General features: G+C 38.4%; 5 protein-coding genes across 10 annotated transcripts in view; 1 reads left to right on the top strand and 4 right to left on the bottom strand.

Moving 5' to 3' along the window:
* Nucleotides 1-3,601: 3,601 nt before the first annotated feature.
* LOC113532606 (vitelline membrane outer layer protein 1 homolog) lies at nucleotides 3,602-9,306 on the bottom strand. The gene is made up of 3 exons (XM_026924044.3): nucleotides 9,051-9,306; nucleotides 8,839-8,951; nucleotides 3,602-4,480 (listed from the first exon to the last, which is right to left on the bottom strand). Exons 1-3 carry the CDS (start codon nucleotides 9,294-9,296, stop codon nucleotides 4,171-4,173), a joined length of 669 nt encoding a protein of 222 aa, XP_026779845.2. The 5' UTR covers nucleotides 9,297-9,306; the 3' UTR covers nucleotides 3,602-4,170.
* A 1,013-nt stretch (nucleotides 9,307-10,319) lies between these two features.
* On the bottom strand, nucleotides 10,320-12,856 carry LOC113532608 (vitelline membrane outer layer protein 1 homolog). Its single transcript, XM_026924045.3, has 3 exons — nucleotides 12,631-12,856; nucleotides 12,428-12,540; nucleotides 10,320-10,869 (listed from the first exon to the last, which is right to left on the bottom strand). The coding sequence occupies exons 1-3, from the start codon at nucleotides 12,853-12,855 to the stop codon at nucleotides 10,560-10,562; spliced, it is 648 nt and encodes a 215-aa protein (XP_026779846.2). The 5' UTR covers nucleotide 12,856; the 3' UTR covers nucleotides 10,320-10,559.
* A 6,268-nt stretch (nucleotides 12,857-19,124) lies between these two features.
* Nucleotides 19,125-34,521, bottom strand: brd2b (bromodomain containing 2b). 2 transcript variants are annotated; one of them, XM_026924341.3, is made up of 12 exons: nucleotides 34,378-34,521; nucleotides 30,588-30,879; nucleotides 28,870-29,007; nucleotides 28,467-28,614; nucleotides 26,377-26,567; nucleotides 25,221-25,658; nucleotides 24,565-24,693; nucleotides 24,059-24,355; nucleotides 23,698-23,942; nucleotides 23,016-23,335; nucleotides 22,490-22,615; nucleotides 19,125-20,839 (listed from the first exon to the last, which is right to left on the bottom strand). In XM_026924341.3, exons 1-12 carry the CDS (start codon nucleotides 34,407-34,409, stop codon nucleotides 20,706-20,708), a joined length of 2,490 nt encoding a protein of 829 aa, XP_026780142.3. In that variant the 5' UTR covers nucleotides 34,410-34,521; the 3' UTR covers nucleotides 19,125-20,705. The 2 variants fall into 2 exon arrangements, with proteins under 2 accessions (XP_026780142.3, XP_053084034.1); XM_053228059.1 differs by having other exon boundaries at nucleotides 30,588-30,876.
* Nucleotides 34,522-35,939: 1,418 nt separating this feature from the next.
* Nucleotides 35,940-49,011, bottom strand: tap1 (transporter 1, ATP-binding cassette, sub-family B (MDR/TAP)). Of its 5 annotated transcripts, none has more exons than XM_053228157.1 (14): nucleotides 48,875-49,011; nucleotides 46,490-46,827; nucleotides 45,249-45,441; nucleotides 44,206-44,320; nucleotides 43,855-43,985; nucleotides 42,768-42,973; nucleotides 42,074-42,271; nucleotides 41,356-41,484; nucleotides 41,072-41,260; nucleotides 40,053-40,226; nucleotides 39,575-39,734; nucleotides 38,969-39,105; nucleotides 38,017-38,255; nucleotides 35,940-37,175 (listed from the first exon to the last, which is right to left on the bottom strand). In XM_053228157.1, exons 2-13 carry the CDS (start codon nucleotides 46,814-46,816, stop codon nucleotides 38,034-38,036), a joined length of 2,181 nt encoding a protein of 726 aa, XP_053084132.1. In that variant the 5' UTR covers nucleotides 46,817-46,827; nucleotides 48,875-49,011; the 3' UTR covers nucleotides 35,940-37,175; nucleotides 38,017-38,033. The 5 variants fall into 5 exon arrangements, with proteins under 5 accessions (XP_053084132.1, XP_053084133.1, XP_026780510.2 ...); XM_053228158.1 differs by having other exon boundaries at nucleotides 35,940-37,121; XM_026924709.3 differs by having other exon boundaries at nucleotides 35,940-38,255.
* Nucleotides 49,012-51,370: 2,359 nt separating this feature from the next.
* Nucleotides 51,371-60,948, top strand: part of notchl (notch receptor, like) — a 10,233-nt gene continuing 655 nt past the window's right edge. The window contains exons 1-11 of the mRNA XM_026924864.3: nucleotides 51,371-51,622; nucleotides 54,529-54,673; nucleotides 55,027-55,368; nucleotides 56,187-56,401; nucleotides 56,612-56,933; nucleotides 57,259-57,398; nucleotides 57,489-57,547; nucleotides 58,271-58,400; nucleotides 59,883-59,980; nucleotides 60,068-60,402; nucleotides 60,920-60,948. The exon at nucleotides 60,920-60,948 is cut by the window's right edge and continues 655 nt beyond it. Of these exons, the coding sequence (XP_026780665.3) occupies nucleotides 51,565-51,622; nucleotides 54,529-54,673; nucleotides 55,027-55,368; nucleotides 56,187-56,401; nucleotides 56,612-56,933; nucleotides 57,259-57,398; nucleotides 57,489-57,547; nucleotides 58,271-58,400; nucleotides 59,883-59,980; nucleotides 60,068-60,402; nucleotides 60,920-60,948 (1,873 nt within the window). The 5' untranslated portion in view covers nucleotides 51,371-51,564. The remainder of the gene's footprint in view (nucleotides 51,623-54,528; nucleotides 54,674-55,026; nucleotides 55,369-56,186; nucleotides 56,402-56,611; nucleotides 56,934-57,258; nucleotides 57,399-57,488; nucleotides 57,548-58,270; nucleotides 58,401-59,882; nucleotides 59,981-60,067; nucleotides 60,403-60,919) is intronic.

Here is a 60,948-nt window from a genome sequence, read left to right as displayed (position 1 = left end):
CAATCTGAAGTTCTAAAGCAAGATTCCCTTTGCCTTCTGGACTCTTTTAACTCGACCTGAGTCAAAGTGCATATATCGGGACCCGTACCCACAATCAGGTAGGGACGTAGCCGCTTTAGTAGGCTGCTGAGACTAAACACTTGGCTACCCTCCCCATGTGCTGCTTGAGATGTGCATTTCACAGACAACTTCAACTTGTTCTTGGAGCAAAGACATTTATTTAAACTGGACAGGTTTCATCTGAACATCTCTGGGACTCATACGGTCATTTCCAACCTAATCTATAGCATCCCTTTGATGGCTTCAAACAGCAGCAGCAACAACAACAACAACAGCAATAGGATGATTGGTGTGCCCAACATCAAGCAGCTGACCCCTACACCCTCTCCCACCACACTTTTAGCGGTCTTTTATAGTGAGTGTGTCTGACATGTAGGTAACCATGCTACTTTTCAGAATATTCCTGTCATTTGCAATACTTGGTGGCATGGTCACAGGAAACAAAAGAGGTCCTTAAACACATGTAACCTGAAAGAGTGAATCCTATAGAGAATCATGTCATTGCATGATCTGCTGTACTAAATGTAAGGTCATTAACAAATAAATCTTTTGTAATTAGAGAAATTGTTGAAAACCATAAGCTGGACATCATCTTTCTGACAGAAACAGGTCTTGACAGTAATTATAATTTTATCCTGAATGAAACGTCTCCACCAGGTTTTGGACTTTTTGTGTGTGTGTGTGTGTCCCTAGACTTAATAAGAAGGGTGGTGGAGTTGTCTGTCTGTTCCGCAATACTTTGTGTTGTCAACGTATTTCTCTGGGGGATTTTGAAACTTTTGTATACTTTGCAGTGCATCTGAAGAATGAACAATCTGCTCTTTTATTAGTTTTCTATCATCCCCCTAGATTCAACAAAGACTTTCTTGATTATCTTGGAGAACTGCTTTCTAGGATTTTAACCAACTTTGAATACGTTTTGATCACTGGTGATTTTAATATCCATATGGAGGTAATCTCTGATCCATTGGCCCAGCCACCCACAAATAATAGATGCTGCTATATCTGACCCTTATTGTGTCTTTTTTGAAATTTCAGTATGTACTAAAACTTTGAGTGATAAGAGAACTGTCCCTAGGCGCTATGTCACTGCTGATACCACAGTGACCTTCATGGAGCTCATGTCATCTTTCCCTCCTCTCACATCCCCTTCCATAGACACTCTTGTTAAGAACTTTAGTCTAAGGCTGTCTGAATGTATTAACTATGTAGCCCCTTTAAAAACAAAGACTGTCTATGGGACCACTAAAGCCTCATGGAGAACCCTAGATTCTTATTCTCCACTATGGATAGGCTACTTAACCCTTCACCTGAAATATCATCAGAACTTCTCACAAGTGTAAAGTGCAATGAGTTTGCAGAATTCTTTAGTGACAACATTGTCAGCACTTGTCCTGCTTGTAAGGTCTTTAACACCTTAGCTAGTGCTTTGGAATGTAATCTGTCCATCTTTTCAGTTGTCAGCCCCAGTACACATACACAGGTCATAGCACTTATGAATACTTCTATCTGCTCTCTCCCCACTACCCACTACATTTTTTAAAAAAGTTGTGAAATGTTTATTACCAGATATTCTGAATATCATTAATCAGTCCTTACAGCAAGCAACATTTTAAAACTGCAATTGTTATGCCCCTTCAACCTTGATTCTTCTGTACTCAGTAACTACAGACCAATCTCTAATCTTCCATTTCTTGGTAAAATAATTGAAAGAAATAGTGTCCATACAGCTCTATTAATTATGTCAATATCAATAAACTTAATGAGATATTTCAGTCTGGCTTCCGTACCAATCACAGCAGAGAAACAGCCCTCGAAAGGTTTTAAGCTATCTGCAAATTATTAGGGATTCAGCTAATTTGGCAATCCTAGTTCTGCTAGATCTGAGTGCTGCTTGTAACACTGTTGATCATGAGATTCTACTTGACTGACTAAGGAACAGGGTCGGTCTATCAGGCCCTGTCTTAGACTGGTTTAGATCCTACTTATGCAGCAGGAAATACTATGTTGCACAGGGTACTTACACCTCCAGGTGTTATGTGATATCTTGTGTGTCCCTCAAGGCTCAGTTTTGGGTCCTCTATTATTTAACCTATACATGTTTCCTTCAGCTGATGCAATTAATCAGTATAACATTTCCTTTCAGCAGTATACAGATGACACGCAACTCCATCTTTCACTTGCACCAGATGCCCATAATTCAATTTCCACTCTACTGGACTGTATGAAGAGCATAAATCTGCGGAACTCACAGAACTTTCTACAGCTAAATTCAATTCAATTTTATTTGTATAGCGCTTTTAACAATGAACACTGTCTCAAAGCAGCTTTACAGAACATAAGAAACAAAAAGCATGCAAACAGAAACAAAAACATGCAAACAGTCCTAGATGTCAGACAAAATTATGCCTAGTGAGCAAGGCTGAGGCGACTGAGGCGACTGTGGCAAGGAAAAACTCCCTTCGATGATATGAGGAAGAAACCTTGAGAGGAACCAGACTCAAAAGGAAACCCATCCTCATTTGGGTGACACTGGAGAGTGTGATATGTATAAATAAAGATAAGACTGAAGTACTTGTTATTGGTAATGATGGACAGAGAACATCTATGCTTCATATCTTGACTCATTATCACTAAAGGCCGGTAATCAAGTCAAGAATTCAAGAATCACGTTTGACAGTGACCTCAGTGTTAAAAAACATACTAGCAATGTCAGTAAAACAGCATATTATCAACTTAGAAACATCTCCCAAGTATGTGACATTCACTCCCCTACTGACAATGAGAAACCCGTTCATGCATTTGTTACTTCTAGACTTGATTATTGTAATAGCATTTTGGCTGGGCTACCAAAGAGCTCTATTAAACACTTACAAAGAGTTCCAAATGCAGCTGCGCAAATGCTGACTCACCCTAAAATAAGAAATCACATTACTCTGCCACTCAGATCCCTTCACGGGCTGCCTGTATCATTCAGAATTGATTTCAAGATCCTCTTATTAGTTTTTATATGTCTTCAGGGTACTGCTCCAACATACCTTTGTAATATATTAACTAAGTATACTCCAGCAAGATCACTCAGCTCATCCTACGGTAACTTGTTGGTTGTACCAAAAAAACATGGCTAAAAAGTGCTGAGTCAGCTTTTTGTTATTACAGTCCCAAGCTATGGGAATTTTTTACTGGTGGTACAGATGAGTGTCAATTGATTAATGTTAATGCACACTTTAAAATCAGTGGCACCAGGAAGATGAAGGTGACATTCTTCGTGTTTATTTTTGCTCTTTTCGCATTACTTTTGCCATTGTTTGCGCTTGACGCCTCAGACCCCATTGGGCCTGTGTGATGTTGACTGCCTGATCCATAAATCAACAGAACCAGTGTGAAAGATAAGGACAGCAATATTGGAGTGTGTTTGCAATCACAACAACAGCACGTTTTTATCTCAGCTTGATCTCTTTGTATTAACTCTCAAGAGCTAGAATGTAAATGTGAATACTCATTAAACAACTTTCAATTCTGGGGAAAATAAAGGAAAACATTTTTTAATTAAAACTCATTTAATTTAGGAATCTGTATCACCCTCTTGTTCTGTTTAGTACTTAAAAATCGATGTGCCATTGTGTCATATTACAGCAATACAATTGTAAAGGTGAATTGTAAATGTCCAATATATAATTTCTAGTAATGTAGCAATGTAAATAACATTTAAAAAATTAATATGTGACTTTTAATAATATTTTTTAGCACTTACACATTCAGGGGGTGGGCAATATGATGACATCATATCCTGATATATTTCATGTTTTCATATTTCACAATTAATTCATAATACAACGGCAGTTCCACATGAATGACATTTATTTATGTTTACATCCAATCAGCTAATTCCTGCTAATTAATACTTAGTATTGGAGATAGTCGAATTGTTGTAGATGTATCCGTGGCAACTCTTAGAAAAGCGTATCCTGACATTTATCAGAACAGTGATATCATATCATTCAATCACCCTTCAGTACTCTCAGATTGAATTGACCTGCACATGTAATTTTTAAAAATGAAAAACAGGATTTTTCAATTTTACTCAACAGAAATCCGCCAGATCTGATCTTACTGCTGGCTCTGGGTGCAGCAGTGGAAGCGCACATCATTGAGTGACGAGTCGTCTAGAGCGCCCTGGTACAGCTCCATCTTAGTCTGGATGCCACAGATTCCCCCACTGCGGCAATCATTACTCCAGTCTCCGTACTCTCCCCAAGTCAAGCCCTGGCCCTCCAGCGTTGGGTTGCTGCTGCAGCGGAAGCGGATGTTGTTGACGGACGTGTCATCTCCGAAGATACCCTGGTGAGGCTCCACTCGCAGCTGGAATGAGCTCAATGTACCAGAAGGGCACCACCGAGGCTCTGTCCACTCACCAAAACTGAGGAGGAAGGAGAAGTTAAACTCAACAGAAAAATCAAAATGTAGTCGATTTGGCGTTTCATGCTTGCTATAATCATAGACTTGCATCAACGACATATAGATTTCAAACTAGTGAGGTGTTTGTGAATGAGTCGGTTCTTTGAGCCTTGAAGAGCTGACTAGCATATATGAGTCAGGAATGGTTTTTTTAGATGTAGCCAGTAGCATTACTCTTGCAATGTAATTTAATCAACATGCTAGTAATTTAATATAGATACTAGAGATGTGTCATTCGTAAACGTTTCGACTCATTGAGCCGACTCTGTTAGGTGAAAGTGGAGCACTAACTCACGTACAGGTATATAAGCTTTTTTTTTAAAAAGATGTAGCCATGTTGTAAATATTGTAGTCTAACTGAATGAAAATGCTTCTTTTCAACAGCTCTTCGACTGCTGCTTGTTGAGGATGTGCTGTATCAAGTGTATCAAGTGTATTAAGGATGATGAATTATCAGGATAAATGCAAATGAATCTTCTTAATGAATCGCAGACACAGCAGGCGCAACAACATTAATTCTGGATGTTTACTGTATTTTTCAAAGCTTGTTGAAATATTGGAAACTTTGTTCATTTAGAAAAAATGGAAATGAGCCATTTGGGAGCTGAATGAGTCCCTTCTTACTAGTGAATTAGAGTTCCCATCACTACTCTATATTCCTTACCACACCCTACGGTGAAGGCTGCACCGAAGCAGACTTAAGCTTAATTCATGTTTTATAGATGACAGTAAGTCACACTGTGTCCTAAACCACATCAGTGAGCCTGGAGGCTGTCACTGAAGAACTGGATGTGGTTTGAGGTGGATGTTTATGAAAAAGATTTCAGGTGAGACTTTCATGTTAGCAACCTCCTAGACACAAAGTCCAAGACACAAACACCGGACACCAAACATGTCTTGGCTACTACAAATACATTCAGTAAGTGGAAAATGGTGTGAATTTGATTTCTCACCAAAGTATTCTTTAAGAAATCTGAAAGTATTTTTCAGCTGCCGGCTAAAATTAGGATATAGTGCACCTTCCCACTCTGAAATCAGAATGCTTGAGGTCCATTTAACATCATAAACAAACCAAAACCTTGTGTACTTCACTTTCAGTTACTACAAATAACAAAATAAAAATGTGCATTTAGTCTTTGTGAGAAGGAATGCTCACCTAGAACCAGTTTTGTGACATGTTTAAAAATGCAGATCTGAAATGCAGAGCTGGTTTTATGACAAGATTTATATGAAAAGCTTAATCTAGATTAGCAGTCATAATCCGTGATGGATTGTGAACGCTAAACCCTGATCTTAACCCATACAGCGTAGAAAGCAAAAACAACACTTTACTTTCAGTCCAAAAGAGTGCAACAGAGTTCACTTGTGCAGATTGTTCATGGCTAGTTACTGCTGTTGTGTCTGTGGCAGAAGGACTAGTCTCCAGTCTAAGTGGGTTTTACAGGAAGCCCAGAGAGACACAAGGCTATAATTCCAACACCAGTGGCACTTTAATCACGCAGACTACATCTAATCAATGCTGCGTCCATTACTGGACATCTCTAATGATCCTTCAATTACCCAGAGAGACCGGGCCTTTACCCCTTGAACATCATGAACACAGTTTATGTCTGTAATTATTGCACTGGGGTAAAGGGGGCATTATACCACAGTATTAGACATTATACCAAAGCTCTGTTGAATTCTTGATTCTGATTGGTCAGAGGTTGTTGATTCATTTTCTATAACAGCAGCTCTGACAGTAGTTTCAGCTGCAAATCACAGGTTTATATTAATGCACTCGTTCTAATACGCTTCTATATTACCAACTTACGCAAGGACATATTGTGAAGTTTTCTGTAAGGAGATGTTTATTTAGCATTTATGAAAGGAGCCTCCAGCGCTTTGTAAGTATCCGATGTAAATCCGACACATGACTGATTTGTGGTTTCTCTGTAAGATAACAAGCTGTGTATTTTTTTCACTTACTTCGAGTGAGTGAAAAAAAGAGCACCTGGGAAGGAAACAACAGTTTATTGCTGCTATAATGTAAATGATAAAAAGGAATTTGTTTCATGGACGTTCAACAACATTAAATGTACAGTAACTATAAATGGATAAAACACATATCATTTTTTAATAAATGAAAAATTGCAAGCGCTGCCAAACTGCTGTGGTATCTTTTCTTTAACCGCACGTCTTGCCATATTTTATTCCTCACAAGAAGAATAAGGAAGAGTGTGTTAGCTTTTCCCGTCACTGGATGGTATCAGATGGGAATTGGCAAACATTGCAAGACCAAAAATAGGAACTACTTAAGCTTGCCAATCATGAAAAATACCCTGTCGTCTATAGACTGTAGAACTGGGACAGATTCTGTGAGTATTTTGTCACCGGTATGTGAACAGCTAACTAAATCATCCTCCGTTTCTCCATTCGGCTTCATCTGATTTAAAAACAACACATTATAAATAAAATTATTTCAAAAATTATATTTGCCTTGTTGGCTATTTAAGAGCTCCTGATAGCATTTACAGATCAAATTATGACATATGATTAGCCTAGAAAAACAATATATCGCACATATACAGTGTATAGCTGCTTTTCATAATTAGAATGTGAGAAGTCGAATAATAAAGGAAGTGAGAAAGCTCAAAAGTAGGCCAGGATCCTGAGGGTTCAATAATTTATAGAAAAAGTCACTTTATCATGAAAGAGCTGGGAATATGACAGCACTCCTGGATATGTGGAGCACCATGGCATCATTAGTTTGCCTCCTAAAATCACCTGGAACTTGCCTCGAAGACCATAATTTTTTTTCTGTAGTAAATAATAACCCTGTGAAGTCTCAGGTTATAATTCAGTTATTAATCTTAGAGCCAATTATTCAGTAACTGCAGTGAAAGTAATGGGAAAGGTGTGTGGTTACAAGAGTGAGGAATGGAAGTCCGGACTTGGGTTCGGCTCCTGGGAGTTTAACGGGTTAAATAATAAATAGCATGTTGGTTTGGTTCCACAAAAAAAACACAGATTCAATTCGGAAACCACCGCAAGCCTACACTGATTTCCTCTGGTGTTGTATGGCCTGAATTTACATATTGGATGATTGGATGATTGGTTCTTATATTTACATTCAGCTGAAGCTTGTAACTCAGAACCTCCAACCTCTGATGAGGAAAAACCTAAGAAAACATCGCTCAACTTGGAATTTCTACTCAGAAAGTCTGGTCTCCTCAACCCTAGCTCAACACAAAATCATATCAACATAGCCGCCCATCAACCCACACCATCAACAGTACATAAAAGATCACTTCTCTGCTTTAAAGGAGTTTATTGTAGTATTTACTTTCAATCACTCAACCCAGACACATTATTTGGATAAATCTATAACACTGACCATACAGCTTGCAGTTTTGAGAAAGTAAATACATCATAATCTCATGATCACTAATAGCTTCATGATAACAAAGCACACGCTTTGATGGAGGTGTCCATGTTTTTTTCCCCACTTTGTACCGCAAACTCAGAAAACGTCAAAATTACGTAACTCCGAGTTTAGACTTATTAATTGGAGTTAATTCAATTGCATCATAAAGCAAATTGGGGATAGATATAGAAAAATAATCAAGCCTGTTTTCCAATAACAGCACGTACCGAAGTGTTTTATTCTACTTGCCACTGATTAATCTTGTTTATTAACTAATAATTTAAGAACATGTAGTAATTTTTATTCATTTATATATTCGTTACATTTAATGTACTGAAACGACTTACTTCCTGTTACATTATAATCTCTAAATAAGATTTTAAAAATGTCTAAAAAAATCCAGAAACCGCAAAAACCTTCCATGCTGAAGACTTTCCCATGACGGAAAAACTTCATCTCTGACTGTTACAAAGCGCTGACACTGGAGACTCCTTCAAATGCTAAATAAACATCACACTCTTTTGTTTTTACATTTTGAATATTCTTATTTCAAACAAAACCTCAATTGTAATTGAGGAAATAGAGAAAACAATGGAAAACTGATTGAGTGCTATTTTGGTAATGCTTCCTGTGATTCCTGTATTCATAATGCATTTATCAAATGTTATGCAGCATACATAATACTTTATAATGCCTGGTGTACAGCTGCATAAATGCTCATAAGTAGTTGTAGTGACATGCATAACACTTTCTGAAGCATGACAGTGACTTCGTAGGAATACTGAACTCAAACCAGTTTTTGTAATTTTCCTAAACAAGATATTGTTATTCAGTATTGTGATATCCTTGATTTGAATATATTTTTGGTTTTCCAAAAAAATTTTAATGTACACTGAGGTTATGGAGGAACTCACTGTCCAGTATGGGACTCCACACTGTAGAGGAAGCGACGGTCACCACTTTGGACGCAGAAGAGACGGATTCCGTTCAGAGCTGTGTCATCACCGCCGTACTGTTTAGGCTCAACCTGTAGAGAGGATCTTATTAGCATACACAGATATGCTACAGATGGGCTAGAAGACATATGTTCTGGTGATAACACTGATGGGGTTGACAAAATTGTTACCCTCAGACTGAATCCCGTGGCGTAGAAGTTCTCAGGACACAGCTCTGACCACATCCAGTTCCCGAATTTCTCTCCATTGGGCACCGAAAGGATTGAGGTGTAATTTCGCGATGTGAAAGTCGTCCCAGCATGAATGATGCGAGACTGATCCTGAACATTAACCTCAACAGATGACACCAGAGTCAGCAAGCAGAGAATGGAAACATAAATGAGAGCCATGGTTATGGTTTCAAGAGCACGTCCCATCTCAGTACATGAAGCGTTTTTATTAGTGACACTCACGTCACTACATCGGTTTATCATGGGTTAATCATTCATTTCACATGCTCTTGGGAAGACACAGCTGCCACTGTGACTTTTATATACAGTAACTTACAGGGCCTTTGCATTTTTGTCGCTGTTCCATAATTTTCTTCTTCTGTACAGTACCAGAAAATATGACATAATGACACATACATGGAGATGTATACACTTTTTTAACATCACATACAGTATCTTTGCATTTTTGGTTCAACTTCAAGAAATGGGGATTAAATACTCTAAAATTGCAGGTTTATGTGAATAATATTTGTGGCTTTATTTATTTATTTATTTTTAGAACGTATTTATGTAGAAAAATCTTTTATCTTTTGTTTTAACTGGGCTGCCCTTCAAGTGCACTTTGATGAAGCATAATTCAGAGATCTATTAGAGTCTGAGAGAGCTTAAATACAAACATTTAGATTTTTGATGGAACAATTTAATATTTTTGTTCCTTATTTAACTCCATTTTTTTTATTTATTTTTTATCTGCAAGTTTAATAGTGATTAGACTAAAACATAAAAAACACCAGGTGTTCAAACACTCAGTGTACACATCTGAGTGTAAAACATTGCCTTATTATCTTGGTGGGAAAAAAAAAAAGAATGTACACTGGCAGTGAAGATTTTGAACACCCTATATTTTAGTATTTTTATTTAAATGACCTCATCAACCAAGGAATAGTTATGAAGTAAATCGAAGAATGTGTATTATTATGATTCAGCAAATTGAAAAAAGTTAGGAATTACTTTGTTTTAGTGGAACCATGTAGATCTAATGGGAAAATGGCAACATCTGGGCACTTCAGGCACACCATGTACACTATATTGTATGTGTACACCTAACTGTTGAACTTTCTGTCTCTCCAAGGTTATTTTAAGGTTAAGGTTAGGCAGGTGCTCTGTGTGTGTGTGTGTGTGTGTGTGTGTGTGTCATTTGTGGATGTTTTAGAACGAAACACACATAATTTTCTATAAAATGCCTTTATTATTATGCCTTATTATTATTAAGTTTTCACACTGCAGTCACAAATGTCTGTATGTGTTTTTGTACTTAATCTTTAATTAAATGTTTCCGTATTACAAAAAAAGATGAATATTTATGATTTATGAATATGGACTTCAGAGAAAGTGTTAAACATTGTTTTATCGACCTGAACAGAATGCAAGACTCCCTCAATAGAAATCTGATTAGCGCCTGATTTGATCTCACTGCTGGCTCTGGGTGCAGCAGTAGAAGCGCACGTCGTTGAGTGATGTGTCGTCCAGGACACCCTGGTATACCTCCATCTTTGTCTGGATGCCACAGATGCCCCCGGTGCGACACTCGTCACTCCACTCGCCGTACTCGCCCCAGGTCATGCCCCGGCCCTCCAGTGTAGGGTTGGTGCTGCAGCGGAAGCGGATGTTGTTGACGCTCGTGTCATCACCGAAGAAGCCCAGGTGAGGCTCCACACGCAGCTGGAATGAGCTCAATGTTCCACGCGGGCACCACTGAGGCTCCATCCACTCACCAAAACTGAGGGGGGAAGAAGAGGTTAAACTCAGGAATGCGCATTAATCTCAGATTCACGAGGCTGTAGAATGTCCCATTTCTCATTTTTGGGTTCAAACAAATGCTTACTGCACCACTTAGTGGAGTCTACATTGCTGCTCACTCAGCAGGGATCTCTTTCCCAAAACCCTTTGCAATTATTTGTTTGGATCAATCACATGGGATGAGTTTGTTCAGAACAGCATGAATGCAGAAAGGTTAAAGTCAATAACAGCAAATAAGATATTCAAATAGAGTCCTTTCTTTTTCTTATTTTTTTAGAGTCCTAAAAATAGTTTTTTTTTTTTATTTGAAATTTTTTCAATGATGCACTAAAACCAAGATATGCTGTACCATTCCACCCCAATTTAAGACCAGTGAGTGCTTGAGTTCAAATTAAAAGCTCGAAAAAGCCAAAGCTTCCACACATACTGTACTTCGACTTACTAGAAATAACTCAAAAAGATTTGCATTGTGTCTTTGAAAGACGTCTGTGGGAATAAATATTGACCTAGAACCAGTTTTATGACAAGATTTATATGAAACGCTTAATCAAGATTAGCAGGCGTAATCCTAGATGCTTAACGTCTAAACCCTGATCTTAACTCATAAGCCCTATAGTGTAGAGAATTAAAAAAAAATTTACTTTCAGTCCAACAGAGTTTAACAGAGTCCACTGTTAAACTGAACAGATTGTTCATGGCTAGTTACTGCTGTCGTGTCTGTGGCAGAAGAACTAGTCTCCAATCAAATTCGATTTTATGGGAAGCCCAGAGACACACAAGCCTATAATCCCAACACCAGTCTCACTTTAATCATGTAGACTACATCTAATCAATTCTGTATCCATTACTGAACCTCTCTAATGATCCTTCAGTTACCTAGAAAGGCCCACCCTTTACCCCTTCGAACACGATGAACACAGTTTATAGCCATTTATGTAATCATGAGGGGTGAGGAGTGGGCGGGGCATGGATTGAGCAGAACAACAATAGGCAATCAAAGGCATCTGTAGCTCATGTATATTAGATAAGGAAGCATGTGTTCGCCTTCCCCACTCCACATTGGTATCAGATGGAAACTGGCTACTTTTGGAGACAAATAAGGAGCTACGTAATCTTGCCATTTGTTGTGTGACAAAATGCTGATCTAGAACCAGTTTTTCATAACTTAATGTTTCCTAAACAAGCCAAGTTTGCATGGGGTAGATATTTTTTTATTTAGTATTACAATATACTGGTATGTCACTGGAAGACTAATGATTAGGCCACAGCGCTCTCACTGCTGCGGCCCGGGTTTGATTCCCGGCCAGCGAATCAACCCCAGCCATTGGGGTTGCGTGCAATAATGCTCTATCAGTGCCAGTCCCAAGCCTGGATAAAATGGGGGAGGGTTGCATCAATAGGGGCATCGGGCATAAAAACTGTGCCAAATACGTGGATCAATGATCTGCTCTGGCGACCCCTAACAGCCGAAAGAGGAACAGCAACAACAGTATTACAATATCCTTGTCTCTTTTCATTTTACAAAAACAGGAACTCACTGTCCAGTATGGGACTCCACGCTGTAGAGAAAGCGGCGGTCATCGTTTTCGATGCAGAAGAGACGGATTCCATTCAGAGCTGTGTCATCACCTCCGTACTGCTTAGCCTCAACCTGCAGAGAGGATCATATTAGCATGTGTTGATATGAGCTAGAATACATCAATTGTGGTGAAAATAGTGATGTTATTACAGATATTGTTACCCTCAGACTGAATCCCACAGCGTAGAAGTTCTTGGGACACATCTCGGACCACATCCAGATCCCGAATTTCCCTCCATTGGGCACCGTAAGGATTGAGGTGTAATTTCGTGATGCGAAAGTCGTCCCAGCGGGAATGATGCGAGGCCGATCTTCAAACTCAACCTCAACAGACGACACCAGAGTCAGAAAGCAGAGAACTGAAATGTAAATGAGAGCCATGGTCATGGTATCAAGAGCATGTCCCCTGTCAGGACATGACAGGCTTATATTAGTGACATGCACGTCACCTGGCTTATCACAGGTTAATCATTCATTACACATAGACTTGTACAATATTTGACTTTTACATAAGTTACAGTTCCTTTGCATTTTTGAGGCTGTTACATAATGTTCTTTCTCACAGCATAAGGGAATATGACGTAATGAAATACATAGGTTTGTTCAGAGCAAAGATTATGGCTCCTTAATTAATGTTTAAGTACTTACTAACTTAGCTGTAAGCAATCAAGTGTTACTATAGTGGTTCTTCAATAAATACTGATCACTATAAAAAAACTACTATGTTGACTAAAGTGTAATGATCTAGTAACTAATATTAACTTACTTTGCCTACAAAACCATAATGACTTGTTATCCAATTTTGAACAACGGTTATCTACATGCATCAGTATAGTACTTACTTTCTTTGCTTTGTCATTCCAGTAGCATTAATTACTAATATATTAAATTACTAGAATAATGGCTTCTTAATTAAGGATTAGGTACTCATTAACTTAGTAAATTAATTTCCTTATTGGTTCTCCATTAATTACTCCTAAATAAATAATAAACAACAATTCTAATGAATTTAATACTTCAGTAACTAATCTTAAACAATTGTGGTTTCTAATTAAATTGGGCTACTCATCTCTACTATGCTGACAAAACTGTAATGACTTGTTATCCAATTTTTATATACTAATTACTAGTGATTTAATAGTAAGGGTAAGGGCAATGAAGGGCAATTACTACTACAGTAACACTTGGTTTCTTCCTGCCAAGTTAGTACATAAGTACTTAAAGCGTATATATGTGGCCATGTATTTCATTATGTTGCATTTCTTTATGCTGTTATGAAGAACCAGTGTAGCGGCATATGTGTCTCAGGGGACGTGTTCTTGAAACTACGGCCATGGCTCTCATTTATGTTCAGTTCTCTGCTTGAGGTTGACTTTGAGGATCAGTCTCGCATCATTCACGCTGGGACAACTTTTGCATTGCAAAATTACACCTCAATCCTTACGGTGCCCAGTGGAAAGAAATTCGGAATCTGGATGTGGTCCGAGATGTGTCCCAAGAACTTCTTCACTGTGGGGTTCAGTGTAAGGGTAACAATTTCTGTAATATCATCACTGTTCTCACCGGAATCCGCATATGCTAATATGATCCTCTCTGCAGGTTGAGGTTAATCAGGACGGAGGTGATGACACAGGAAGGCTGCCACTTCCTCTACAGCGTGGAGTCCCATTCTGGACAGTGAGCTCCTCTATAACCTCAGTTTACCTGCCAACGATTTTGTACAATGAAATGACACAAGGATAACACAATACTAAATAAAAATATCTACCATGTAAACTCAGCTTGTTCAGGAAACTTTATGAAAATATTTAAAAGTTATATTATATAGTGTACTTATGTTAAAGGTTGCTCTACATCAGCATTCCTAGCACCATCAGTGTCAGTGAATCTAACAGGCTTTTATAAAATTAGTGTTTTTCACAATCCTGATTACTTGGTGATAGTTTTTTGCACAATGATTGGCAAGCTTAAGTAGCTCCTTATTTGTCTCCCAAAGTAGCCATTGCCAATTTCCACCTGATACCAATGTGGAATGGAGAAGGCTAACACATGCTTCCTTATCTAATATACATGAGCTAACAGATGCCTGTGATTGCTTATTGTTGCTCTGATCGGTACAGGACCATTCTTCCCACCTGGAAAGAAGTTGCTCCACTTAGGAAATTTCCGAACCCTTCTGAAATTCTGAAAACAGATAGACCACGGAAGTGCCAGTTCCAAAACTGCCATAGGAGTCTAATAAAAACATTCTGTTAATTAACAAACACATAATCATTGATGTATATGACATTCATATGTATAAAGAGTAAGCCAGTTCAAATTAAGCCAATGAAATATAATATGGTACACGCGCATAATAAGTGGAATCTTCTAAAATATTCTGTTTAATATTCCACTGCTGTGCACTCATATCAGAAAGGGCGTTTAAAAAAAGGGAGCAAGATGTGATTTTCCCACGGTGCTGTGACCACAAATGGCTTATTCAGCACAGAATTGAGAACAGAGATTGTGAAAAACATATCCATATAGAGGCAGCACATTTTGTTCAGACCCCTGGTCATGCTCTAGCTCAGCATTTCCTAATCATGGTTGTTTCCTTGATGAGTGATGGTCCAGTACCATGGAGTGATAGTGATGAACTGATGAACTCCTGTGACTTTGGGTCATTTCTGGCTAATACAATTCACCTGAGCATCTCTGACAGTGGTGTAACTGCAACTTCCAGGTTTATATGAATGCTCTTGATTTAATACGTTATGTTAGCTGTTTCTATAGTAACAGCATACAGAGGGACTTATTGTGGACACTCCACAAAAAAATTGATAGAAAGTGTGTGTAATTGTTGATATGGTCAAGTTTTCTGTGTGGAAATGTTTGTTTAACATTTATGGAAGGAGTCTCCAGTGTCAGCACTTTGTATATGACAAGCTGTGTTTTTGTTGTTTTATTAACTTCAACAAAGAGGTTGGAGAGGAAATGGCTGTTTTTAGCTGCTGTAACATAAGCGATAACAGGAACTAACTTGTTTCCACAACATTAAATAGATAAAAAGATAAAATTAGAGATTAAATAGATAAAAAGTATGATGTGTGATTCTTTAATTAATTAAAAATGGAATTGTTGGCAAAACAATTGATGTGTTATAAGAGGAATAAAACACTCCAGGATGTGCTGTTATAGACAAATAGACAAAGTATTTTACTCCTTACCTGAGAAGTGTAAATAGTTTGTTTATAAGAAGACTGGCACTGGGAATTATACGTAATAGTACAAGTAGGATTTTCATAAAAGTGCTTTACATGTTCATCTTCAGCAACTTGAACTGTTTAGAGATATAAAGGAGAGAATATTGAATAAGATTCTCGTGTTCGCAGCACTTGCCGTGTGATTTATGCGTCACATTTATACATTATAGTGTGCCAAATTAGACGTCTCTAAACCACGGCAGTAAATGGACATGCATAGATTAAAATAGACAGTAACACAGAAAGGGCCTAGTGCATAATCACGCTCTATACACTTGGCTGCAGCAAACGTAGTTATTCAATATACAACTGCCGATACGGATGGCTGGAAAGAATAATTGTGTTTTACTGTGAAAAATGTCGCTAATTAATATAAATGGCATTGTGATCACTCTTGCTGTAGGCTCCGCTGCTTATGGTAGGACAGTAATGAGAGCAGTGTATTTAATAAATCATGGACAAATGCAGCCGAAAGCCATAATAAAGTCTACTTTAAAAGGAAATGTAGCAGTTAAATGTAAAGTTTTTTTTTTTAAATAAAAGTAAAGTAACTTTTGCCCCATGAAATGAGGATGTTACAATGACTGCGTCTCAAATGATGCACTATATTATATACTATTTTTACCACAGTGCTGTTAAATTCTCGATTCTGATTGGTCAGAAGGTGTTTCATTTTCCATAATGTCAATTCTGAGAGTAGTTCTGGCTACAAGACAAATCACAGGTTTATATTAACGCACTCATTCTAATATGCTGTAGTTTCTGTAGTAACAACTTACACAGGGATGCTCCACATAAACAGATGTGTAAATGTTGATACGGTGCAGTTTTCTTAGCATTTTTGGAAGGAGTCTCCAGTGTCAGCACTGGAAAGTCTTCAGGACAGATTACTTTATCTTTGTACGGTTTCTTGATAACTGTTACAACATCAGCGATAACAGGAACTAACTTGTTTTGTGGCTGCTCCACAACAGTAAATGTAACAATAAATGGATAAAGAGTACAATGTGTCATTTATTGCTGAGGCATAAGAGAAATAAAACACTTCAGGACATGATGTTATTGAAAAATGATCAACTTCCAAGTGGTAACAGCAACTCCTCTTCATCACACCACCCTGTCCTTGATTATTTTCATATAACAGCATGCCCCCAAGTGTTTTATACTTTACTTATTATTCACAACATTATTATTATTGCAACAAGGCCAGAGCAGTTAAAGGGACCTTACACAGCATGTACCTGCCAAATAGCCCTGTGATGGACTGGGGTCTTGGTAATGGTGCATCCTACCTTCAATCCATCCTACCTTTAATTCCTTTGATAGGCTCCAGATCCAACGGAACTCTGACCACGATAAAACCGAATGAAAATTAATATGTATTATTTTGAATTGGTGGCAGATCATTCTCAGCACTGCAGTGTGTGTGTCCATTTGCCTAATTTAAATGGTATGAATATACTTACGCATAAAACACACAAGATGGAAAGAACCTCTAGGCTACACTGCATTGTGCTTTAGTTGTAAATGTTAATTATGGTTAGACTAGCAGTTTATTTTATTTATTAATTTGTTTATTTTTTGATGCAAAGACTTACTAACAGTTTGAGTAAACCTCCCATAACAAAAACTACATCAATATACAAGTGTGTATTAATGTTAAGGATGTAACTGGGAGTGTTTTCTGCCTCAGCCTAAAGGTTTCAGTTCTGAAAGATAGTAAATGTACAAGTTCTATTAACATGCATCTGTGGTCCAATTGCACCACACTGTGTCCATACAGGCACATTGCACTCTGGGTATGGATGTGTGTTTAACACTCCTCCTCCTGTAATCTCAGGCTTTTTTAGTCTAACAGTGGTGAAATCCTATCTGATCCTATCTATTTTTTAAATCCCTGACTACATACATATCAAACGTAAATCTAAATCTAAGATTTTCTACATTTGGGGTAAGAGGGATATTGTGTAAATGTAATTTCTGGCAGAACTTCATCTAGCAGTCAGCTTTTGGAGTAGCGCTGGGCAATATGAAGATATAATATTGATATTGATACTGTTGTTAACTGTCACTATACACTTTAATGAGATGTTGCGGACATCGCAATATCTTTTTATAATGTTAAATTTTTTTTAAACCATTACAAATGCTGGAAACCTTTGATTTTATATATATATAGGAGCAAAACTGTCCATGTTCTCTCTTTCCCCTGTCAATCACAGTGACATTGGCCAATCGCAGTCATCTGTGAGCTTATGTATGTGGAAGAGGGCAGATAGCACTTTCCTCAGAATGTTATGCTGCCCTGTGATATAGCATGAAAAGAAGCATGTGTTAGCCTTCACCTTCCCGGGGTGGTAGCTGTTGTATAATTTTATTCATTTATTTATTAAACTCACCTCACTTCTGTTTTGCTATGTTAGGGATGTAACCAAATACATTATTCAGAATGAACAGATAATGTTTTCTAAATTGATACAAATATGAATAGGTGCTCTCTTAATTATTAAATTTTTTTTTTAATTCTTTTTTTTAAGAAAGTTTCCCATAAATATTCACAGGCCCTCAGGTTGACTCTAGAGGTGTGCATCAAGACTGGGATCCCGCGGGACGTGACAAAAGTGGCATGAGTGGGAAGTTTTTACTTATATACGTGTGAACAAGCAGTCAAATATGAAGCTCACTGGACAAGCATTAACATGAGCGTGTCGCTTTGCTGCCCATGTTTTTATACCATTTATTCATTCATTAGTATCATTCACCCTTAATATCCTGACTATGTTACTAAGCATCCTTAGCATTTGCCTGGTCAGGGTCACAGTGGCTAATAGTTTGTTAATATTTGAGAAATAGAACCAACTAAATTCATTAGAAAATATCACAGGCAGGTACAGAAAGACTGTGTGAGCAGGATTAACAGCAAAAATCAGTTTCACGCATATCTTTAGTTGAGAACAGATACGAACTGGAGTGCTGTAGCTGAGGGTGAGGAACTGTCAGAGCCAACACACACACGCCATGCTGGAAATGCTGGCATTTATACATCTGGGTGTTTTCCCCTCCAGTGTTTGAGACCATAGTGCTAGTGTTTGTTTATTAATTTAAAAAAAAAAAAATAAAAAAAAAATAAAAGTTCTGAATTAGGCCACACCTACTTGCCTACCTGATCAGATTAAATACAGTGTTTTTGCATTACACCTCTACTATATATATCATGAAACATACTGTGTATTGTAGAAATGTCTTCAAATATTGTGATTTTTTTTTTTTTTTTTTTTTTTTTTTTTGTCAGTCATCACTGGAGCTGGATCAGGTCATACTGAGGTTCAGAGAAGAACGACAAAGCATCATAACCTGAGCTCTGAGGCTCACAGAAACTTGTTTTTCAAAAAAGAAGACACATTTCTGAACTCAGTTGGCATACATGTATTCACACCCAAATAAAACCAAACTAAATATACAATTCAAAGACCATATTTTAAATATAAATATCGCAGGAACAGAATGTTGTGTCTGTGCAGCTACATGGTTCACAACAACCGGGTGGTATTCCTTACATTCAAGAAACAAAACAGGTTAAAACGATGATAGTTGATACAAAAGAAAGAAGAAAAAGCAGAATAATGATCTGAGGAGGTTATATACAATAATCGCTCCATGGTTTTCATGCACTGGCTTTTTTTTTTTTTTTTGCCCCCCTACAAAATCACCATTTCAAACCTGACAAATGAAAGAAAGCTCAAACTTCAGGCATCACATTTTCAAAACAGGATCTGGGTTTTGAATCTGTGACTTTAAGCAGCACAATAAATGCTAGCAATGACTGAACGCTAGAAGGAAAACAGTTAGCACTGCAGAACTGAGGTCAGGCTAACCTGGGATAATTATTAGCGTGCACTCGGTATCGGCCTCGTTAGCAAGTCCAGCTAAGATAACGGGACAAATATAACAAACTTCAGTTTGAGACGTTCAAAACCTGTATTTGATGATGTAAAAACATTAAAATGAACAAACAAAGAAAAGTGAACATTAAAGATGCAGTCAGTGATTAAAGTCCAAAACACATTCTCATCATGTCCTTGAAAATGTGAGAAAGATGTGGACCACGATTTTTGCGCAAGGAATCCGAAGCTAGTTCTCAAAACTCAAACTAATAAAGCCTTCAGCGTTCCCTCCAAAGCCACGCCTAAATTTGTTCGAATTTTGAGTTTTAAGACAGCTAACTTCGACCTAAAAATCACAGACTACACCTTTAACTAGTTAATTTTTTTAAACACATTACTGGTCACTGGAATAATCGCACTGAATAACCTTGAGTACAAATTATACAAGTTTTATGATGGATATTCCTCCCTTTGGCTAATCATTACACGCAAAAAGGAACTCGAACAGCACGCTCAACACGAATTCTCTTTCATCTTCGGACATTTTGTCAAAATTTTGCTTCCTGATTGAATTTTAAAGCACGACGAAACATCCACTCTAATATTCTATATGAAATAAGAGTTACATTGCTTTTCTTGCTTCAAATTAAGGCAGACTTAAGATTAAGATTAAGGTAGGCGTCAAATGTTGTGGTTTGGAGAAACAGAATTTTAAACCGAGCTCTAAATCCACAACGAATGAAAGAAATTCGTATGACTGACAAGACTCCAGCGCAGTTTCTATGTCCACATGACCTCCCACTATGGGCACGTTTATAAAAGTCTTCTTTATGAAAGAAAAATTAATCCAACACAGTCTGTACATGGTTAACAAACACGTCTCAACACGCTTTTGGGAATCTGTCGTTGCACATGAAAGTGTGTCCTAGGGATGATACAGTTTGGCTCTTTTTTTTTTTTAATTATTTTTTTTCTTTCCTTTCTCCTTCTGTCCTTCCATCTCTGGATTTCTGGATCACCCACACAGCCTCGGTCCTCCCAGAATTCATCCTGCCGGGATTTCAGGACATGCCTTTGTCATGTCACGGTGCTCTCATAACCCGCACGATCACCTGGAGTCAGAGTCACTGGTGTCTGAGGAAGAGGAATCGGAGGAGGATGAAGAGGAGTCAGAGCTGGAGCTGCTGGCGCTGAGGCGAGCGGGCATGGAGTGTGGCTCTGTGCTCACGCTGGCCTTCTCCACTGTGGAGGAGAAACACAGTCAATTTACTTATTACCTGTTCACTATATATGCTCAATACATAGAGTGCAACGTAATGATGGTGCACTATAACACTGTAACAAAATTTCAATGATTACTAAAACATAACTGCACTTCCTGTGCCAAGCTGTCCACAAACCAGGATAAATTCTGCTTCGCAAATGTAAAAAAAAAAAAAATGCAGACAACTTGAATGGGTGCCTTCACACAGTGCAGGTGCTTTTTGTGCTGAAATGAACAAAGTGACTCACCATAACAACGCTATTACCAGTCCTAGCTACTTATCAGCTAACTAGATTAGATTTATCAGTTTAACTAGTGATGAGGAGGTTTGCCTTCGCTGTAGCTTTGGATGCAGAAAATCAAGAGAATTTGAGCTGCTTGTGAGACTTAAAGTGGGACGTCACATTGGATACCAGTGAATGTCCCAAAGACGGGATTCATTTATCAATCTGCATATGAATAGATTTATTTGTAAAAAGTTCGGACGAGCGTTTACATAAGAAATTTGGTACTCGTGAAAACCCCATTAACTTTTAAAAAAAAAAAAAAAAAAAAAAAAAAAAAAAAAAAACACGTAGATGTCCATATCCAGAGAGGTTTATAGATGTGCTTTGGAGTCTCTATCAAAAACACATCATCATGCTAGTTCACTAGGTCAGGGACTAAAAGAACATTTAATGAAAACCAGTCGTTATAATACTGGCATTAATTAAAGAATATTACAAAAAATAAAGAAAGCGAGCCAACACAAACCCATAAATCAAGAAAAATAAAACCAATCCTTCAATTTTAACAAAGGAAATGACGCTGTATAAACAGAGGACGAGCCGGTCCGTCTGCGCAGAACTGTAAGCCATAAACAAACACCTCAGCTGACAGAAGATTTAGTGCTAGCTTATAATTATTAAATAAATTTATAGCCATAATTTCTAATTTATATTTGACAACGTACATTGTCAAAAGCACTATACAAATAAAATTGAATTATTCATATTAAATATTTTTATTGGCATAGGAGTTAGAATAATTTCCTTCTTATTTTTAGCCTTGATCTTGACCTTTTACAAGGTTTTGTAGGCATCATTCTTTGTGCTTTATGTCTGAGCAACACACGTATGAAGAAATAGTTTCTGGAACTTTTGTAACTCTAAAAATTGGAAATTTTTAGTTTTGGGTTGACTTACACAAACACTTGCATGCAGCTTTACTGAAAGACTGATCAATGAGGCCCAATGCTATTTTTTAAGTTACAGTTCAACATTTAAATATTGGAAATATTTTTGACTCGACATATAAATCACTCCCTATCAAGACTGATTTTTCACCCGCACATCTTTAATGTTTAATTTTCTCTCCCCCAACTTGTGATGTAATTGGTTGGGCGGTAAAAAACATGCTTGACATCACTCAGCACTTTTTTGGTATTTTGGAATAAATAAATTCTGACAACATCACAAATGGCTGCTTTCCATAGGATTACATACAAACTGTGCACTGAGCAGAAGCGTAAAAGCATATGCTCATGCCACATAACCACTAACAGCAGCACATAGTGCTATAATCATATTTTTGCCAAAACATCACGATTAGAGAATTTACACCAAATGTTGAAAGGATTCAGTTCTCACCTTTGGGTTTCTGGGGCTTTTTGACAGAGTTGAGTTGGCCACTAACATCCTGCAGCCTTCTCTCCAGCTCCCTTCTCTTCTCCAAAGCCAGCTCCTCACGAGACTTCCCACCGGCCGGCTTCATCACTACACACACACACACACACACACACACACACACACACACACACACACACACACACACACAAATATAGTGTCAAGGACAAGTCTACTGGGTCCTAACTCACACTTACAATCACACCTCATGCCTGTTACCTCTCACAGTAAAACCTCTATTTAGACACATCTGCAATTTCATACACAATCATTATTTTCTTATAGAAGTGTTGTGCTATTGGGAGCGGAGTCAGCTCTAAATGTACAGAGGTTTTACCATGATTACACTTATTACAATTAGAATGTAGTTTAAATTAAACTGCATAGCGGTGTAGACATGGTCACAAAGCAGCTTCACAGAAATTCTGAAGTACCAGAACAGAGATTAAGATGGAGAACGCAGGTATCCGTGTCTCATTTTAAATCTCACCGTAAGGTTTCCGTGGCTTTTTGCGCAGGCAGCTGGTGACGTAGCTCTCGAGCTCACGCAGCGTAGACGGTTTGAGCGTCTCAAAGTCGATCTCGATCTCCTCGGGGTTGGTGTCGCGCAGCGAGGGCTCGCGGGACTGGATGATGTGCACGACGCGGCCCAGCTTGTCTCCCGGCAGCTTGTTGATGTCGAGGCTGAGCTGGCGCTTGGCGTCGTAGCTCATAGGCAGACCGTCCTCTTCCTCCTCTGAGTCGTATTGCGGAATCGGCGGGGCAGAAGATGAAAAACGTGCCGCAGCTGCCAAAGACTTCTTAGTTGTCCTGAAAAGGAAAGTACAGCAGTTCCGAGTTACAAAAAAAATACAAGGCGCCAATATTACATAAAGTAATGTAAAGTAATGTGTAAGTAATTTTACAAATATTACAAAACATATTAAAAACGCAATGTAAAACAGTTACTTAAAATGATAAATAATAAAATAAAAATCAAACTTCAACTAATAATAAAAATGAAAATAGTTTTAACCAACATGATATCTGCCATTTTGACCGTAAATGTGCAGATTTCTAAGACGTCGGAGAGAAAGTAGGAGGACTGATGCAGCGTTTAAAGCTTAAAGTTTGGTCAGCATTACACATTATTCAGTTTAGCAAAAAGCGGACAGAAGAACACGCCATCTTACTTGTTGCTCTTGCTGTTCTTCTTGGCAGGAGCTTTCTTGCTCTGAGTGGACACGGGCGCCATCTTGCTGGATTTGCTCTTGGTCACTTTGGTTACTTTCTCTCTCTCCCTCTCGTTGCTCCGGCCACCTTTGCGCTTCTCAGGCTTCTTCTTCTTCTTCTTGTCCTTCTTCTTCTCCCGCTTCTTCTTGGGTTTGATGATGGGGCCGGACGAGAGCGCGGCTAACTGCTCGTGCACCGCCCGCAGCTGCAAAGGGACACACAGCGTGGATTTGTGTGATATGGGTAATTAGTCATATATAGCAGACTGGAGAAATGTTTGTGCGTGTGTATATGTGTGTGTGTGTGTGATAGTGTGTGTACCTGAGTGCACACTTGGTCCTGCAGCTGGGCCAGGCGCTGCGCTCTCTCTTCCTCGCTGTCCGAGCTTGGGCTGCTCTCGCTGCTCGGCTCACTGTCGCTACTCGGCTCGCTTTCCGATGAAGAGGAGGGAGACGATGAGGACGATGAAGATGAAGAGGACGACGAGGAGGAGGAGGAGTGCTGCAATCCCATAATGCCCACGTTACGACCCAGAGAGGTCGGCGCTAAGCCTTCTTCCTCCTCCTCTTCCTCCAGGACCTCATCAGGCATCTTTGCGAAACGGAACTCAAACACGTCCTGAAAGAAAATCATTTTTAAATAATTATTAAAATTAAAAACCACTCAGAGCTGGGTAATAATAGTGTTATAACCACTGGCGTAACAGTTTACAGCAAACAAGGAGACATGTTTAGGAAAAAAAATAATAAAGGGGAAAGATTTTGTTATTGGTGTCAAGACTTGGAGTGGCGTGTAAACGGTGCGTGTGTGTGTGTGCGTGTGTGTACCTGCAGTCTGCGTGCCATGGCCACCACGTCGTGCTCAGGTGGATTGTACTTATAGCAGTTGGAGAACATGAGCCTCACATCAGCACTAAACTCCTGAGCGTCCCTGTACTCCCGCTCGTCCATCTTCCTCTGGGGTTAGAGAGAAAGAGATCACACTGTGATGAAAATGTTTTCTTTTATATTTAGGTAGAGATTTTTTCTTAAACTTCAATTAAAGTCTGTACTTTCAATTTTAGAAAACACATTGATTAGACTAAAAGTATAACAGGAGTTCGTAAAACATTCAAATGTGGATTTTATGTCTTTGCTCTTGTTAGTTTTATGCAAACAATATTGATGTTTATTATTAAAATTAGAGTAAGGACGCACGTCAGTGTTGAACCCAACTGCAGCCTTATTTTAATTTATAATTTATTTTAATTTATACTTACTTCATCTTTTTTACTTCATCTTACTGAGCATTTAATTTTTGCTACTTGATTGCACAGCACTTTGAGCTACCACATATATGAAAATGAAACTTATTATTATTATTATTATTATTATTATTATTATTATTATTATTATCAACTTTTTCCTGAAATCACAATTTCAGCTCTTAGAAAAACCTGAACAAACATTAACCTTATTACATTGTTTAAGTGCATGAAACGGACCTTGATGGTGCTGAGGTCCATGGGGTGTTTGATGATGAGATGATAGTCGTGCAGGCCAAGCAGTGATGCGTCGACGGGTTTGTAGAAGGGCCAGGCGTAGGCCGCGTGCTTCTTACTCAGCAGCTCTTTCAGGATGGAGCTGCAGTAGCGCAGTTGGCCGCTCAGCTTGGTACGGTGCCGCGGCGCACTCTTTGGCCTCGCCAGCTCGGGCAGGTCTTTGCGCGGGGGTTTGATGGGACGCCGGGGCACGGATCGGCCCATGACGGGCTGCAGGTGCACGGGCTCGCTCACGCCCATGCCACACGTCAGGCTGGGTACCGGCGAGAGCGAGAGAGCGCCACGGCCCTTACCCATACCCATAGCACGGCCTGCAGGAGGCACAGGGAAGCCTGTGGTGCTCGGGGTGGTGGTGTCCGCTTTACGCTTCACGCCTTTCTTCTGTAAGTGGAGAAAACAGACAAAAGACATTTAGTTTCGGAATGATGAAGATCTTTCTCACTATAAGAGAGGAGTCAAGCTGCTCTGAAAAGGAGTCAATTATCTCAGAAGGGTTTCATGTTTAATAAATAAATTTTGCTCATAAATAAGTCTTTTTGACCTGTTTTGGATACGTGTCTACTGCACTGCACAGAAACTTGATTTCACTTCCATTTTGCTTCAGCCCAAGCCAACCAGTTCTGAACTAAACAAATCGCGGTAGGAACTAAAACTTGAGACGTGGAGAGAACTGTGCTGTACGACTAACCCGAAAAACTGAATTCATTTAAGCATGACTCCCTTTTCCTACTAAAATGTGAAACACACAATAAGACTAACATCATTTCTTTGCTGATTGGGGTTGTGAGTGCGATGCAGGACCAGCGACAGGATCTGGCTAATAAATAACATGAACTGAAATAAAAGAAGTGCACCACATACACTTCCCTATTTAAAGTATCAGGCCTTGTTTTACTCAATACACTCATGTATCAGGATAGGAACATAATGCAACTTTTGCTTAAATTCTTTATAGACAATAGAAAAAGGTTAATTTCTATTTGTGCGGAACTAGATGGCTATGGATGATAAATTGTTTATGTGCGTACATTTTATATCGTAGAACTTTCTTACAGTATACAATACAATACAGTATACTACAGTACGTGTATGTCAGTACCTTAGCGGTGGGCTGTGTGGGGGGCAGAGTCATGAGTGGGGGAGGAGGAGGAGGAGGAGGAGGAGGAGGTCCAGGTTTACTCAGCATCATGTGAGGAGAGCCGGAAAACCTGGAATCAGGGGTGTCAGGAGAAGAGGGCGAGTAGGCAGATTGGGACACAGCCGGGACCTGCTGAGCTGCACTCAGACCACCTGAGAGAGAGAGAGACAGAGAGAGAGAGACAGAGAGAGAGAGACAGAGAGAGACAGCATAAGTAAGAAAGAGAGAGCGCAAGACAGACAGAGAGACAGAGTGAGTTAGGGAGGGAGAGACAGACACACAGAAAAAGAGAAACAGAGAGAGAAACAGAGTGCAAAACAGAGAGAGAGAGAGAGAGAGAGAGAGAGAGAGACAGAGAGAAACAGACAGCGCAAGTAAGAAAGAGAGAGAGGGCAAGATAGACAGAGAGAGAGATTCATAGAGATTAAAAGATTGAGAGGCAGAGAAAGACACAAATAGAGAGAGAGAGAAGACAGAAGGAGAGAGGGAGATAGACAGAGATAGAGATGATGATGTTCATCATTAGCTAAGCAACACACTAATTTAAGGGTGCAAGACGTGTAAAGCTCCCCAGTGGCATAAACGTGTTTTATCCAACCACAACCAGTATAAAAGACACAAACAGCAGAAACACAGTGTGATAAGTGTGAGACAGTCAACATAATAATACCCTGATAACACACTAATAATACATTAATAACACATCAATAACACACTAATCATACACTGATGATACTGTAATAACGGCTCTGACATCATCTGTGAGGTCATCAAACAAAGACATCATATCACTCAGTGCTAAACGACAGGAGAGAATACTGGTCTTACACATCTCACATGCCTAATCCATTTAATATCCAATTATCTACCATGGGAGAGTCATACAGTGCTCAAGTTTAATTCAAATTAAAAAAAAAAAAAAAAAAAAATTTGCAGGAAGTGTTGACTATTTCTACCCAAATATCGAAGACGCATCGACTGCTTACTTAAAAATGAAACCCATAATTCTCATTTCTTTCAAGTGAACATGCTGTTTGATTTATAAAAAAGTGAGAAATTTATAGCAGTCTGCTGAATAGATGATTTGATACAAGCTCCTAATACTAAACACTAAACTAAACGTTTATTCTGGATTTCTTCAGGAGGAGGTAGTGGTGAGAGATATGGCGAGACATTTTATGATGCATGATACGATTCGCAGGATTCAGGTTTGCTACCAAAGCTATAAAAGTAACTCCATAATCGCCATATCGTCCATCCCATGTTACCTAGCTAGCAATAATCTCCTGTGGCAAATCTAGCTAGCTATTTTAGAATAGTTAATGAATAAACGTTCAAAACATTGGCCAAATGTTTTGTAAACAAAAAAGGTAACTATTCGTTCTTTTGTGGTCTGAAATGAACGACTGTCATTAGCTATAACGTTTGATTTAGTGAACGCAGCACCTTCGATTTACTAATAACAGCCCTCAGGCCCCGCCCTTACGTAGCCGTGATAAACTAAGTCCTGGCACTCTTATAAATCACGACCCCACAATGGGTATGCGCAAGTTGATGCTGTGACTTCAACGTTTTTCAAAACTCAGAGCATGGAATGCCATCATTTTTGACCTTTATGTATTTGAGGTACAAAGTGGAGTAAAAACATGGACGCCTCCATATTCAAATTCTGTTAACAACAAGCTGCGTTGAAGAGGCATTTTCTTTGGCTTTTTTCCTGGTTGGACATTGAGAATTAGGTTATGACCTCTAGTTGAATGCAGCAATACATTCCTTTTTTTAGATAACAGACTAAGATTTTTTTCACCTTGAAGGAGCATTTTTGAAATCTTCATTTTCAGTGACTCACAATGCACAGGAAAAAAAAAAAAGTTTCAGAAATATTCATATCCACATGGACAGTCAGCTTACTCCCACAGATATATCGTTACTGCTAAACTAATATTTTCACATTTCTTTCACAAATTTGTTCTTATACAGTACATTTAGAACGATTGTTCTTTTAAGGAATGTAAATACAGGTATTGACAGACAAACACTCATGCGCTCACCTCTTCCCCGCCGGGATTTGGCAGTCTTGATTGCTCGACCCCTGGGTGCAGGAGGGGGCAACTCGATCTCCTCCTGGGGCATCTGAGCCACCTTCTGCAGAAAGACCTTCTCCAGAGACTGGGCCATCAGCACGATGTCATCAGTGGGCTACATCACAAATCATACGGTATTACTTCCTCTTATACTTTTCTAAAACAATTCTGTTCTGCTAGGTTCATAATTGGAGAGAAGGAAGCCACACAGAAACACAAAGTCCATGAATAATTAACCCGTGCTGCACTGGGAAAAAAAACAATGAGTAACCACCAGAGACCGGCTCCATGGTAACCCCGGAGGGTTTCTCGTTGTGCGTATGTGTGTGTGTGTGTGTGTGTGTGTGTGTGCGTGTGCATGCACTCTCACCTTGTTGTAGATGTAGCAGTTGGTGAACATGGTGTTGAAGTCCTGGATGCACTCGCTGGCGCTGCGGTAGTAGTTGTTCTCCAGCCGTTTCTTGATGGTGCCCATGTCCATGGGCTGCTTGATGATCTTGTGGTAGTCCTAGGACAGAAAACACGCCGTTATAGAAACAGTTCACAGCTCACAAACTCCTGTAATGCCCAGATATAATCAATCAGCGTACACATCGTTGATTCATGATGTAATAAAAGTCTTAGTTAAAATCTTATCAGAAACATGGCTGCTATTTCACAAAACAGATACATAGTTTAATGTTGCTGTTCTAACAGAGGAACAATAACATACAGCTGACGTGATGCAAACACTGTAGCCATAGTATCACTGAAGAGCAAATTTTCACCAGCATTTATGTCCTCCATGTTTGGTTTTTCTTTTTTATCCTCCAAGTTGAGACCTGATTGGTCGGGAGGTTTAAAAGAACGCTTGACGTTACTAAATGCTTAGTTACAAACTATAAAGACACATAGCTGCTAAAGTAAATACATTTTATGACATGTAAAACAGACTTTAGAGTTTTTTTTTTTTTAATTTAGACTCCTGTTATTAGGATTTAATCATTTTTAGCCAGGTACATTGACAAAATTTATTTTGTTACTTATATTTAGCTGCTCGTGATCCAGACAGTCCCACTCTCAAAATTCATTGTGTTTATCATTTCTTTCCCTTAAATTCATTCTGTTTAATTTTTGGGCCAGCCATTATTTTTGCGCCAGGTCCAAACTCAAATACTTTTTTTTTTTTTTTTTTAAATAATTTTTGGACCAATACCTCCCTCACAGGTTTTATTTTTATTGTTATTTTAGGCCAGATCCACCCTCGAAGGCAGGGATCTTCAATCTTATCCACAAAGGGCCGGTGAGACTGCAGGGTTTCATTCCAACCAAGCAGAAGCCACATCTGATTCCACTTCTTTAATCAGCTCATCTTGGTTTCCAATCGACTATCAAGTGAACGTCCTATTTGGCTGGAATGAAAGCCTTCAGCCACACTGGCCCTTTGTGGATAAGTTTGAAGATTCCTACTCAAAGGTATTATATTTATTGATTTTGAGCCTGACTTGTCAGATGGTTGCCTCGTATTTGATCTGATGCTTTGTAGACAACAAAGTTTACACTTTTACATTCTTTGCTAGACATAATAGACTCTCGCTCATAGGCAGTGAAAGTGGAAGCCCTTTTTCTAGGGTGGGGAAAAAAAACAAACCATGACCTTTTGGGTGGAGAAAGTTTAATTTAGCAGAGATGTCAACATTGAAATTATAGGAAATCATACTAAGCAAGTCCTAAGTAGTAGTAAGAAAAAAAAAAAAACAACCATACAGACGAAAGTCCCACCCACTTGTTTTCTGTTGGCTCAAAAGACCAAGACTCTTAAATTCACAAGTTAAAGTTCACCTAGATAAAGTTGGCGCAAAGTGAAAGTAACTGCTTCGCAACGCGTCTTTGCCATCACACTTCAAAAAAATCTTAAATGCTGAGTAAACCCGTAATTTCTGGCACTCCTGCGTCCTGTTTTACCGGAAGCTTTCTTGCAAGTTGTTCATAACTTTCATTTTATTTCATAATGTTCATCATTTAGAATTTTTTTTTTGCCTGCCATTGGTTATTTTTCTCCGATTCCTACAACATTACATCCTGTGACCGTAAGAAGCAGACACTCACAGGCAGGTTGAGACGAACGGCGTCCACGGGCTCGTGAAAAGGCCAGGCGAAGTGGTGACGCCACAGCGCCTTCGTCATCACCTTCTGGAGGTACTGCAGCTGGTTGGTGACGCGGCCCTGCCGGCTCGGGTCCTTCACTGGGAGATGCTGCGAGGGAGGCGGCCCCGCTACAGGCGTGGGTGTGAGAGGCAGGCCGGGGCCCTCAAAGCCCTCGTAGAGTAGAGAGGGTTTGCGAATGCGTTTGCCCGGGTTGGCTGCGCTTGACTCCATGGCACCCGTCATGACAGACCTGCTGCAGAGGGAGATTATATGTCTTGGTTTGTATGTTTCTGGAGCATGCAAATTAGCATATGAGCCAATGTATACAAGGCCTGGAGTCTGAGCTGTGCCACTTCCTCATACTGAATATAAAGTAAAAAAAAGATATAACAAAAAACACAAACACTGTTAAACGTCTTAACCTGAGCTGTACAGCTTCCTGTCAGAGAATTACAAACGAGTCAAGATGAAAAATGTCAAAGCATGATGTTCTGTCACACATGGTCACTTGATTAAAGGTTGCATTGGATATAAAACCAGTCTTAAGTTTAAAAACAGAAAAAAATAAATAAATAAATCATGGTAATAACAGTAGAGCTGCTCAGATAATTAAAGCAATTTTAAAGTCAAGCATCCATGACTTCTCTTTTAGTAATCTAGAAAATCTAAAACAGGAAAGTAGTACATACTGACATTGCAGTAGGTTTGTGGACCAAACACGAGCCTTTTTTTAAATTTCAAACACCAAATATAAAGGAAATGTTAATACTGTCTAGAATAGTACATAAGTGTGTAATTTGAGACTCAGCTCTAGTTTGCTCTGTCTCTTTCACACCTATTAGTCCAGCTTCTGAGTCCGGTTGAGGAATCTGATACTTTGGATTCGTTTCGTTATTTGGTTTGGTTTGTTTTCTCATTTTATGTAATTAAACAAACCAGCAATACAGCGATGGAAAAAAAGAAACAAAGAAAACACAAAGCCGGCTCTTGATGAACTTCTAGACAGTTATAGTTCAAAATATTTTTGTGTTTCACATCCAGAGTTTATTTTCTATTTTTGTTCACTGCTCCACATACTGAGAACACGCGGCATTCCCGCAGCACTACAGCTCTGTCCTTTGGCTCAGTTTAGCAGCTCACATCTGCAGTTAAAAGTGTCGCTCGCAACCCAAAACACACGAAACGGTTGGATCGGTTCGTACGATTGGGTCAAATCGCTTTCTCACTGCAATCAAACCGCACTAGAGTTCGACTGGAAGAGGACACGTACATGCACGGCTGCCAACTTGTGCACATGTAGATAAAAATCAGATACAAGTTAAGTATAACCCCAGCCTTATACAACTCAGATTAGAAACATTAAAATAATATGAATAAATGAATAAATGGAAGGCAACATGACACATTTCAGCGTAACTGCACGCAAATTATCCTTAAATGCAGTGTTAACAACTAAATTCTTCTTTATTTCATTAATACTGAGTGACTTATTACTTTTTTTCAGAGAAATCCCCAGGCACAGAAGTGTAAAGCATAAAATAGGACTTGTGACCCGAAACACTGGATCCGTGTCCGAATTTTATTTGGACATTTGTCCAATCTAGTACATCAGTGGAAAGATATATGTTGCGTAAAGAATCAGTAATCAGATCAGATTTTACTTTGTTCCCCCCAAGTGCCTGGATGTATTTTACAGCTTGAAGAACTGAAGCTGACCAACACCACAGATTTTGCATGTGAACACAGGACACAAATTGTGTTAAAGCAAGCAGTCATAACATCTACGTTTGGCATAACTCTGCAACAAAAAAATGTTTAAAAAAAAAAAAAAAAGGTCAGCTGTGAAGATTGTCGTCCTAACTATATACAAGGAAACATTAGATATCATTCTCCAAGGCCTTGGGGCTATATATTATAGAGTAGTAAATATGATTACACTGTATAGATAGATAGATAGATAGATAGATAGATAGATCCTTAGTATGACAGTGTTGATATCAGAAGTGCCAAAGTTGTTAACAAGAATATTCTAGCAGAGAGAGAGAGAATCCTGAATTTTATGACAAAAACCCAACGTTTGTGAATGTTGGTGAACGAGAGCTAAGTTTTGTTCCAGATGTGCTCTGAGAAAAAGTCAAAAACAGCGAGGCAAACGTTCATCATGAGCGCTACATAATAACTAGTAGCTTAACTGACCAAAGAAATGACAGTCCCGCCCACTTGTTTTCTATTGGCTCACAAAACCAAGACCCAGTTTAAATCTGCGAAGCCAAATTATCAACCACCAGAAACATGTCTTCCACGTCCCATGCCCTTTCCCCCTCATGAATTTTATTTGCACTTGGTCTGGCTGCTGATTTATTAGAGAAATTAAAAGAGCATAGTTTTCAGGTGTCTCCCACATCACCATAGAAAGAAGTGAAGCATAAATTTTGGCACCTTTGATGTAGGATATAAAAGTTCTTCCTGATTTGTGGGAAGCCTTGGTTATTTAGGCTGTATTTTTATTTCACTCCAGTTAGTACGTAAATTAGTCGTTATGTACATCAAATAAGACCGAAACTTGTGAATTCACAGGTCAAAGTTCACCGAGATAAAGATCCTGCTTCCCTTCAGCGAATTTGCTTCTCCGTTGAGGGAATTTTAATTGGGTTTTGGTCTGACTGCTGATTTATCCAAGAAAATTATTTTTAAAAAAGACGTACTTTTCAGGTGCCTCCCATACTGTCACAGAAACAAGTCAAGACATCATTAAAGCCAAAGCTAAACGAGAAATTTTGGCACCTCTGATTTAGGATATACCCTTAGTGATTTTTTTCTTTTAAAAAAAAAAAAAGGATCTGTTTGTCTTTATCCTTGTCTTTGACTAAAACAGAAATTAAATCCACTTCTGCCACGTGACTCCTTCGATGGCCCCGCCCATCACCAATTTGTAAACATGCCAGACATTTATAAACATGTTTGTAAACAAATCAAACCTCTACGTCACGTGACATTATTTTAAACCAGGTAAACACTTAAGATATTAGCTTTCCATTGGCCTACACTATATTCAACTCACAAGCTCACGTGGTTTACGCTTACTAAACACATACCAGAACACTGACTAGCTAGTTAACATGCTAATGTGTCAATTTATTAGCAGATTAATCCGATGTCAGTGATGATATTTATGTAACTAGTTAACTTAGTCATAACAGCTGTGTCAGTACTGCATGTTCAGATGGTGGCCGCATCCCAAATGGCTCCCTCCTTTGTCAAGTGCACTACGTAGAATGCAAATGCGATCCTTTCGCACCCTTTGTAGGGCACGAATCAAGGGAGTACGCAGTCGATTGGGATTGGGCCAATAACGCGGCTAAAAGCAAACAACATGTCGAAAACGACTTAAAATCGACGTGGTTAAAATCGAAAATCGTTAATAAATATACAAAAAAATATTTATACTCGATGTGGTTTGACAAGAAGCTAAAAATTTTTTTTTTGTTTACACACGACTGTATCTAAACCGATTTAATCACCTTAGATACGTCGAAAAAAACACCCGCCCCAACCCTAAACTGCTCCATATTGTCCATTAAGACTTCATAAAGTGTTAATAGCTGTTATTTTACAGCGCTGTGTAGTGCACTACGATCACATGGAGCCATTTGGGACTGAGCCACCACACAACCCCGAGCCGCTTCGTCCTTTTGTGTTCGGCAATAAATTACCACAGCTAACTGCTAGCTGAAAAACCGGAAATATTTACCTGTCAATAGACGGGTTGACCGCCGCCTCCATGAGGATGAACCGGGTTTTTTTTATTTTATTTTATTTGAGCGGTTTCGGTTTTTTTGTGTGCGAGCTCAGTTTTATTGTCATTCACCGCTAGAGTCCAAGAAGCAAATGGCGCCTTTCGGTTTCCGCCCTCGGAGGTTTTAAATAGCAGTCTCGTTTGGGCCTATCACGTCACAGTCCCGCCCACCAGCTCCAAATTCCATTGGCTGACACGAGTGCCAATCAAACAATGATCACGCCTGCTTACACAATGGCGGAAGTTCGTCAGTAGTCGTTACTCAACTCAGGGTTGCCATCTAGAGCTTACACAGTAAACACAGCGCTTGGCTAAGGCTAGCACACGGTTCCCGTTCGGTTGATTTTGGGAAACATTTCATAACGTTCTGGGAACGTTCTCGTGGGAACTTTAAAACGAGATTCTCTTCTGGTTATATGACAACTGACCAGGAACGTTTGCTCTAGGTTGCTTTTAGGTACTGTTAATTTTTACTAACTACAAACTAATGTTCCTGAAACGTTCCCATAACGTTCTTTCATGGTCTCATACCAGGATATTCGCCAAATAGGAGTAAAAAAATAAAAAGATATTTTTGTAACTACAAACTAACGTTCCAGAAACGTTCTCATAACATTCTTTGATTGCCTCATACCAGGATATTCGCCAAATGTTTTTGTAACTACAAACTAACGTTCCTGAAATGTTCCCGTAATGTTCTTTCATTGTTTCATACCAGGATGTTTGCTGAATTGGTATTTTTGTAACCACAAACTAATGTCCGGGAAACATTCCCATAAAGTTCTTTCATAGTCTTGTGACAAGAAGTTCCCAGATAGGTATATTTGGAACTACAAACATTCCCGTTTGTATCAATATATTAACAGGTTTGTATAGGGATGGTTCAAAGATTGTTCTCTAAACCATCCCAGATTAATCCAAGGTTCCCATGAGGTTCAAATTATTTTAAGGGTTATCAGAACGTTAGGGAAATGTTCTCTGAACCCTAATGTGAAAGTTATATTTTTGTAAAGAAAACTTTCCTGGAAAATCCAAATAGGAACTTAAAAGGTCTGTTTCCAGACAAAAAACAAACATTCTCCGAATGTTCTGGGAGCCAATAATTAATTGGGTATGTGTGTTTTCGTAATACAGTTCCCATAATTTAATAATTAAACCTTTTTAAAATAGCTTAAATACTTTATAATTCTTTTATGGACATATAAGACAAGTAATTAAAAAAAAAAGGTCAGGTTTCTTCTTGAGTTTAACAAAAGAGTCAGGACAAGTTCCAGTCAAAAAGCTACAAAACACATACCTCTCTAGTACTAACTACCACATGCCTAGCATTTGTACCTACAGTCTCTGTTTTGTGCCTTTGCACCTACTCTAAGTGCTATATAAAATAACTCAGGAAGCTCATTACATCTATTACACGTCCAGAGTTAACGCTGCTCTGTGTTTAGTGACACCATGATACCTGGGTAAAAATACATACAGGAAAGAGCAAAAGAAACTGAAATTCACACCAGTCAGCATTGGTTTTCATATTTTTCTGCGATATTTTAATTGGTAGAGACTACAAAGTACAAAAAAAAAAGAAAAATCACAATGTACAGTGATATTTCAGTGGCTTAAAAATGAAGAAAAGTTGTAAGTGGAAACATTTTTTTTTTTATTTTGATAATTTACAAGAATAATAATTTTCACAATCTCACTAGTTGTATGTTTATATCATGTGCTGGAGTCATGAGGAAAAATGATCTTTTGTACTATTTTCTTTATGGTTGTGATATTTACACCTAATTTAAAAATCCTATCACTTACATAGTGCAAACACATAAAAACATCAGTTGTAGAGAAAATATCAGGACATGATGACAACAAGGAGAGAGTTATATATGTTATGAGTTAAGTTATACTCATACGTTATAAGTTGTATGAAGTACAATTAGCTCTATCGTCACTTGATTCACTTCACTGCACTATAAAACCCAAAAGGAAGCACAAAGAATTTATATTGTTGTTTGAAAAAATAAAGACCTTATAACAGACTATAAATAATGCATAACATGTCCATAAAGCAATGCTTGAGCATTTATGAGCATCTTATGCCATTATTCCCAAGATTACCAGAGAGAAGAGAGTCATTTCTAACTTCCTGACCATATCCGAGGAAAATGATGGCATTCCCGACTGGTTTTGTATTGTTCCCGCTGTCGCTGTGCCTTTACGTTGTATAAATGACTTATCGGCTACATGGAAGTTTGGTTAGTGGTCGATGCTAAGTGTTATAGCAGTGTTACTTTCGTTGTACGAAGCATTTTCTTAATAATTTACCAGCACATCTGAGTTAAATGTTTCTGATGGATATTCCAGATGGTTTTGTCTCATTTCCACTGTCATCATGTCTATATTGTCTATATAAAAGACTAAATCGTAAGCCTCCATTTTATTCCAACATATAATAAAACAGCCCTGCTCACTATTATGTGTTTAATACATACATATAACATAAACAGATTAAGAAAACATGTAATATGGTGGCATTTTCTATAAGGACACATTTATTTAACATTTATGGGAAAAGTCTCCAGTGTCAGCGCTTCGGTTAACAGTCAGATGTAAGTTTTTCTCCAAGGGAAACGATGTTGGATGTTTCATGTTGAAGTTTCTCAGTAACTAGCTGCATTTTGTGTCCTATTATCATCAAGATGAAACTGAGGGAACAGGAACGAACTTGTTTCATGGAGGTTCCTCGACAATAAATGTAACTACAAACAGATAAAAAGTATGATGTACAACGTAATCATTAGCAAGTTGCTGTGGTATGAGAGGAAGTGAAGTGAAACACTTCAGGACATGCTGTTATAGAAGAATATAACTTCTGTTCCCACCACGCTGTCACTGATTATTTTCCTATAACAGCACAATCCCAATTGTTTTATTCCTTATATATTTTATGAATTTTTACACCACATTCATAAAACCTATTGGCCCTGTGTGGTTACCTGCATGTTTGTCAAATTTATAAATTTAAAATGTATATCCTGAATTTATATATTTCTGTAAAGCTGCTTTGTGGCAATGTCCATTGTTAGAGGTGCTATACAAATAAAATTGCTGTTCATCTGCTTTACTGTTATTCTAAAGGGATGGGCATTTATAACAGTGTTATGAAGCTTCATTTCCTGTGGAACTCAAACTAATCCTCAATATAATAATATTCACTCTATAACCTCTTACAGGAATACTTCATAAGGTATACATAACTGTTTAGATCCACATTCATAATTTGTATTTTTAATTGTATTATTTGTTGAATAAAAATAATTTTTTTTTGTAAATGTTGATCTAAACATCATGAATACCCTAAAAAATGTATATGCATGATGTTATGAAGGTGCTATGTAGACACCCTTCATAAACATTTTATGTCATCTTGTGAATACTGGCATATTTATTCTATATTTCAAAGCCTATGCCTTCATGTGTTTGGCATTTTTTTCCCTACAGGTAGCAGTACACCATGCAACACATTATAATCGCCTTGCAATGAATTGTGCGTTCTGAGGTGTAGGTGGATTATACAGTGTGTTAAATACACATCATTACTTCGTTGATTTGGAGGTTTAGCTGTGGTCCTGAGCGTTACGATGGAAGCTGGTGTTCTGTAGCCGTAGAAACTCAGCGTACGGGCCATTCGTCTTCTGCAGCTCGTCATGGCTGCCCTGCTCCAGCACCTCTCCCCTCCTCAGGAACACCACTCTGTTGGCCATCTCCACGCCGCTCATCTTGTTGGTAATGAGCAGCACGGCGCGTCCATTCGACCTCTTCAGCAGTGCCTGCTGCACCTGCATTCAAAACAGTTCACTTTGTATTTAGTCCAATGGATTTCTGTGGTTAACAAACTTCCAGTAACGAGAAACGTGCTAGGTCTGCACTATTAGCAGCTATTATAAGCCCCTTTTTCCAGACTGGTTTCTATCATTAGTTTTCTTAATAATAACGTTTGGGAAGAAGCTTAAATTTGTAGTTTAATTTTGTTTTAATATATTTATATTTTATTTAATTTCCCAATTAATTAAGTAATTTAATTTTCTATGCTTGGAAATTACTTTTTCATACTTTTCCAGACTCTCCAAACCTGTGCAAGAACCCTACAGCCTCAATTCTTTTAAGCTGACAGTTTATGTCTATTTAATTTTTATTACCAGTATTTATTATTTTATTTATGATTACAGAAAAAAAATTACCACCCTGCATTATGTCAAGTGTTAATTATTTTTCTAATTACGTCCTTTTAATCTAAAATCTAAAGTTGAAGTCCAGAAATGTTTATATAATTTAATATAATATAATATAATATAATAAGCTTTTGAAGCTTTATATATTCTGAAGACATTTTGACACCTATCACTGTAGTTTCATCTCCTGACACCTTGATTTACCACTTCGAGACATCTAAGGCATGGTATTAAGGCCTTTCCGAGTCCTAGAGTTCAACCGAGTACTAAAAACAACCATGAAGCTACAAGCTTAAGTAGAATATAGAGATGTATGTTACCACATGCTCGCTCTCAGCATCCAGTTCACTCGTGAAATCATCTAGAATGAGGACCTGTGGATTCCGGATCAGGGCTCTCGCTATGGCTATTCGCTGCTTCTGCCCTCCGGACACTTTACCTCCCTTTTCTCCGGCATCTAGCAAATACAGAGCAATGTATAAATAATGACATCTGAATATTAGTATATACAGGTTTAATTGTATATCATGGCAAAAATAATTTCAAATGGTTATTTTACACTTGTATAGTTTATCCAGAAAAAAGTCTCCTCTGTGATAAAACTGTTACAGATCAAGATATGATTCCACTATTGGATAAAAATTTATAGAAAATTTCAGTAATGATTGTGGCTATGCAAATATTAAGTCTGAGATTTTGTGTGACTCTGGCTTTCATTAATATAGCCAGTTCAATCAGGGGTCCAGTGAAGACAATATGGAGATGAAGTAATAATAAAAATTGATATTAAAATGAACCACTGAGTCCATCAAAATACAGTAAGGAAAATTGGGCTGAAATTTCTCATCAGTGGAGAGGAAACAGGAATCAGACAGTATAGTTTTAAGCATACTGAATTGATAAACATCTCATCCTCTTCCACTCACCTGTGTCGTAGCCGTCTGGAAAGTCACTGATGAATTTGTGAGCGTTGGCCAGTTTAGCAGCAGCGTACATCTCTTCATCAGTGGCGTCTGCTTTCCCGTATTTGATGTTCTCTCTGATGGAGCGGGCGAACAGTACGGGCTCCTGGGCAACCACGCTGATCTGAAGAGCAGGAGACAAAACAACTAGTGTAAGAAGAGAGACTGGAAAATGAAGAACACTTACATTATACATCCTAAATAATCGCAGATGAATGGAAGGAATGGAACATCTGGCTACAGTGCTCAAATCAGACTGTTACTGAATTTAATTTTCTTTAGATATGGAGGGATTTTGTGTAAAAAGATTTACTAGTTAAACAAGAGAAACTCAGACTGATGTGTTAAATACCCCATAGTTTGGCTTTACACATATGATCAGGTGCTAAAATTGTGTTGTGTATTTAAAAAATAATAATAATGAAGCCATGTATGCTATTACCTTCTCATGCAGATATTGATCCTTGTAGCTCTGCAGCGGCTGCTCGTCCAGAAAGATCTCTCCATCCTGGGGCTGGTAAAACCTCTCAAGCAGTCTGACTATGGTGCTTTTTCCGCTATCAGCTGGACCTACCAGAGCGGTAACCTCTCCCGGCTTCAGCTCCAGAGAAACACCCTAGACAAGTTGAAAAAATATTAGTCAAGGCCACGGGACTTGGTCTTACATCAGATGCAAAGACCATGTCAGATTCTCGATTCTGATTGGTCAGAAGGTGTTCATTATTTTTCTGTAACAGCAGCTCTGACAGTAGTTCCAGCTGAAAGGCAAATCACAGGTTTATATTAATATGCTCTAATACATTCCTAAATATCATTTTTATAGTAACAAAGTATATAGGGAATTGTGTGAACACACCTCTCATGTTACTGAGAAACAACAATGCATAAACTCCTCTATAACAAAGACTTTCTCCTGTCTGAAAACTTATTTAAAGTTATAGCTTTACCACTGCCTGTTACAAGACACTGACACCGGAGACTCTTCCCAAAACATGTGCAGAAAACATCACCATATCAATAATTATACGTTTTTTTAATCTGCATATGTGAAAAGTTCCTGTCTATGAGCTATAGAATGATAACATATTAGCAGGAGTGCATTAATACAAACCTGTGGTGTGCAGCTGCACTACTTTCAGAGCTGCTGTTTATAGAAAATTAATCGACACCAATCTGACCAATCAGAATTGAGAATTGTATTGATGATAGAGATGACCATCAGTCCTAAGAGGAGTAAAGGAGGCGATACATGAAGCAGGAGCTACTGAAATTGAAAGGAGAGGAACTAATATACCGCTTATCACCATTCACTTTCAAGGTCGTCTAGCATCTGCCTGTTTCACACCCTTTCACCTCCATGCCATCATGTGCCCCCAGTGAGCTTCATGATAAATGTGAACCATACAGAGAGACGATTAAATGCAGGTGAAGGTCCTCAGATATCCGGTTTTCAGTACTCACTTTTAGAACATTCTCGCCTGGCCTCTTCGGATATGCAAAAGTGACGTTGTTGAAGCGCACGTGACCCCTGAGTGTCTTGGGAGCTAAGGAACCTTCAGGAGGAATATCAGGCTTCCGGTCCACGTACTCAAAGATCTTCTCTGAGGCGCCAACGGCTTTTTTCACTCGAGGGTAATAGGACATCAGAGCCTGCGAAAATGTTTACAGAATAGTATAATGAGCTAAAACGCAATCTAATTGAAATAAGAAAACAGTCCTGAAACGTAACTCAACACCAGCTTTACCTCGACAGCATGACTGAACTGAAGCTCATACAGCACAAAAGACACCAGATCACCACTAGTGACATCATTTCCTGCCACCAGCTGGCCTCCATAGTACAGGATGCTAACTTTCAAGGCCAGGCTGGACATCTGATTGATAAGAAGGATTTTTTAGATGCTTGTTATAAAAAATTATGTGCATTACACAACAGTTTTATACAGTGTATAATTTTCTTTAAATGTAGTTTTATTTATTAAACCTTTATTTAACCAGGATAGAGACCAAAATCTCTTTTACAAGCATTTTTACAAGCATAAATGTTATTATTTTTTTAAATGGTACCTTATTATATATTTTTTTAATTAATATTTCGTTAAACCTGCCACCACACCCCCAATTTTCAAGGCAATAAGGTTTTTATTAGAAATAAATAAAGCTACAAATTTATGGCCTGTTAAATCCACTCTTAAGAACTGAAGAGTAAAAAAACAGAAGGGAAGAAAAGGTAGAGAAGGGAAAAAATTTAAATAAACTAAGATTAAAATAAACAGAAGAAAATGTAAAATAATTGAAAAAATATAAAAAAGGAAAGAAAACAGGAAAAAAATATTATGCATGAGTACACCAACAAATCAAACACAATTTGACACCAATAAAGAGCAAATACTTGGAAGAAAAAAAGCAAAACTTTAAAAAATATGTTTAAAAGCAATATTTAGATTTGTCTATAAGTCTTACGCTGTTGGTCCAGGTTGATGCCGCATAACCAGCCGCTTCCACTTTGTTGAGCGAGTAGGTGTGCTCCAAGCACTTCTTGTATCTCTCCGACTCGCCGTCCTCGTTGGCGAAGCTTTTCACTGTTTTGATGGCGGAGAACGTCTCAGTGGCAACGCTGTTCGATTTGGCAAGAGACTCCTGCACTTTGACTGCATGTGTCTGGGAGAAAACCATCAATAATGATGAGTGACTCATAAAGTGACTGTGCACCAGAACAGTGACACATGCTAGTTTGCATCATCAGAGCTAGCATTTGATGAGGATGAGGAATAAAGCTGTTGTGCGTTAGTCTTAGCTAATGTTTTAGGCACTAATTTATGATCATGAAATAAAAACCAGTGCGTAATTTGAAACAGATGTGATCTTCTTTTTCTCTAAATTTTACTTCCATAATTTAAGTTCATTGAAGAGTTTATAACTTTCTACTAACTTGAGCGAAGAAGCTTTTGAAGCAGGGGATACGGGGGTTTTACTGTAGTTGCATTTCTACTTAAGAGAAGAATTTGAATATTTGTAACACCTCTGCTGAACTAGTTTTGTTTTTCAAAACAGAGATATCTAAAAAAGGTCACAAAAAAGCACCATTTTTGCTCTCTATATTGTTTGCTAATCAAAAGCAATCACTTCAGTCAGATAGCGCAGATTTCAGACCAACCTGGTAGAACCTTCCGGAGAACTCCGGGACGATCCAAATGACGGGAAGGCCGAGGATGGTGAAGATGGACAGGCGTACGGAGAGGAGCATCATGGAGCTGTAGAGGAAGACTAAACGCATGGTGTACCACATGAGCAGGCTGAGCTCTTCGCTCAGGGACTCGCTCATGTCGTTGGTGTCTTTGGTGATTCGGGACACAAGTTCACCTGAGGAGCAACACAAACACATCAGCACTCCCACTGTACCCTGAAACGCGGCTGATATTACTGTGCTGATATAACTATATACCACGATAAGGAAATCTGAAATAGTTATATTGTTAACATTGCAGTGTATTGCAAGGGCTGGGTGATATGATGATAAAATATCATGATAAATTATGTCACAGTATACTTTTCTGAGATATCGTGGATATTGTGATATCTTTTTATTCCATTTTTTTAAACATGTTTTTTCATAATTACAAACTGGCTGGATGCAGGTGGTGTGATGTTCAAATTCTGTACTTAATTTTGTACTTAAAATTATATTTTTAAAAAGTAAATCTTTCTTATTCAGTGTAAAATATTTAAATAAAATGTTATTTTTTTTATATAAAATTGTAAATTTAAAATATATATATATTATGCATTTGTTTATTAAAAACTTATTAATAATGAGTAATTTATAAATTAATAATTAATAAATGAAAATCATAGAAATGCCTTCACAAATCATGATCATATTTTGTCATAACAAGTCCTAATGAGTCACTTAACATCTACCAAGTTAATTAATTTCCGAGATTTAAGACATTAATTAGCTTAACTTAGACTAAACTGGAATGGTGTCCAAACTTTTGCACAGGCCATAATTTTTGTAATTTTTTAATCTTATTTATTTTGTGAAGTTAATCAAATATATAGTAAAGTGTTTAAAATAGCTCGCTGCAGAGGTTGCGTTCACTTCAAAAATCAACAAAACATGTGATCTGGCCAGGGGTGCCAATTTTTTTGCACACAACTGTATGCATGAAATAAAATTAAGTGAATTTTTTTTCTGCTAAACTATTCCTTTCATAGCTCTAATACGCATGCAAGTTTGTTACCTGAGGAAGCTTTATCGAAGAAGGCGATTTCCTGCTTCAGCACACACTCGAACACCTGACTCTGGATGGCTGTGTGTATGAGGCTCATGGTGGTGTTGTAGATGAGGTCACACACAAACTCAAACACGGTGCTGTGAGGAAAAACACAATGTGTAATGAGTCAGTGTGTAATAGAAATCACACACATTATGAGAAAAAGAGATTCCGGCTTCCATTCTGAAGCAAAATGTGAGGCTTTAGCTTTTTATTCGCTTAAAAAACTGTCAGCTGAAATGATCAAATATAACGTCAATGGCAGTAAAAACTAAATGACAGGGGTTAAACTGATATTTGTTAAGTTCATAGTTTTACCTCATGACAGTCAGGATCGACATGATTTTGATGGCGTTAGCAAAAGCATCAGGTTCGTCCTCCTTCAGTATCCAGTCGGTGATTTTACCCGTGTAATGCGGAATAGCCATCTCACCTGAGAATTGTATAAATTAGCTGATGTTAGTTAATATATTACAGATAAATGTAATATTATCAATGATCAATTCTTAGATGAACTTTTTTAAACATATGGATTTTTTTACATTGTATTACAGTTTACCCACTACTGGCAATTAAATAAGGACAAAAAATTAACATGTTCCAAAAAAAAAAACCTTCATCCTCCAATCTTTGTCTTACAGTTGATATTACACTATAATGTTAGTAATATCAACTGTAACATAAATCAATGTTGTGTGCCACAAGTGCCTCTCTAGAGTGATCCAGAATGATCTGGCACTTTACTTAGATTTTATATTTAGGATTTAACTTGTATCCATTTCTTTAATTTAAAAAAAAAAATGCAGTGTACACTGCGGTTTTGCATATAAAAAGTCCAATGATCCAATCATTAATAATAAAAAAATAAACACTTTTTGCTCTAAATTACACATCATAGATGAAAATGATAACTAGTTTTCTGGTTTAAAAACAGGAAGGAATCATATCGGAAAGTTATAACAGAGAGAGTTAAATGTATAACCGTAAATAATTAACATTAAATGTGACATACACACACACATATGTATATATATATTTAGTGGATGTACACTAATATATTTATATTTAGTGGATATATATCCGTGTGTGGAGGTTCCAGGTGTTAAGAAAATTCAAGGTCTGCTTAAAGAAACAAAAAGTGAAAGAAAACAAACACGAACAGTTTATAAAATCCCAGGGATTTCCCAACGCTCATTTAACATCACCACCACATAAACACCACCTCCTCCACCACCGCTGTGAATAAGTGAAACCGAAAGCAACAGCAGTTACATTCTGCCTCGTTTTCCATTTCATTACAGACCAAAGTTTGTAACTCAATAACACACAGCAACATAAAACACAAGGTAGCAGTTTATTACCGAGAGAGGAAGCGACTACGAACAGGAGGACCGCCGTGAACCGACGCTTGTACGGCTTCACGTATCCCAGCAGCCTCTGCACAGAGGCCTGGCCTTTCTCCTTGGGTTTGACCTTCGTCGTTGGGAGGATGGAGGGCACGTAGCGTTCCCACAGCAGCAGTGAGAGAGCCGAAACAGCGTAGCACTGAAGCAGCTAAAAAGAAAATAGAAACAGTTTACTATCTGTACCACGTGATAGATATCAGCATTCTACTTAAATATACATTAAATATCACAATACTTCACAATACTGTACACTTTTTCTAAACTATTCATTGTATGTTTTTTTACATGAAATATTGTCACCATATTAACAGCAAATGTAAATATGGTGACATTATTTCATGTAAAAAAACATACAATGAATAGTTTAGAAAAGGTGTATTGCGATTTAATTTGCCACAATATTAAAATTATATCTTGTTTTACCATAGTGCTGTTGAATTCTCGATTCTGATTGGTCAGAAGCTGTTGATTAATATTCTAAAGCAGTAGGTCTTATAACAGGTTTATATTAATGCACTCTTTATAATATATTACTGTTTCTATGGTAACAAGTTACACAGGGACTTGTATGGCGGACACTCCACACAAATAGATTAAAAAAAAAAAAAAAAAGTCAACCGGTCTGGGAGGAGACATTTATTTAGCATTTATGGAAGGAGTCTCCAATGTCAGTGCTTTGAACAGTCAGAGGTAATGCTGTAACGTTTAGACTTCTGACACAGGAAAGTCTTCAGGACAGAGTTTATGCTTTCTGGTTTCCTCAGTAACATGACAAGCAACACTGTAAACTTTCCACAACATTATATGTAACAATTAATGGATAAAAAGTACAACATGTCATTGCTTACATAAATAAAAATCATTATTGCTGCCAAATTGCTGTGGCATAAGAGGACGTGATGTTATAGGAAAATAATCAACCTTGGGGTGGTAACTGTAACTCCGCTTCATCACACCACCCTGTCGTGGATTATTTTCCTGTAACAGCACACCCCCCAAGCAGTTTATTACCTACATATTGCCCCAGCCCTTAGCTGTTAGCACTACATCAGTCTTACATTACACTCAAGGTTAGATAATATTATCATGAATAGTTAAATATCATCCTCATACTTATTTGGATAAGATCATTTTTGATAAGATCAAACATCATAGACCTGTACAAACTACGCCCCCTCCCCCCCACCCTCACTCACTCCTTGCCAGGTGTGCCAGCCCCAGGTGAGCTCCAGCGTTGACCAGCCGCATGCCCACAGCAGTGAGACGTACACCGGATAGACCAAACTGTGCACAGCCATGGTCTGGACTACATTATTGCTCTTCATCCACGCCGGGCTTGACGGGTAGAGAAAGGTGACAAGGAAAAGGACAGTGAACCTCAGCAGTCCTCCAACCCAGAGAGTGGTAAATGAATGAGGAATGAGCAGAGGTGAGAGCCGAGTCGCCCCAAACGTCGCCACCACACACACATCCACACACAGGAGCAGGATGACAATCAGATACGCCGCCATCTTGGCCTTCATTCCCAAATACACTGCAGAAATAAAAGGGGAATAAATAAGAACAGATTGCTAACAAAAAAAAAGCAGCCCCAGTAACGTCAATAATGAATACCTTTTTTAAAAATCCCCAATTTTCAAATTTAGAATTTAAAATACAGGTTTATAATGCTAGTTTGTGTTTATGTATGTAGTGTATGTTTCGTTTATGTATAAACTGTATTCCTTATATGTTTGAGTTCAGTATGTTAGTATGCAAGTATGTTGAAGCAAGAATATTAGCATGTAGGTCTGTTTAAGTTAATATGGTAGGACATGAGTATGTTGATGTTGCTGCTTTGTGACAATGGCCATTGTTAAAAGCGCTATACAAATAAAACTGAATTGAAAATTGAATTGATGTAAGTAAGTTAGCATTAGTGTATTAGAATGTAGGTATGTCATATTTACCTCTACATACTAACATACCCCAGCAAACTAACATACTAACATATTTACCTCAATATACTTACATACTAACATACTTACCTCAACATAATTACTAACATATTTACCTCAACATATGTACATGCTAACATATTTACCTCAACATATGTTCATGCTAACATATTTACCTCAACATAATTACTAACATATTTACCTCAACATATGTACATGCTAACATATTTACCTCAACATAATTACTAACATATTTACCTCAACATACTTACTAACATATTTACCTCAACATACTTACTAACATATTTACCGCAACATACTTACTAACATCTTTACCTCAACATACTTACTAACATATTTACCTCAACATATGTTCATGCTAACATATTTACCGCAACATACTTACTAACATCTTTACCTCAACATACTTACTAACATATTTATCTCAACTTACTTACTAACATATTTATGTCAACATACTTACTAACATATTTATCTCAACATATGTTCATGCTAACATATTTACCTCAACTTACTTACTAACATATTTATGTCAACTTACTTACTAACATATTTACCTCAACATACTTACTAACATATTTATCTCAACTTACTTACTAACATATTTATGTCAACATACTTACTAACATATTTATGTCAACTTACTTACTAACATATTTACCTCAACATACTTACTAACATATTTACCTCAACATATGTACATGCTAACATATTTATCTCAATAACCATAAGTAACCAGGTATGTTAGTACGTTAGTATGATGAGATAAATGATGATGAGATGTTATCATTTTGCATGATGTTATCTGGTTCCCATAAGCTCTCATTATTTAGCTCCAGTATGTATAAATTAAAACGTGGACACCAGACATGTGTTCTCTAATCAAATATCTCTGAGGTAAGCTGAATATTTTTGTATATCTGGAAATAACATATCTGGAAATTTTTTGTAAAGTATTTATTTTTCTATAATTAATGCACAATAATAAATTATTACACGCAGATGCTTTCACTTTCACTGCTTATTTCTTATTATTGTATACCACACTCCTAACACCATCTGTAGGAAATATGTCTATAATCAGAATTTAAACTTTCTTTTATAATCAAATAATCAAACTGCCTTTTTAAAATGTTATAATTCAAGTAAGAATAAAGCTTAAAATCATACTTACACTGTGAGACGCGTTTTACGGCGTTAATAATGTCTAGTAATGCCCTTGCTTAACTTCCTGTGCTCCCTTCGATCGCCAGGAATAAAAATAACAAAATAAAAAATACAACTAAGGAGCTAAAATCGTTTTAGAAGCGATTTTGAGTGCAGAAAGATAAATGTGTCTTATCTACACACACACCAAACACGAAGTGAACAACCACAGGAAAAAAAGATTAAAAAAAAAAAAAAGACCTGGGCCGAATCCAGAATCACCAAGTGCTCCCTAGGTAACGTCACTACAGATGATATAAAATAAAGGCTTCTTGCGCTCGCGCTAGTGCACTACGCATTCGGTAGAGGAGCCATTAGGGATCGAGCCTTAACCAACCTTGTAGGTGAAACCGAAAGTAACTGAAATGGGGAAAACCCACTGTAATAAAACATATAAAGACACGAAACAAGACTTACATGAAGACTTACAGGAAGATTACATGTTCCAAAATGGTCGACTACCAAGCAAAAAGCATTTAAAAAGACTCCAAAATGGGCTCTGACGTTGTAAACTGTTCCACACAAAAATGCCTCAAATCCTCGACCAATCAGATGGGGCAGGAAAGAAATGGCGCCATCTCGTGGCCCGTACGTGCATAACGTCTGTCAGTGGTTGCCAGATTGCACGATTTCCCCGCCAAACTTGGCAGCTTTACAGCACTATACGGCTAAAAGTGTGTGGACACCTGACCATCACACCCATACGTGGCCCATACTTCCACAAACTATTCCCACAAACTTGGAAACACACAATTGTGTGGAGCAGGAGTGCTCACACTTCTATGACAAGAGATCTACTTTTACATAGTATTATTATTATTATTATTATGGTAAGATCCACCATGTAAAATATGCACATACACACTAAATTTGATTGAGAAATTATTTTGTTTTTATTCAAATAATGTTATGCAATCAATTTTCATTCAAAGAAATGGCAAAACTAATTTACAGTAGAGGGGGCATGGTTGAGCATCAGCGGTGGACAGAGAGGACAAATCGGCACGTAACGTATGATGATACTCACCTGTGTGTTATTACCGCCAGTCTACTTATTTGTGCCTCTGTAACTGCCGTAACCAGAGAGAAAGAGTGCAATATAGTTGGTGGAGCTTGCGAGACACTCACGCCCACACGCCGTGAAGTGTGAACTTGAACTTGATGGAATGAAAGCTGCGAGTCTGGGATGGACCTGTTTCGGTTGAGTTGTTTTGGGTTTGTTGAGTATTTGAAAGTGCGCTGAAAAGCGTGAGCTGAATAAACACAAGCCCGGAGCTCAGCAAAAATTCCAGGAAAAAAAATCCTGCAACTAAGAGGCCCAAATCTGTCCCAGCATGACAATGCTCCAGTGCACAAAGCGAGCTCCATGAAGACATGGTTTGCAGAGAGCCCCGACCTCAACCCCACTGAACACCTTTGGGATGAACTGGAACTGGAGCCTCCTCGCCCAACATTAGTGCCTGACCTCACTAATGCTCTTGTGACTGAATGAACACAAATCACACAGCCACACACCAAAATCTAGTCGAAAGCCTTCCCAGAAGAGTGGAGGTTAATAAAACAGCAAAGGAACTGGGGGACTAAATGTGGAATGAGAGGTTCAAAAAGCATATGAGTGTGATGGTCAGGTGACCACAACCTTTTGGCATATAGTGTAGCCTAATATCACTAACATTAGCTAACATAGCTAGCCAGCTAATACACAAAATAGCTTCCTCTCACATACTCTTTGACAATTTACTATATATGAGGTGGCCCTGGAAAACCTGGAAGTAACTGAATTCTGGAAAACAATCAAAAATAATGAAGGGTTTGGTTTTAAACCAGAATTTTTTGTCAGTAACATACAGTGACATCCCTATTTTCAGAAAACATAATTATATTTTGCCAAAATGACATGGGAATTTTTTTTAAGCTAACTTTCTAATCTTGCCTTGGCTCCCATTGTTGTGTAAGGAGCCAGTATAACAAATGCGGTGGTAATAAACGGTCAGACTGCTTTTCTCATGATTTGATTATGTTGTTTATGTTGTAATCAGACACCAGCTGTCAATCAAATTTTAAAAAGAGTGTTTACACACTGTACGAATGAGCAAAGCTTTGAAAATATTTATGAAAAAACATAAACATTGGATGCTAGCTAGCTTAGCACATAGGATCTGTGGATAAAGGTTTATTCATGCTTCCAATATTATCTAATCATTCTGTAATCTCAGGCCGTGATTGGTCCACAGAAATGATTTAGTGACATCACAAACTGAGCTCATACTGTACACTCACCCAACCATTTTATGCATTGCGCTGCTGCCACAAGACTGAATGACTGGATAAATGTAAAAAAGTGTACAGGTGTTCCTATTAAAGAGGACAATGAGTCTATGTAATGCTTGCTAAATTAGTTTTATCCAGAAGTATAGAGAAATTTATGCAGTAGTAACAAATTCTACACAAAAAACAGATCTATAGGCCTATAATCTGCAGAAATCTATATAAACTCTCCAAAAGGATTTAGCCTTTTAAATAGCACTTTTTATTTTATGGGTACTTATACAGTAAGGAAAAAGATGTACTGTAGATAAACCAAACAAAACTGTGGAATTGTAATACTTTTCCCCCCACATTTTGTGTTCTAGAGTCTAAGGCTGAGAAATGTTGGCTGATTTGGATGTGGATGTGGTTTAGTGTGGATATGTGGATAACAAGCCTTTTCAGACTTCCTGAAATACAAATCTTTTATACAAAGTCAGATTCCAGCAGTAAAAGAAAACACATTCAGGTCTGCAACCTAGCCACAATACACACACATACACACTCACACTCCTATTCTTTTCCACACAGTGACAGGAAGTAGTCCAGATATCTGCAGAAAAAGAATGAGAGAATAAATCAAGGAGGCGTGGACTTAACGGTTCACACGGCTCAGTGTATTTTTAAATAGGGTCTAAGAGGGGAGACCCAAAGATTCAAAAAGGTACACAGACTTGTCACTGAAGGAAAAGTTCTGCACAGAGAGAGGGATTCCTTGTGATTGGCATTTCGGAGAACCCGAGTGTGTAAAATAGTCAGAAAGAAGAAAGAGAAGAACAATTCGGGGCTGAACATTTACTATGGTCCTGGTGGAGGGTCTGATCATCATGCTATGGCCCCTCAGCAGTTTATGTCATGGTGAGTCCAGATCAGCTTGATGGACGGACGGATGGATGGATGAATGGAAGGAAAGATAGATGAACAGAAGAAGTGATACAGATAGATGGATAAATAGACAGATGAATATGATGAATGGATGGATGAAAGGAACAAGTGTATGTACAGTACTGTGTAAAAGTATTAGGCACATGCAAAGAAATGGTGTAGAGCAAAGATGCCTTCAAAAATGACGAAATTAAATGTTTCTACATTTAAAAAAATACTATAAAGAGCAATAAACAGTAATAAATGAAACAAAGTCAATTTGGTGTGATGACGCTTTGCTTTAATAATAAGAGTAGTTTCAGGTACAATGTGTGCAGTTTTATAAGGAAATGAGCTGTAAGTGTTACTGAGCATCTTGCAGAAGCAGCCACAGTTCTTCTGGAGACTTTGACTGACGCACTTGCTTGTTATTTTTCCAGCGAAACCCAGCAGCTTTCATTATATGTCTCTTACGTAATATGCTGCTTTCTTTACTGACATACAAACAATTTTTCTGTAACATTTAATTTTGTGTTGGAAAACTAATGTTTGGAAATCTAAAATGTTTTTGTACTGACTTGATAATGTAGAAGTCATAAAATAAAAATCTATAAAAAGTTTGTACTAAAAAAAAAATAAGGTGCCTAAGACTTCTGCACAGTACTGCATGTATGTATGGATGTATAACTGGAAGAGATCAAAATAGGATAGCTGAATAAATGGATCAATAGATGAATGAGTAAGACAGATGGATAGATGCATGGATGAATAGATGAACAGAAGAATGGACAAAAGCACAGATGCATGGATGAATGAATATAACAATTAAATGGACAGATGCAGAGAAAGACTGATGCATGAATAGATGGATGGATGAATGTATAGATCCCTCTATGGATGGAATGGGGTAAATATACAGAAGAACAGAATGGATGAATGACAAGATGGATGATAGATGGACAAATGAATAGAAAGAAGGATGCATCAACAGATAGGGATGGATGGATAGATGGATGCACAGATGAAATGGGTGGAAGGATGGATTGATGAATAGATATACGAATGAAATGAATGGTGGATGGAATGAACAAGAAATGGATAGAGGAAATGATGAATGGATGGATGGATAGATGAACTGATGATGCTTGTTGTGGCCTCCTTCTTTATGAGCTCATAATTCTACTCCTTAATACTCTTTAATTATTGACAGCCAAGCTAAGGTTTGTCCAAGATGCTTATTTTGCTTATTTTGATGCCTATTTTGATTTTGAAAACAATTAAAAGCACTGTATAACCTGACAAATAGTCTGTTTTCTGAAATATGACCATTTATATATCAATTTATTTGATTTGAATTTAGGTTAGCCATTTGTAATAGTTTAGAGCACTTTTAACTCAAGAATCCCCCAGCAGCCCCTCCACTGACCAGCACTTGAACCCAAACAGCTTGCACCCGAGACCCACGTCCTGGTTAAAAAGCTCTTGTGTAGTCTTTAAGAACAAACACAAAAATGTGGTTTTAAAGAAATTTCATTTTGAAGCATCTATATGAACCCAGGCAATTTAATAAAATTTCTTTTTTTTATTATAAAATACAAAGTGTACAAAACAGCTGTTTTAATTTGACGGTCTTTGTAATTTTGCTTTGGAAAATAACATTACCTTGTAGCCTTGTTCAAAATGCATGCATCATTAAAGAGAGTTCTTGACATTGACATTTTATTAGACCTGCACAGCCAAAAATATACAAATTCACTTGAAAGTGCTTTAACTGAAGGATTGAATGATTAGTGTTTTTTTTATTTGTAATCTACAGTAGAACGGTCCTGGTTTTTCGTTGTTGTGGTCTGTACAAGACTTGTCCGTTCATTGTCCTCCACACCTGTTAGCCTATTGTTCCTCTCCATTACGTTCATCATCACCACGGTGTTGCCCTTCAACTCTGACCCACTCCCACTCCACTCCATTTCCTGTTGCTCTACACCTCTTCCTGGTTCACCTTTCCTGTTTGTGTCAGAGACCGAGTTTCCTGTTTCCCCTCTGTCTCAGGCCAAGGACACGCCTTTCAGGCCTTTGTGGTGTTTGACCCTCTTTTTGAGCTACAGATTTTTGCTTAGATATTCACTTCTGCTTCTGTTTTTACTGTTTGAACAGGGCAGAAAATAAAATGTTAATACATATATAGTTGTAGTAGGGTTAAAAATTCTAGTAAACACTACAATTACTAGTAAGTAGTAATCATAGTAGCACCAGTAGTATTAGTTATAGTAATATTATTGTAGGAGTGTCAGGAGTAGTAGCTACAGTAGTATTCGCTGTTGTAATAGCAGAAGTACCAGTAGATAAAGTAGGAGTATTAATAGTACTAGTAACCACAGTAATAGTAGCACGAACAGTAGTAGTAGTATAGCAATGTTAGCTGTGGTAGTACCAAGAGTAGTAGTTATAGTAGTATTAGCTGTAATAGTATCAGGAATAGCAGGAGCAATGATTGTAGTATGTAGTATTAGTACTAGCTGTAGTAGTAGCAGAAGTAGCTATAAGTAAAATAGTAGTATTAGCAGAGTAGTACTATTAATAGTACTAATAACCACAACAGCAGTAGTAGTAGTGGTAGTAGTACAAGCAGTAGTTGCAAATATATTAAAAGCAGGAGTAGTAATTATAGTAATATTAGCAGTAGTAGTAGCTGGAGTAGTGGTTATAGTAATATTAGATGTAGTAGTAGTAGTAGTAGAAGAAGTAGTAGTTATAGTAATATGAGCTGCAGGAGTAGCAGGAGTAGCAGGAGTAGTTGTAATATTAGCTGTAGTAGTAGGTGTAGTAATTAGGTATTATTCATTGGTAAAGTCGGCTATATTTTGTTTAGCTGATTTCCCTTCGATTTGCTCTCTTTAAAGCATCACCAGGAGATCCATGGAGCAGCTGTCCAGCAGATAAAATGTGCAAAGTCAAGTTTGCAAATGGCGTGTGTGATAAGGAATGCTCTGGCTCCCAATGCCTGAAAGACGGCTTCGACTGCCTTAAGCCCAAAGAATCCTGCAAGTAATAATCTGATAATAATCTGTGTCTGTTATGTGTGAATATCAAAAATATTCTTACTGGTCTGTTTGTATATAGATCCAAAGGTCTGGATCCAAGACCAAGAATTTCATCTATTATGCAATAACCCAAAAAAAAAAAAGTTTAGCCTAAGGAGAGAGAAATCTGAACTGACCTTCTCGGCCTGTTGCTACCGGGAGAAGTGTAAGGAAAGTAAACAAATGAATAAAAGAACAAATCAACCAAAAATGAAATTATGTAGAATAAAAAAGGTCTTGGAAGTGGACTTTTGAACTCAACTGCACATACACAAAGAATTAGCTAAACTACCATTTTTAATGTCTCTTTTCTTACAGTTCCGGTTACATTCAGTACTGCCGTGACCACTTCGACAACACGCACTGCGAGAACGGCTGCAACACTGCCCCCTGTGGGTGGGATGGTTCAGACTGTATAAAAAACTATAAAAACCAGCATCCCAACTGGGCCAAAGGAACGCTGATTCTGCATACAGCAATTCCTTTCCAGAAAGCACCGCTGCAGAACAGTTCGTTACTTTGGGCTCTCAGCATCCTGCTCCAGACCAGCGTCAAACTGAGAGGGGTGGTGCCACTTCAGCCCAGTGCTGATTTCTTCACTATGGATGCACAGCAGCTGATTGATCTGCACCAGCAAGCACCTAACTACAAGAGCAACAGGTAACCGCATTATTTTCTTGCACGTGATGTTATGAGTGTGTATCTATAGGTAGATAGTGGTAGATCTGTAGTTAAGGTACAATGATAGTGTTTGTTCAAATCCCTCAAATGCCCTTGTTAGGTTCTTGGGTCCCAACTATTCTAGGGCCTTGACTTCTCACCCTTCAAGATGGATTAAAAAAAATTGCATGGTCCATTAATTCTGGTAATGGTGGCTCAGCAATTAAAGCAATAATTCAGCAAAAAAAATTTAGCTTCCTTATGCCATATATAGTAGATCAGGGAAGACAGCAAAATTTGGTGCTGACATACCTAAATCCATCATGACACATATATCATCACATGCTTGCCTTGTGGGAGGTGTGGTCCGAATTTTGAAAGTGTTCTTGTATGTTGAGAATGATTTGGATATAAGATTCTTAATTCTTCTAAGCTTCCTCTACTGTCTGAGGCTTAAAATTGAACTTTCCATTTAGTTTTCTAGCTTATGCTTATATTGAAAGCAAGTTACAATCCAAGCAGCACAATCCAGTCCAAGCGCTGAGCAATTGAGGGTCGAGGTCTGACTTATGTTTCCATTTCAACAGGCTTCGGACCGAAGGGTCTTGGTGAAGGTTCCAGAAGTAACTCTCTGAAAGTCCTGAACCTTAATTGCTAAGCTATGATTTGTTAACATCATCAAGACAGCAGAAAGGAATGATATACAAATGACCAATTAAGGAATTGTTACAAATTAACATCAGCATTAACAAGTAAATGATAAAGTCGTTCAGTCATTTGGTAACTTCAATCCATCTGTCCATTCTGCTTTAATACAGGTCATTATTGTTCCTTCAAGTGGATAACAGGCCATGCTCCCAGCTACCATTCTCTTGTTTTCCCTATGCATCGGAGGCAGCAGATTTCCTGAATGCTGTGCTGGAGTTGAACCATGCCCCAGCCCACATCAAGCCCGAGATCCAGGCACTCATCAGCATCCGGGGCATTAATAAGGAGATCACAGAGAGAGAATCTCCCATTGAGCACCCTGATGGTATATTCGACCATACAAGATATCTAAAGTTCTCACTTTCCATTTTTCATTTTCCAGCCTTGTTTCATTTGCATTTTCAAAAATATATCACAACACAGCCATGTAAGAATATTATAATAGTGATTATACCATAGCGAATGGTGTGAAAACCTCAGGGCCATCATAGCCATTCCTTCTCTTTTTCTGTCTCTTCCATGCTTAATAATACAGGTTCTCCTGCATGGCTGTGGCCAGTGGTTGGCATTGCAGTGGGCATTGGGGTAGCACTGGCCATAGTGGCGCTGGCAGTGCTGGTATGGATCTGGAGAAAACGGCAGAGGAGAGAACAAGGAGACAGAGTGCATCACAGATCTACAGCAACTGACAACAATGGTGACAGTAAAGACTGGACACAGTGCTCCTCTGAACAGAACAAAAGGAACGGAAGGATAGCAAGGGCAAAGGACAGAAATGGCATGAAGAAAAAGAAGAAAGGGAAGGATCTGGGAAAGAAGCGCAGGGAACCACTTGGAGAGGATGCCATTCGGATGAGGTGAGGCTACTTTTCACCTTTATCAGTATCTTTGACTGGTACGGTAAGCAAACTACTTTCTTGGGCCCTTTATTTCTCCTGATGTACAAAAAAATTTTTAAAAGTGCAGTGTAGAGCTTGTGCTAAAGGTCATGAGAACATCTCCTTGTGTACCATAGACAAAAATAGCCTTTCCACCATCCTTCCTGTTCCCATCCTTACACACTGCTATTTACTCTGGTTATCTGTAACTATAATATATTTAGCCAACAAAACTCCTTTGAAGTATCAGTCAAGCTGTGTGAGGAAACTGTGCTAATGTCTTCTGGACACATTATGACTGCAGGCCTCTTAAGAAGACCTTGGACATTGGCAGTGACACAGACATGACCCAGAGCTCCATGGAGGACATCAGCATGACAATCTGTGACCACAGATCTCCAGATCAGAAACATTTCAACATCAATCACAAACAAGTGCCCATAAGTAAGATAGATATCTTGAATTTATGATTGTTTCTCATGTAAGTTTCCTCGTGATAACATTCTTCTTTTGATCATTTGCTATAATTATCAGGTCCACCAAGAAGGTGGGACAGGAACTCCATTCCTACACATCAGAGGACTCCAAGAAATGTGAGTGTTCATCACGCTCAAGTGTGATTAGAAAAGGAAAAGCTTACTGGGAAGTAGATGGACTTAAATGGGCAATAAATGAGTAAGTGGGACCAAGAACGATGCATACAGTTGTTTCCAGAAACTCTGGTGTCCTGTATTCTGGTTTAACATTGGATGTTGAATCCCAAGTAATAAAATGCTGCCTCTTGAAGACAACTCCCCTTTGTCCATAAGCACATCACACCTAATCGAGCATCATAAATATGAAATAGTTGGCATATTGAAATGGTCCAAGCATTCCATTGTGTTTACTGAACTGACAAGGCTTTGCAAGAATTGAATTGGCCATTACCCTCTATGTGAAAAAAAAGTACCTGTAGTGTTACAATACTAAGGATTGTCCATGGGTTTTTGATTACCTTCACATAATTGTAAAGGACCGTCATTAACACACAATTGGACCTTAAAGACAACTGATAAGTGGGTACATTGCAAGAATATTTAAATTGCTCCTTGTACTCTGTAAAATACATAATTTCTGCGAGGGCATCCCAGCCAAAGAATGAACCAAGCTATTAAAACGTGTGCTGATGATTTTTATGTCACATAATGATCAGAATATTTAGAAGGTTTTGTTTAATTCTACCATATCATTCATAATGCATAATTAGTTTTGGAGGTTTAACCTCAGTAATCATTACCCCACAGCTGGTCTTGTCATTTTGGTGTTTTTCACCACAGTCAGCCCCAGTGCAATGGTGTGGACCTGATGGGTCTGTGGTTCTGATCCGAGCTGTGAGGAGTGGCCTCGATCGAGTAGTGCTGGAGCTACTCAGAGCTGGGGTGCCTGTCAACAACACTGACCACACCGGTAATCACCACTCTCCTTATTAACTCAGGTTCTGTCAAGTAACAGGAGGATCAGTTGTGGCCTTCAAAGACATATGAAGTTCTGTTTCCTATCTATCTAGCTCTTTATGCCAACCCTCAGTGGCATTATATTTTGTTTCATTCCTTATATGCTATATGGCCAAAAGTATGTGGACATCTGACCATCACAACCAGATGTGCTTGTTGAACATCCCTTTCCAAAACCATGCGCATTAATATGGAGCTGGTCCCCTCTTTGCTGCTATAACAGCCTTCACTCACATTTCCACTAGATTCTGGAACATGGCTGTGGGGATTTGTCACATTCAGCCACAAAAGCATTATTGCGGTCGAGCACTGGGGTTGAGGCCAGTGCTCTGTGCAGGCCACTCAAGTTCTTCAAACCATGTCTTTATGGAACTGTAATGCCCCTGTGCACAAAGTGAGGTCCATAAAGACATGGACCTCACTTTGTACACAGGGGCATTGTCGTGCTGGAAGAGGTTTGTGCCCCTACAGCATACAAAGACATTCTAAACAATTGTGTTTTTCCAACTTTGTGGCAACAGTTTGGGGAAGAACCAAATATGAGTGTGATGGTCATGTGTCCACATACTTTTGGCCATATAGTGTATTTGGCTTTTAAAGCACCAGTCACAAGATCCTAAAACAATGGCACGGCTGCCTGAAGTTGTAGTTTAGGTGTATGGGACTGTTTTTAATCTCTAGCCCACCCATTTCTGACGGAATTCTGACCAACTCCTGTGGCAAGTTCAATACACTCTCCTGGTAATTTCTTTGTTCCGTGATCTTAATGTCTGACCACCCACTCCCACCTGCATGAGAGTAAAACCTGCACACTCCTGTGGCTTTTTTTGTTGGGTCCTGCGGGATCCTACTTCTGAAGAACACCTCAACCATGTAACTAGCTAGGCCTCAAGAATGGTTATAACAGCTTGACACTTGGACACATTGTAAGATGGCTTTTTAATGATTATAAACTGTCTGGATAGTTGCAGTGATTCCTGACTGGAGTTTTAAAGGTCTACATAGAAATGGCTTGATGGGTAGATGGGGAGTAACATGCATTTCTCTGATCTCCCCATTTCCTCCTCCTCTTCCTGTCCTTTCCTGTGCATCGCCCTTCTTAATCCTCCACGGGCTGTCAGAACACCTAATTCCTGATGATGATCCTGAACAAAGTTAATGTGCTGTGGCATATTTAGTGTGGATACTTTTATAATAGCTTTTATTGCTCTGCTTTGTCTCACTGAATGCCTTTCGCAAGCTGTTTGTCCTTATTCAGCCAGTACCATTCACAACTACTTCCACCTTTTTCTGTTGCTCTATATCCTCCTTACTTTGAGCATTTTTCCTTCTTAACTCCCTAATACCACTGCACACTTCTGTCTGCTTCTTTGTGTATGATGGAGCCTCTTCTTTCCTTTATTTCCCTCCTCTCTAAATCCACTCTCTCTGCCAGGGAGATCCGCCCTGCACTGGGCATGCTCAGTAAACCACCTCTCATTAGCGCGGACACTGATACGTTATGGCGCTGCTGTGGACATGCAGGATCACAAGGTAAAGTAACATTTTTTTCAATACTATTAGACATACTTCAAGGCAGATATGGTTGCAGTTGAAATTCTCGACGTGTTCCATTTCCAGGGTGAGACAGCTCTATTTCTCTCGGCTCTCCACGGCTGCTATGATACTGCCAGGTTCCTCCTCCTAAACGGTGCCAATCAGGAGCTGACAGACTGCAGGGGGCGTCGGCCAATAGATGTGGCCCAGGAAGGATTCCATCATCAGATCCTCGAGCTTCTACTGGCCCACCGAGTCCACCAGAGCCCGTTTCCTGTGGCCCCAGCTCCCGAGGTGCTGTGGGATGATCGCGCTTATGTGTATTCCCCATGGGTGGCATCACCTCCTTGTCTGCCAGGAAGGAGTTCTTCCTTTTCTGGGGTTGTAGGTCCCAGGGAGATGTCTTCACCCCAGCCTAGGTAAAGTTGACGATTCAACTTGCTCACTTACAATCAGTAAAAATGTACCTTATGTCTTACCTGCTTTGTAGTGGAGATTCCACCCACCTCATGTGATAAGTCACTTGGACAGTTGGACAGTCCAAATGGGGCAACTGTCTAAGGTTTCACCCGATCGTCAGGAGATTGTGAATTTGCATTCCGATGATCTCACGGCCATCTGTTAGCACTGTCCTCCAAGCGTTTTCAGCTCTGCTATGATCTGTAAATTGAAAGGATTCCTTGGCTGACTTTACATGTCTTGAAGGAACCACATGTTGGCATTCATCCTCCAGGATTGGTAACTGTTATGGGGGGACCTATATGATGGAGTGCAAATTGGCAACTAACTAAATTTGAAAAATTGGACAAAACATGAAGGGGGTGTGAATTATGTCTTTAATTATAATTGTGCATGTACTCAGTAAACCCTGATGTCTCTAGGATATTGATATACTCATCATTAAAAGTCCTATATCATTTTTTGTCTTCTCCGCAGTGACTGGCAATTTGTGCCACCTCAAAATT

Source organism: Pangasianodon hypophthalmus, chromosome 22 (assembly GCF_027358585.1).
Source record: "Pangasianodon hypophthalmus isolate fPanHyp1 chromosome 22, fPanHyp1.pri, whole genome shotgun sequence".
NCBI classification, from domain to species: Eukaryota; Metazoa; Chordata; class Actinopteri; order Siluriformes; family Pangasiidae; genus Pangasianodon; species Pangasianodon hypophthalmus.
This window is presented reverse-complemented; position numbering and strand designations above follow the sequence as displayed.

What these genes read in the sequence shown, in the direction of transcription:
- LOC113532606 (XM_026924044.3), bottom strand. Translation starts at nt 9,296, where the DNA reads ATGGGACGTGCTCTTGAAACCATAACCATGGCTCTCATTTATGTTTCC. An exon ending in CCACGGGATTCAGTCTGAGG is followed by an intron (nt 8,952 to 9,050) that starts GTAACAATTTTG and finishes TCCTCTCTACAG; the next exon opens with GTTGAGCCTAAACAGTACGG. An exon ending in GTGGAGTCCCATACTGGACA is followed by an intron (nt 4,481 to 8,838) that starts GTGAGTTCCTCC and finishes CTTCCTCCTCAG; the next exon opens with TTTTGGTGAGTGGACAGAGC.
- LOC113532608 (XM_026924045.3), bottom strand. Translation starts at nt 12,855, where the DNA reads ATGACCATGGCTCTCATTTACATTTCAGTTCTCTGCTTTCTGACTCTG. An exon ending in CTGTGGGATTCAGTCTGAGG is followed by an intron (nt 12,541 to 12,630) that starts GTAACAATATCT and finishes TCCTCTCTGCAG; the next exon opens with GTTGAGGCTAAGCAGTACGG. An exon ending in GTGGAGTCCCATACTGGACA is followed by an intron (nt 10,870 to 12,427) that starts GTGAGTTCCTGT and finishes TTCCCCCCTCAG; the next exon opens with TTTTGGTGAGTGGATGGAGC.
- brd2b (XM_026924341.3), bottom strand. Translation starts at nt 34,409, where the DNA reads ATGGAGGCGGCGGTCAACCCGTCTATTGACAG. An exon ending in CCGTTCGTCTCAACCTGCCT is followed by an intron (nt 29,008 to 30,587) that starts GTGAGTGTCTGC and finishes TTTCTGTCCTAG; the next exon opens with GACTACCACAAGATCATCAA. An exon ending in AAGAACAGCAAGAGCAACAA is followed by an intron (nt 23,336 to 23,697) that starts GTAAGATGGCGT and finishes TTTCCTTTTCAG; the next exon opens with GACAACTAAGAAGTCTTTGG.
- tap1 (XM_026924709.3), bottom strand. Translation starts at nt 46,816, where the DNA reads ATGAAGGCCAAGATGGCGGCGTATCTGATTGTCATCCTGCTCCTGTGT. An exon ending in TCGATCCTGACTGTCATGAG is followed by an intron (nt 43,986 to 44,205) that starts GTAAAACTATGA and finishes TTTTCCTCACAG; the next exon opens with CACCGTGTTTGAGTTTGTGT. An exon ending in CAGGCGAGAATGTTCTAAAA is followed by an intron (nt 40,227 to 41,071) that starts GTGAGTACTGAA and finishes CAACTTGTCTAG; the next exon opens with GGTGTTTCTCTGGAGCTGAA.